Source organism: Cricetulus griseus (assembly GCF_003668045.3).
Source record: "Cricetulus griseus strain 17A/GY chromosome 1 unlocalized genomic scaffold, alternate assembly CriGri-PICRH-1.0 chr1_1, whole genome shotgun sequence".
NCBI classification, from domain to species: Eukaryota; Metazoa; Chordata; class Mammalia; order Rodentia; family Cricetidae; genus Cricetulus; species Cricetulus griseus.
In genome coordinates this window covers 135,313,151-135,385,239 of record NW_023276807.1, presented here as the reverse complement: position 1 = coordinate 135,385,239, position 72,089 = coordinate 135,313,151, and the positions used below count along the sequence as shown (strand labels likewise).

At 37.2% G+C, this 72,089-nt stretch overlaps 1 long non-coding RNA gene across 1 annotated transcript; it reads right to left on the bottom strand.

Moving 5' to 3' along the window:
* Positions 1 to 17,964: 17,964 nt before the first annotated feature.
* LOC107977366 lies at positions 17,965 to 62,531 on the bottom strand. The gene is made up of 4 exons (XR_003480201.2): positions 62,489 to 62,531; positions 61,841 to 61,921; positions 36,613 to 36,738; positions 17,965 to 18,101 (listed from the first exon to the last, which is right to left on the bottom strand). It is a non-coding gene; the product is annotated as an uncharacterized LOC107977366 (long non-coding RNA).
* Between the last annotated feature and the right edge of the window lie 9,558 nt (positions 62,532 to 72,089).

The following is a 72,089-nucleotide window of genomic DNA, read 5'->3' as shown; positions in this document are numbered from 1 at the left end:
AGTGGAGTCCAGGTACTTTAAACCCTCTAGCATATTGACAGGAACCAGTTAGTAACAGGGGTCATGCCCTACATCCTCAGGAGTACCTGGTAATTTCTATTCTGAACAAATGCTGATATAAAAGGGAGCATGGGAAAGTCAAGGGATCTTTTCCAGAATCTGTTTACTGCTGGCTGCCTAAGTTAAACTTAGCATTGTAGAAACGGTTCGGTAATTGTCTGACAATTTGTATTAAATTGCCAAGAGCACAAAGTCTGGAGTCAAAATGCTCAAAAAATTAAGCTTCTGAAGGTGTTGCTAGTTTGAACTTGAGCCAATTATTAATTTCAAGAGTCATAGTTCAGTTTCTTTATTCATAAAATGAAGATCATTAAAGTAATTAATCTTCATAATTATAAGTCTTAAATAGGAGTACCCTTTAAAAGTACAATGGTCCTTGCATAACACAATAACACTTAGTGAAGGTCAGCACTTATTATTGTTCTGTATGTCACCATCATTATTGAGTTATTCTCCCACTAGAATGAAACTGAATGGCATTTTTTGAGACAGGGTTTCTCTGTATAGCCTTATGTGTCCTGGAACTCATACTGTAGATCAGCCTGCCCTCAAATTCACAGATTAAAAATCATATGCCACCCAGTATTTTTTTAAGAATATAAAGCCAAAAGAAAAAATAAATTTTAAAAATAATGACATAAATCAAAATCCACCTAAGAAATATGTTCCTTTGAAAAATGTGCCACTAACCTTTAGAATTCTGAAGTAAACTTTCTGCCTTCTTCTAAAAATTTAGTGCTGTTAATCACAAAGTGTTTCTCCCTTTTCCTCTTATAGGTTCAGGCTCAAAGTTTGCCATCTCTCCATGTCAAATGGGGGCATTCTAATAGTAAAAAGATGAGGTAATACATTCTGCCTAAGCAGGAAAAAAGGCATAGCAAGGAGGGCAGAAGGTGTACTTGTGTAGGATGGTGAGGGATAAGGTAGGTAGAATGGGAGGAGGAAAAGTTACAGCACACAACAAGGAAAAGTGTCATATGGAGATGTTTGGGATGAAGAAAAAGGGTCAAAGCTGAGGAAGAGTTGAATACAGAAAACACCAACTAAAGAAATGACAATACTTTTATATTTTGTGTTGAACTTCAATATAGGACCTGTCCTAAGTGTAGTGATTAATTTGTGCATTTTCATGGTGTTACCAACTGCATACCACCCCCTTTTGATAGTGAAGGTCTAATCACCAAATGCCTTAGAATGTAGTTGTGTTTGAAGATCTTAAAGTGGTACTCATATTAAAGTGAGGCTTAATCTATTCTACAATGTGTCCTCTATAAGGGTATAAATTTCTCTAAGGGTATAAATTTCTATAAATTTCTATCTGTGTCTAGACACAGACACAATCATTGTGATGGATAAAACTGAAGCCAAGAGGGAGAAGCCCAAGTGCAAGCCACATGCCTGTCCTGTGGGGATTTGTTATCACAGCCTTTTTAAATTAATTCACCTGATTCCTAATGGGTTTTTATCTAGATAACAAAAGTGCTTAATGAGGGTCTGGAGAGATGGATCAGCAACTATGGGCACTAGCTGAGGACCCTGGCTTAGTTTCCATCACCCAAATGGTGACTGATAACCTTCTGTAACTCCAGTTCATGTGACCCAACACCATTTCTAGCTCCATGCACAAACATGCTACATATACATACATTCAGGCAAACATTCATACACCATAACAATAAATCTGCTTTAAAAAATTGACAGTGGACACTACTTTGCTTAGTTCATGACACCTAAAATTTTACAAATTTGATGCACTTGTGTACAGCAGGCTTTGTGATAGGTACAGACAAGTATTCATATGCCATTATCTATGTATCACTAGGAGGCCAGGCAGAAAACCCATAATACAGATTAAAACTGGTCAAGGCTTAGTGAACAGTGTCTAGGAGAACCAAAGAAAGGCTAAGGGCAAGCATCATGACATGATATGATAGAAAAGCCCTCTTATTAACATACTCTTGAAGCACTAACATAATGTTTCTTTTTATAAATGCAATGAATTAAATATAAAATCCTGGAGATCTTATATCTCTGTTATTATTTAAGTACAAGACTTCCTGTTGAAGTTCCCTTCAACATTTGGATCATCAACACTATGTGGCTTCCAAATCTCCTGTAGCAATTATTATATTAAGGACTCTTGTCAAGAAATAAAGACACTCAACTCAAACTTGTTTTAGAATATATTTGATATATGTATGCTCATTTAGATCAAAATCTCAGATACTCAGTAAGTCCAGCCACTTCTGGATATCCTTCTCAATACATGAATATATCCCTCTTCCTTTGGCCCTTTCTCCTTCTAATTTCCTGTCTCAACCCCCCCCCAACCCTTCAGTACTGTTTTCTTCAGGGTTGCCTCACTACTAAGCAAACCATATCTCTGCTGAAGTCTTTGAACCCACATGTTCATTTCATAATTAAAATTGGGGATTGCAGCAGAGAGATTCTCCCATCAGATAACTCAGCAACTCTTACAGCATTGTCTCTCAGTATGTGCTCTTTGTGTTATCTGTTGATCCCAAGGCTATGTTCTGACTATTAGTCAGACCTAGAACAGTGTCCAGGTGCCAGTGGGGTCACAGGAATAACAAAAAGGCAAATACCACTTGAACTTCAGGGATTACATTTCACAGTGACGCTGTGTCTGTCTGAATATGAGCAAAGTAGATGGCACCCACATATAAAGATATAATAAAATCCAGCATTTTGAAAGAGGCACGTATACGACTACTACTAATATTTTTTTAAGTTGCAGTGGTGTCCAGATAGAGGATAATGGATAATACCCAGGAAAACAGCCAGTAATTATTCTGTATAATTTGGTGTTCTTTCTATAGTATTGCATGTGTATATATTTCAATTTTGACCCCTAAGTAGACATTTTCTTTTTTTCTATCTTGCATATGCCAGGCATGGTGGTGAGTACCTTTCATCCTAGCACTTGAGAGGCAGAGGGAGGCATATCTCTGTGAATTCAAGTTCAGTGAGGTCTACATAGCAAGTCCCAGGACCACCAGGGTTACATAAAGAGAACTTGTCTCAAAAAATAAAATAAAATCTTGTGTGTGGTGGGTATGCATTCTTAAATATGACTATAAGTACACAGGTGTCAATGTATGTGTGTGAGGGGGGTCCTCAATTTTCACATGTTTGTGAGAATCTATTGTTTGCTGTTGCCTATGCCAAGATAGCTGGCCTGTGACATCAAGGACTCTGTATCTATCACCCATGTCTCACAGGAACACTGGGATTACAGAAGTGTTTCTGCCCAGGGTTTTACATGGGTTTGGAAGATGTAAACGCCTGATCTTCATGCATGCATGACTAATGCATTACCCACTAAGCCTATTTTTTAAAAGCTAGACATTCTATTACACTAGTACATATCCAAAGGAACAAAGAGGAATATATGCATAGTATGTGTTAAGCTCTTTTAAAAGAAATTATAACATTTTATTTGCTAAACAAAATAAATGCCTTAGGCAGCTTTTTCATTTGGATTGTATATTTAAGGGTTAACTTGTGACTTTCACAAGTTCTCAAAGTAAAAGGAGGCTAGTGAATTCAAAAAGAGCTTTGCTCTAGATTTCATCTTTTTATTGATTAGGGTTCTGAGAAACCAAATGTCTCAGTGCCTGAGATACATGACTTTACCAGTAAAACAATGAACAGAATTTCATGTTCTGATCAACTTTTAAAATTTTATTCATAAAAGTTCAAATCAATAGAATATTTTACTTCTGCATTCTAATTTAATTATTTTAAATTTCTAATTTGAAGATTTTTTCACTAGCTAAAAAAAGAAATATTCACAATTCTTTAATGAGAAAAGACTGTCCTTTAGCAAGAGTTCCATTTATTTATTTTATAACATTCATCCCATGATATTCTTCTTAATGGTCCAAGAGTTAGGAAGTTGCAAATTAGGTTGCTAATTTGCAAGGTTCATGTTATCAAATAAAACAGTCTTGTCAAAAATTTAAAGATGTGACTTTATATTGTTTGAAATGTTTTTGCAAACAGAACAATATTATGATTCTTAAGCCCCAAACTAAGAAGAAAACAGTATATGTGTGATGAGGAAAGTTCTTCTGTCTGTATGGTTTTCTTATTGGTTAATGAATAAAACACTGACTGGCTGATTGACCCACAGGAAGTGACATAGCTTGGCAGAAACTTTTCATTAGCTAACCATAGAGCTCTGGAGGTCTACACAGACAGACAGGAAGTGACAACAGGAAATCACTCTCTTCTCTGCAAAGATGCCTAGCAGACACCATGTGAGAACACAAAGGGGTAAGAGTTCCAGACCCTTCTCTGCTAAGACCATGTGGAAATACTTACATTAATAAAAGTGGGTTAATAAATTAAGGCAGTGTTAGCCAATAAGTAGCCCTAGTCATCAGCCAATAGTTTCATAATTAATATCAGTCTCTATGTGCTTATTTGGGGCTGAAGTGGTTGTGAGACTAGGCTGGTAGGGCAGAAACTGTTATTCAACACACCTCATGTTACATATGTGAGCATGTTTACTTTATTCTTTCTGTGTGAAGTCAGTCATGTTTTCTATACTATTTCCATTTTGGATAAAATTTCTTTTTATTCATAGGCTAACTTGTTTTAGAGTACATATAATTATTTTTAGTGTTAAACATATTCAATAATATATTATTTATATATCACAAACACATTCATACACTTACACACATTTACATACTAACTCACTTACACTCTGACAATAGAAACTTTTGAAAACACACACTCAAAAACATTTACATATGTTCAAACATACAAACTCACATACACTTATCCACACTGATATGTATTCTCATACATAAAAACTCACACACAGTCAAATTCATCCATACTTGCATACATGCACTCACACACCCATATTCACTCCTATACATACCCTCACATGTATGCATGCTCACACATGCACACACACACACACACACACACACACACACACACACACACACGTGCAAACACAATGGCATACACACTCACATATAAACACACTCACACATAGTCTTCCTTACTCAAGAAATGTTAACTTACAGAAACCACAACAATACTATAAAAACAGAAAGGAGGCTAATATCCAGAACTTTGAATTTAAAATAAACACAATAATTATAAGAAACTAAAAGGAAAATTCAATGTTAAATTATTAAAATTCAGTTATAATTAGATATTACTATTATTTGAAATGTTGCATATTTCCAAATTGTAATTAAGTCTAAATATATTTATATATCTATTGGAAATATTTTAAATAATATACTTCATATATTACAACTGGGGATACATAAATATTAAGTCAAGGGATAACTAATCATGTAGTACAGTATAGTTGTTTTTGAAAACTTATGAACATATTTGTTTGAATATTATTCTTTGGCTTTTTCAACTCATAGAAACTGGTTGTAATGATAGACTCCAGTAGTCTTCACAGGAAACAAGAAGATTACAAGCTGTAGGTAGGCCAAGGCTACACAGTAAAACCTTGACACCCTCCCCCTATTTAAAAGGAAAGAAAGAATCCAGAACCGTTTATATTACTTTCACTGAATATTCTGTCATATATCCTGTTAATTATTCTTATTACAATCCCAATACACTCATCTTTTCCTTATTACCACAAGTTAAGCAGCTATTTATATCAATTCTTTGGGTTCAAATATCCTCCTCAGCTGACATTAATGTGCAGAAATGAACACAGAGACACCAGTTATCAGGCTCCTGTCATTTATTTTGTCAGTTCCATTCATCTTCTTCTGAGCAAATCCGTATAAAACAGCACAGACCTATCAAAGATAAATGAGAATACAGGGATCTCATTGTTTTCTGTTTTATTACCATAATTATAAGTTCATTTGGTGCAAAGGCTTTTGATACTTTGAGTTTGGAGAAAAAGTATGTGTAATTACTACCAAAAACCATGTCAATTATCCATGACAGGATCATTTGAAAAATAAAAAATAGCTATCAGTAAACTAAAAGAATTGGTGAAAAGTTCCAGTTTTCAAGGGAGAAAAACTAATAATGATTGGCCATCTTGGACCCTTAATTAGTTGTATTTGAAAAGAAAAAAATAGAATAAATATGCATCTTCCTATAATTGGAAGGAAGAATTCTGATAACCCAAGATATTAAACAGTCTAGATGAGGAAGCCAGAGAATCTGTAATATTGAAAATCTTTAACAAAACACCATAAATAAAAGACTGAAATAAATGACTGGCTAATATAACTGAAATACATGTAAGGAAATCATGTAAGACCAGTGTTTGTAATTAAATATTCCAAAGGTACACTGGCTCTGGAGAAAAACAAATGTGATCTTTGAAAGGCAAATTAGGAAAGAGGCCTGCAGTGCTGTCAGGATACTTCTAACACTCCTGGTTAGATAGCAGTTGAATCTAAAAACCTTGTTTGTCTTTCCTGAGAGGATGAGGCCCGGCATCCAGCTGGGCCACTCAGGACCCATGAAAAATAGTGAAAAGCAAAACAGTCCAGTTAAAATCTCCACAGATTGAAAAAGAAAAACAAACAAACAAAAAAAAACAAAAAAAAAAAAACAAGAGAAATGACACTGGCCTGGAGAATTCTTAGAAGGTCATCAAAGCAAAAATGATTCAAAGACAGATAAATGAATGCTAAAAGAAAATGAATAAATTCTTGAGATTATTTTACAAATTCATAATCGAGCTCAGTGCTCCTACTCATTAAGTCCTTTTGTTCTAGAAATGTTTGAGGTAAAACATCAACTATCACTCTGGCATAGCAGAGCCCTGGAAAGGTAGAAGCAGCCACCAACACATTATTAATCAAGCTGTCACTATTTGTCTCTCATTGAAAAGTAAATACATTAAGAAGGAAAGTGTGGCTCTGGAGTGAGAAGGAATGCCTACAAAAATAGAGTTACTACAAGTCCTAGGCTATGCTGTCGTAAAATGACTTCAGCATCAGAATTTATTAGGCAAAATGTTAAAATGTTGGCTCTTCATTTCTTTGAAGGATTAATTTGTTGGTATTGGAACTTTTTAAATTTTTATATACAATATATTTTGATAATAATTTTCTCTCTCACAGCTTCTCCAGGATCCTACCTACCAACCTATATCAAACTATGATCTCTCAAAAAGAATAATAACTATAGGTAAATCAATTAAATAATAAATAAATAAATAAACAATGAGACAAAAAACCTACCTATAAAACAACAACAACAAAATCCCAGCAAAAAAAGCAAAAATAGAGTAGCTTTGTGATGGCCAGCAACTCCTGAACATTGCTGGGGCTGTCCTGAGCTGCTAGGATGAATAAAGATGATGGAGTAAATCCTCCCATGCAGCAGGAAGTTTGAGGGTCCAAAAGGTCTATTTTCAAATATTAGCAATGAATTAAACCACAAGTGAGAGCATATGTAAAATTAAAGGATTCTTATTTTACAAACTCAGTGAGGTCCATAAAACTTAGATGCACAGCAAAAATATTATAATTTTATGATAATAAAAACTCACAGAAGGAAGTAGGTCAATAACAACTTGCCATTATTAGCAAAAGCATTATTTCAGTCATGTGTGGTATGTAGGCAATCACCATACTCAAAGCTCTGCCCTGGCATTAAGTCTCTGGAAGCAAAAAACCCTACACCACAGATTTTTTCTGAAAGGCTCAGGACCATACTATTTCTGATCTCTAAACTAAGAATATTTGCATACCCGTAGTAAAATATCTTGAGGATAAGGTCTGTCTATATATGAAGTACATTTGTATTCCATAAGTACCTTATAAGCAAAGTCAGAAGGTAACTTTCAGTATGTTCTTAATTTCACATATTGAATAATGATCCATGATAGGTAATCCTTACTCTATGTCTAAAATCCACATATGAGTGAGTACATATCATGTTTGTCTTTTTACAATTGGGTTACCTCGCTCACACTGATAAAGAAGTTAATAAACAAGGAGATCCCTAAGAAAGACATACATAGTCCACTGGAGAAGGGGAGAGATTCAAGATCTTCTGAGCAAATTGGGAGCACGGGAAGAGGGGGGAGGGAGCTAGGAGAATGAGAAGGGGAGAAGAAGAGGGATGCTGAGGACATGAGGGAGCAGAAAGTATGAGCTAGGGGAAGAATACATGATAACAAGAATGGAGATATCATAATTAGAGGGAGACATTTTTGGTTTACAGAGAAACCAAGCACTAGGGAAATGTCTGGAGATCTACAAAGATGACACCAGCTAACTATCTCAGCAACAGAGGAGAGGCTACCTTAAATGCCCTCCCCTGATTATGAGATTGATGAATGACTTATATGCCTTCATACAGCAGCTGGTGGAAGTAGAAGCAGACACCCATAACTAATCACCGATCTGAACTGGAACCCAGATGCAGAGAAGGACCAGTGAATAACACAGAGGTCCAGACTAGTCTGGTGAAACACACAGAAACAGCTGACCTGAACATCCGGGAACTCTTGCTTCCCAGTCTGATAGCTGGAATACCAGCATGGGACCAATCCAGACCCCAGGAACATGGGTTTCTGTGAGGAAATCTCAGAAATCTATGGGACTTCCTGTAGAAGCCCAGTATTTATCCCTAGCATAGGTGATCCCTAGCATAGCTGAGGACTTTGGGAGCCCATTCCATATAGAGGAATACTCCCTGAGCCAAGACACACAAGGGTGGGCCTAGGCCCTATCCCAAAGGATACGAAAGACTCTGATGACACCCTATGGAAGGCCTCACCATCCAGGGGGAGCAGAAAAGATATGTGACAGATAAGGTTTTAGTTGGGGGGGGTTGGGGAGGACAGGTGGGAGAAGGGAACTGGGATTGTCATGTAAAACAATCTGTTTCTAATTCAAATAAAAAAAAAAAGTTGGGGAAAAAAAAGAAAATCTGTCATCCAAATTACTACCAAAAAAAAAAAAAAAAAAAAAAAGAATCCATAACAGGAAATGATCTCTTTGTGACTCTTTGGTTCTCAGCAAACTTCTGATTTCAGACTTTTAATTTAGGGGTGTTCCACCAGTGCAGCCATCCATCTTTTCATTTTGGGTTTTAAATCCTGAAAGTTTAGTTTACATATGAGGAATTTTCAGTAACATATGGGAAATCAAATCTTTTCCTCTCTCATGTAACTGTCTAAGTATAGAACTCAGTGGAGATTTCATCTCTTCCTTTGTATGATTGTTTTATTTTAAATATAATTACTTACTTACTGTTCTTTTTTTTTTTTTTGAGACAGGATCTCTCAACATAGCCCTCTCTCTCCTGGAACTTACTATGTAAATCAAGCTGGCCTTAAACTCACAGAAATATGCCTGCTTTGCCTCCTAGGTTCTGAAAACAAAGATGAGTGCCACCACACACAGCTCAGTTTTAAAATATTTTTTGTTATTATAATAAAATTACATCATTTTCCTCCTTCCTTCACCTCCCACCAAACTCTTCCATATACTGTGTCTTACTCCTTCCAGATACTGCTTCTCACTCCTTTTAAATTCATGACCTCTTTCTTTCTTTCATTTGTGTGCATCTAAACATTGTGTGTCTGTGTGTGTGTGTGCCTAAGTACATAAATACAATCTGCTCAGACTGTATATTTCTTGTATGTATGCTTTCTGGGATGCTCACTTGCTATCAGATAATAAGTTACTGTGTTCTTCCCTGCAGGAGACTCTTTCCCTCACTCTAAGTATTCCTTAGTTGCCTGAGGTTCTTTGCATGGGGTTGAGCTTTGTGGGCTTTCTCCCATCCATATTAGCATCTCTGTTGGTGTCATCCTTGTTCAGCTCATATTTAACTCATCATCATTTTTATTAAGCCTTATGAATATAGCTTCTGAAATTTCCAGGAGACATAATCACACAGCAAACTCCCTTTTCCTTTTCCTGTTAACATCTTTCTGCCCCTCTTGCACAATAATTCCTAAGTCTTAGTTGCAGTAGTTATTATAGATAGATCACTTGTGTCTTGGCTCTAGAACTTTTCATTTTGGTTGGTTGTAGTTTGCTATAGTAATCCTCATCTGTTGCAAGGAGAACTTCTCTTGGTGAAGAGTGAGGATTACAATTTTCTGGGAGGGTGCAGTAGTAGCATGCATTCCTTGGTGGTAACCAACAGTTCTCTAATTGTATTTAATAAGAGCTCAACAAGAGAGAAATTATGCCCTGTACTGGAAACATAGCTAACTAGCCAGGCATGAAGCCATGGATCTGGAGGAAAACCTATAACTGTCACTTTACCAAACCAGCATAGTCCCTAACAATGTTCTAAATATTCTCTCCTTGCATATTATTGAAGAGGCAAGATTTATGTTAACTGTGTAGTAGGACAAGTAAAGGTATTCTGTTCAACTATTTGCAGTAACAGAATGCATCTTTAACTAGGCAATGTATTTTTAGTCACTCCTACACTGAAGACTCTTTCTTGTTACTTTTCAAAAATGGTTAGGGATTCTTGTAAGCAATTTGTGATTTTCCCCCTAAATGCCTGTATGATGAATTTGTTTTGCATTCTCAGAAGCCTGTCTCTATGTGGGTCACCATGGCTCCACCCTACATGTGTCCCTCTTGACCATCTGCTCAGAGAGTGCCCCACACAAGCCCCGCACAGTTGGAAATGCTAGCGTTGGCTGCTTCTGCTGCACTGATTGCACAGGCCAAGAGGAACCACACAAGCACCCAGGCAATTTATTTTTATCCTAGTTTTTCTTTTTCTCAATTTCTCTGCATCTTGCTCCCATGAAGATCCTGGCATTCCAACTTCACTATAATCAAAAGAAATCCAAATCATAAACTTTATCTCCATGACATTTTAATTGATATAAATAGCCCTGGTTTTCTTCATTAAATTAATCTTAAACATACAGAAACTAAAGCTTTGCTACTGATGAGACTGTGCAGACTAATTTTCTGAAATGTATATCCAAAACCAAAGTTGACTTTAGGCAATGTCAGGAAAATGTCTATGCTTATCTTTCACAGGAATTAAGATATATAGTATTTTTCCTAGAGGAAGATAAATCTTAATTCAAATGCCTTTCAGGTGTGCTTTGAAAAGCTGAAGTCTATGCTTTTCAAAGCTCAAGTCCCTGATAAAGAACTTTCCTTCTTATGGAATACACTCTTTTTCTTCTTATAATTTTGTAATTGTGACAAAAATGGTTTTTAACAGGGTCCCCTGAAGAAAAATAAGACTTCTATGCTATTCTAATGATGTCTTTTGAAAGAAAAGAATGATGATATGAGCTATTGAAGCTCCCTGGTGGTCTAGTGGCTAGAATCCATCTCTCTCTCTCTCTCTCTCTCTCTCTCTCTCTCTCTCTCTCTCTCTCTCTCTCTCTCTCTCTCTCTGTGTGTGTGTGTGTGTGTGTGTGTGTGTGTGTGTAAGATTTGTCCTCCACTTAGATTTTTGGGAGCATGGGATGTCCCTTTCATGAGCATATTAGAAAATCCCTGGGTCTGGACGCTCATATTTTTTCTACCTTTGTTCTCTTATCCACTAGGATCTAAAATGTCTTTTGGAGATCAGAATGGACCTAAAGTTAAACAAGCTGATGGGTATAAGTCATCAGGTTTTTTATGTCTAATTTGTGAGAAATAATGTACAATAAACAAAATGGATTTTGAACTCTAGGATCATCTTTAAAATATCTTAGTCTGTAACAAAAGCTTAGTGCAGACAGCCTCCTCATTCCTTACACAAGTCTCATTTTGACATATGGCTCTCTGCATGATTCAACTGCCTGGGTAGACACCATCCGCAAACCTCTCTGCCAGCTTGAATCAATATAATTTTGTAACACAGACACAGCCATCATTCCTTTATAAAAACACACATTAGTCTCTTGTCTATTCTCTTGCCATCCATGGTCTGTCTCACTTATTTAGATATTTAATTGAACATTTCTGTTTTCTGATCTTATACTCAGTCTCCCAAAGGAATTCAGCCAGGTCCAGAACTTCATCCTGCATTGTCCAGAATTAATGAAAGATTTCAATAGTGTTAAATATATTGGTGAGTACTAAATAACTAGTAGAATGAAAACTCTGTGGACAGTAACCCATTAAATGCATCTCACATTGTCCTCTAATATAAAAGAAATTCCTATGATAGCAAGAATATGAGCTTCATATTCTTTATTCACAGAGACATTCAGACTTCGTAAAGTTTAAACTCATGGGTATAACAAACCAGCTGTGACACAGTTGAAGGTAGGAACCACCAAGGATATCAATATTGAACCAAACTATAGGATATAAGATCTGGGTGACTATATATTCCTGCTTATCTATTTTGTAGCTGGTAGATTTATTGACATCTAAGGTCTTCGGAAACTGGACTTATGAAAGAGATGAGAAGGCAATAGCTCATTACCCTTATTAAGCAGCAAATTCTGTACCAAAGCCAGTAGTGTGTCCATCTCAACAGACAGAAAATTAAGTTATTTTAAAAAGAACAGCAAAAAGAAAAAAGTGATTCTTGCCCAAGACTATGTATTCAATATTAGTTTTTATTTAATGAGAGAGAATTTATGTTTTAGAGTCTCCATAGTAATCCAATTACAAGGCACCCTCCAGGTATTATTTTTTTAATAGAGATCTAATGATACTGTTGTCATCTAGTATGTCATTCATGCTACATTGTACAGCTAGAATGAAGAACAGATAAGTGGGAGCTTCAAAGTGACTGCAGAGGATTTTATCTGCTGCTTCTTACAAAGTCATTCCTCCTGATCCTTCTGTCTTGGGGTTCTTCCAGAGAATGGTGTAATTTATGTGTATTTTTCCTTTGAGGAAGTTCTTTATACTTCTGTGTAATACTACCTGACATTTCATAATGAGCCAGTTTGTGCTTGCTCCACCACGGTGTCAGCCACCTAAGGGTCTCTCCTCTCTTCTGTTTCTTCCTGGGGACTTCTATTTTCTTCTTATCCCCCTGTTTCTTCCTCCATCCAGACTTTCATCTTCAATACTATTCTTTTTTCTTTATTTTAATAGCAAGAAAATTATTTTACATGTCAATCCCAGTTCTCTCTCCCTCCTCTCCTCCCCTATCCCCACAACTAAGGCTACCCATCCCAAACCCTTTCTGCTCCCCAGGAAGGGTGAGGCCTTCCATAGGGGTTCTTCAAAGTCTGTCATATACTTTGGGATAGGGCCTAGGCCAACCCCCTTGTGTCTAGGCTCAGGTAGTATCCCTCCATATGGGATGGGTTTCTAAAGTCCATTCCTATGGTAGCAATAAGTACTGATCCACTACAAGAGACCCCATAGATTTCCAAGGTCTCCTCACTGACACCCACATTCAGGGCATCTGGATCAGTCCCATGCTGGTTTCCCAGCTATCAGTCTGGGGACCAAGAGCTCTCCCTTGTTCAGGTCAGCTGTCGCTGTGGGTTTTACTAGCCTGGTAGGAACCCCTTTGCTCATCAGTCCTCCTTCTCTGTATCTGGATTTCAATTCAGTTCAAGGTTTACCTGTGGGTGTCTGCTTCTACTTCCACCAGCTGCTGGAAGAGGGCTATGCAATGGCATATGAATTGATTATCAATCTCATTATCAGAAGAGGGCATTTAAGGTAGCCTCTCCTCTGTTGCTTAGATTGTTAGTTGGTGTTATCTTTGTAGCTCTCAAGACATTTCCCTAGTGCCTGGTTTCTCTTTAAACTTATAATGTCTCCCTCTATTATATTATCTCTTATCTTGCTCTCTTCTGTTCTTCCCTCAACTCAACCTCCCTGTCCCATCATGTCTTCCTCGCCCCTCCTCTTTCCCCCTTCTAAGTCTCCTAGTTCCCTCTCCCCTCTCCCCATGCTCCCAATTTGCTCAGGAGATCTTGTCCCTTTCCTCTTATCCAGGGGACCATGTATGTCTCTCTCAGGTTCCTCCTGGCAGCCTGGGCTGCAGGCTGGCAATCATTTACTCTATGTCTAAAATCCACATATGAGTGAGTACATACAATGACTGTCTTTTTGTGACTGGATTACCTCACTTAGAATGGTTTCTTCTAGTTCCATCCATTTGCCTGTGAATTTCAAGATTTAGACTGTTTTTCTTCCTTTTCTTTATTTCTCATTCTGGGTGTTGTCATCCCATTTTATCTTCCAAACTCTCTAGTAAATCTTTTCTGAAACTTTTAAGCTTCCAGAGTCTTATATTTATTAACTATGTTAGTTTCTATTTGGGTCTTTTTTTTTTTTTTCAGTTGGTTGATTGAGGTTTTTTGTTTGTTTTGGGGGGATTTTCCAGGGGATGTATTTTTTACATGTTTGGGGTTTTTTTGCTTGTTTGTTTATACATTTATCTTTATATTTCCACAGGCATGGCCTCCTTCATGTTTTACATTCATCTCTGTTGATCACTATATCTTTTGTCAATTTCCTCCTAACTCAGGATGGTTACTGTCTTTTATAAGACTTTCTTTTACTCATCTATAGATTTCTCTTCTTATCTAAGAATTTGTCATAGAAAAATACTTGTAAGAACTTATATATGCAATATTTGCATACTACATTTTTTATAATAGTAACTTAACTATCAAATGATATGGAAACTTCACACTCTGTCACCAGACAGTTTTTGGTGCCTTTGCTCCTGGCAATGTTAAGATTTCATATTTTTATAACCTTCCTATATTAGGTGAAAATTACTTAAAGAACAAAAGATCAAATGCATTTTTAATTGGTTCCTGATGAGTAATTCATGATAAACTCACTAGTGGAGTTTCGAGGGTGAACTTGTAATAAGTAGTTTCTGTCACAGGTTACATAGATTTGCCATGTTGGTGACCTAACAAAACCCAAGTGGTTATTTCTCCTTACATCTACAGAGTTCCCGCTTCTAATTCATCACCTGGATAAGTCACAAAAGAGAACAACCAATATTGAACTTACTGACAAAACAGCGCTAAGGACACTAGGTGAACAAAACAATATTTAATGATGAAATTTCCAGGCACTGTGCTGAGCTGGTAAAAGAAATATATTCACCTAGAAACGTGGTGGTATTATAAGAGCATTTCTTCCTTTTTTATTTTCCTACATAGCTAAAATTAATTATGAGATTCTATATCTGGAAACTTAAATTATCTAAATTTTTCTAGTACTAGTCTCATTTGTAGGGGGTTATAATACATTTAGTGAATTCTTCAATAATTAATTTTAAATTTATATCATGTAAGAGACACTGTCTTAAACACTTGGGTATAGATATTAAAGGCACAAAATATTATAGGAAACATCTGTATGCTGGACTGAACAGAATAAAATTGGAGCACAGTAAATAAATACACAAGTGAAATATGGCAGAGAAAGAAAATTTTTATCGGTAATATTGAAGAAGAGATTGACAAAAATAAAATAAGAAAAAATATTCCAAGCAAGAAAGTATCTTGAGCTAAAACATGGGGGTGTGGGTTGATCATGCCTCAACTGAATGTGCCAACATGTGTTGATTTCCCATGGGAAGTCTTACTCTTTCTGAGGACTAGATGGGGGTGGGGTAAGGACAAATGGGGGGAGGGGAAGAGGAGAGGTAACTGGTGGGTATGTAAAATGAATTTAAAAAATAAATAAGCAAAATCACAAAATAAAATAAAATAAAATAAAATGAAGCCTGGGAGCTTTCAAAGATTCCATAGATACTAAGAGAGGATATCAGAGACAGTAGTCTTTAAGAAACATACATGGGAAGTTCAAGATTCCATTGTTTTTTTCCACTGAGTAGTACTCCATTGCGTAAATGTACAACATTTTCTCTGTCCATTCTTCAGTGGAGGATCATCAAGGTTGCTTCCAGGTTCTGGCTGTTACAAATAATGCTGCTATGAAAATGACTGGATAGATGTCCTTGTTGTATGAATGTGCATCTTTTGGGTATATGCCTAAGAGTGGAATTGCTGGATCTTGTGGAAGACTGATTCTCATTTTCCTGAGGAATCACCATACCGATTTCCAAAGTGGCTATACCAGTTGGCACTCCCACCAGCAGTGGAAGAGTGTTCCCTTTTCTCCACATCCTCTCCAGCATAAACTGTCATTGGTGTTTGTTATTTTAGCCATTCTGACAGAAGTAACATGGTATCTCAGAGTTGTTTTGATTTGCATTTTCCTGATGGCTAAGGAAGTTGAGCACTTTCTTATGTGTCTTTCAGCCATTTTAGACTCCTCTATTGAGAATTCTCTATTTAATTCTGTCCCTCACTTTCTAATTGGATTATTTGGTGTTTTGGTGACTAGCTTATTGAGTTCTTTGTATAGTTTGGAAATCAGCTCTCTTTCATATGTGGGGTTGGTGGATATCTTTTTCCATTCTATGGGCTACCATTTTTGTCTCTTTGCCTTACAAAAGCTTATCAATTTCAGGATGTCCCATTTATTAATTGCCGATCTCAGTGTCTGTGCTCCTGGTGGTCTCCCGTACCAATTCCTTCACAGGCACTTCCCACTTTCTCTTCTAAGAAGTTCAGTGTGGCTGTGTTTATGTTGAGTTCTTTGATCCATTTGGGCTTAAGTTTTCTGCATGGCGATAGATATGAATCTATCTGAAGTCTTCTACAAGCCAGCATCCAGTTATGCAAATACCATTTGTTGAAGATGCTTTCTTTTTTCCATTGTATAATTTTAGCTTCTTTGTCAAAAATCAGGTGTTCATAGATGTGTGGGTTAATGTTAGGGATTTCAATTCGATTACATTGGTCTACCTCTCTATTTTTGTGTCAATACCAAGCTGTTTTCAGGACTACAGCTCTGTAAGAACTTGAAGCCAGAGATGCTGATGCCTCCTGAAGTTCTTTTATTGTACAGGGTTGTTTTGACTATGCCGGATCTTTTGTTTTCCATATAAAGTTGAGAAATGTTCTTTCAAGTTCTGTGAAGAATTGTGTTGAGATTTAGATGGGGATTTCACTGAATCTGTAGATTGCTTTCGGCAAGATTGCCATTTTTACTATGTTGGTCCTACCTATCCACGAGCATGGGAGATCTTCCCATTTTCTGGTATCTTCTTTGATTTCCTTCCTTAAAGACTCAAAGTTCTTGCTATACAGGTCTTTCACTTGTTTGGTTAGCAATGCCCCCAAGGTATTTTATGTTGTTTGTGGCAATTGTAAAGGGTATTATTTCTCTGATTTCTTTCTCAGCCCATTGAAGAAACCATCCTGAGTTAGCTAACCCAATCACAAAAAGACAAAAATGGTATATACTAACTGGTATATGGATTTTACATCTAGAGCAAAGGAGTAGCAGCCTACAATCCACACCTCCAATGAAGCTAGGAAACAAGGAGGACACTAAGAGAAACATATATGATCCCCTGGAGAAGGGGAAAGGGACAAGATCTCCTGAGCAAATTGGGAGCATGAGGGGAGGGAAGAGGGAGTTAGAAGAAAGAGAAGAAGAGAAGAGGAGAGGAAGATCGAATCAGGTGAATAATAGAGGAGAGCAAGAAAAGAGATACCATAATAAAGGGAGCCATTATAGGTTTAAAGAGAAATCTGGCACTAGAGAAATGTCCAAAGATCTACAAGGTTGACCCTAACTAACAATCTAAGCAAAAGTCAAGAGTCTACTTTAAAAGCCCTTCTCAGGTAATGAGATTGATGACTAACTTATATGCCACCATAGAACTGGTTTGTATAAGTCTCTTGCTTGTTGGAAGGCACATGCATTTTCCTGTGAGTGGTCCAGAGATGGAAGAAGTTTCAAGGGTGAGAATGATAAGATCAGAAGTGTTGTCCTAAAACTTAACCCTGTGACATGAGAAAGAATGATCTAACAATGCAGAGCAAGCAATGACTTAAACAGTCTGTCTGCTTAATCACTCAGTCATTCATGAAGCATTTATTGAGTGCCTCTTATATGCTCCTGATGGAGATATAGTCAAACAGACCCAATGCAAGTTAAAAATACTTATGATACATATAACCTACTTACTGTTATATAGCTCAGCAACAGCCCACTCCAGACTACCATATATTTGCTTTCATGATTTGTGACTGACATGAATATACCAATAATCTGTAAAAGAGCAAAATTCAAAGAACACTTTGTACTGAATCTATATTGTTTTTATAGTATATAGTATTCAAAGCTCATGAGTGAAACTATGCAAGTTGGGGAGTTTGTGCCTATTCGCGCATATATTAGGAACACAGGGACAAAGGTAAATCAAACACACAGTTTAACAGAAAGCCCAATAAGAATATTGTGGTAGGCAATAAGAGCAATGGAATGAAAATATCTCTAAAGGAGTTGATAAGAAGAATTGTTATGCTGATTTAGGATATTGAGGAAATTGTTACTTGGAGTACGATACATGAACTACTTAATTTAGAGTCAACCTGGAACTTGTGACAATGTAAATTCCCAGACACCAGGCTCGACTCAATGGTTGATAAGATAGGATTTTGTGAAAGTGGAACCTGTGATTCAGTGTGTGTGTGTATATATGTGTGTGTCTGTTTGCATGTATGTGTGTGCATCTGTGTGTGTCTATGTGCATCTGCATGTATAAGTGTGTGTGGTGTGCATGTATGTGTGTGCATTTGTATCTAAGTGCATATGTGCATATATCTCTGTGGAAAGGTTCATGTGTGTGTCTGTTTATATGTGTCTCTGTGGTGTGTGTGTGTGTGTGTGTGTGTGTGTGTGTGTGTGTGTGTGTTTCCTATTGCTTTGAAAGGTCTTCTAGTAGATTCCAGTCACTATGGCAGTATGATAGTGGAGTGGGATTAACAAAATAATGATGAATTCACCATTTAGCCAGAATAGAGAGGATGGCCTATTAAAGGGCAATATGCTAGGCAGTAAGCATAATACTACCTATAGACAAGTCAGTTTATGTTAACAAGCACCCCAAGACAGTCTTAGCCAAGTAGAAGTTTTGAAAACTTTGGAGTGAAGACAAGGTACTAGTCTGGAAGGATACTGGACAGTGAGAGAGCATCTTGTCCATAAGGACAGTAAGAACAGGCATGTTTAAAGGCTTTTAGGCAGCAGTATATAAAAAAGACAGCAACATGAAGCATCCTAATACAATTATACAGTCAGTTGCCAAAAAATAATTTAATATACAAGATAAACAAACATGGAAGAATTTAACAATTTATAATGTCTGGATTTATTGCTCTCCCTTACATAAACATTTTATATTCTAACTGGAGATTTCTTAGGAATAAATCAGCAAATGTAGAAATTGAAGTCCATGACAGGTGGAGAAAAAGATATTTTGGATTTGTGCAGACAATTATGATGAAAGTGGGGCATAATGCAGATGTATCCAGATGAAAAACACCAGTAAGATCATTTAATTCCAGAGAGGAAAATTACAACTTCCATATTTCAGACTGAGTGCTACTCCAATAGCATGGACATTTTATACTAAACATTTGAGTTCTCCTGGGAATATGGCAAATGTTGAAAGAAAATTAATGAACAATTCAGGTCCCTATCAGAGCCTGCATTAAACCCAACATTCAAATAATTTTAAAATACAAAGAGTTAGAATATTGATCTTTATGATGATCACTCAAAAATAATTTTTTGACAAGGTTAGAAAAGACTTCCTTGGAAAGACATTAAAAGTATTTGTTTTTTACAGGGAAAATTGAGTTACCACTCCAGTTTGAGTTTATAAATGCTGTCTCTAAATGTATTCTTCTTCTATATGCCACACAGAAGTGGTTTCTCCAGTGCCAGTGGCTCCACTTTCTAATTCCTAATGGCAAATCTCCTTTTATGAACATTAATATGCCCTATTTCATTTGATGATATTCCTCCATTTAACTTCAACTTCATGCTAAGTAATTATTTAATATTAAAAATATAAAGTATGACATCATATTTATTGATTATTTTAGATAGTGGTGAGCAGTATCCCTTTGCAATATTTAAAGTATATTCCACATTTTAAAATGAAAACAAATAACTTCAGTATCCCTTTCTTCATCAAATCTCACAGTCTTGTTGTGCTGTAGCCATTCAATATATAATCTACCCCTTCTTCTCCAATCTATACATTTATAGTTTTCACCATAATTCTGTCTTTCTGAATTGATAAATTATTACAGCCTGAAGTATTTCTGTCTGAAGACATTCTAATACATTCTAGGGAACAGTGCTGTAGACTAAAGTTTCTGTCCCACCCGGTCCTGCAGCCATTCAGTCTCAAATAAACACACAGAGGAGTATATTAATTATAAACTGTTTGACCTATTGCTCTGGCTTATTACTAACAAACTCTTACAACTTAAATTAACACACAATTCTATGTTTAGTGACACAGCTTGGTAACTTTTCTCAGTAAAGCATTCTCACCTTGTTTCCTCTGCATCTGGGGTGACTCCTCTCTGTATTTCTTGTCCCAGAATTCTCCTAGTCTGATAGTCCCACCTAAAATTCCTGCCTGGCTACTGGACAATCAGTGTTTTATTAAACCCATATGAATGAAAAATCTTTACAGTGTGCAAAAGCATTATTCCACATCACAATACTTTGATGAAAAGGAATGAAGTATAGTGTTAGACTATCAGACATCCACTCTCTGTAGCTCGGACTTTCAAAGTAGGTCATGTGCCAAGAATCAATATATGAACAACTGTGTATTTTCAAAATCAAGGCTGAGAACAAGAAGGTTTTGCTTTTGTGGTTGGGGATTTGTTTCCCTCCCTCAACTGAACAGCTAAGGACTGCCTGAACCCCTCATTTGGGCAAACTGCTTTACTTCCAGACTCTACCTGGATGACAACTGTCCATTGCCACATCTGCATACAAACCATTTTTGTACACACATCTGTGCAATCTTCATTCTGTATAGGGCTGTCTGTGACCTTTGATTCCCTTTCAATTGTGGTTACTCATTCAGTGTCAGTCTGCCATGAGAAGAATGCTCATGGAGATAAGGCCAGGTCAACTCATCAATTGGTCAACACAATGTCTATTGTCAGGCACACAGAATGTATACAACATTTGTTAAATGAAAGCAGCAATATTAAAGGGAGTGGAGAATAAAATAATTGCCACCTTTCTGCATTTTCTATGAATCAGCCAAACATCCTTGAGCATTTAGGTTCCTCTTATCAGCCTGCATATTTAATTTTGCCATCTTATTTCCTGAGCTGAGACTCTAAATGATAAGCATCAGGGGAAATATTCACAAAAGGTTGATTGTGACTTAACAATTATTAATAACAGAGGGCTTTGTGACATAAGATGCAATACTTTTTCTGAAGTTGGAGAAGACATTTAATTCCAAGAAGTGTCTTCCTAATAAATCAGAGCTTCGACAAAGGTAATTAACTGAAAGCTTGTGCCTTAGAAAACTTCATTAAATCTCTCCTAGATTAAACGCTGGTAAGAGGCTGAACTATCCACGCCTTTAATCTCTGACTTTGCATCCAATACTCTGGAACAGAAGAATTTTGCCACCACTGGAACTATCTGGGGACACAGTGATAAGAAAGACATTAAAAATAAGTTCTCAGACAAATGGATATGAGCTCTTGTCAAGGCTCTATTCAAATGTACTCTGAGGAAGACTTAAGAAAGTTTTGGTGATAGTAATTCAGTAGATTTTATACTAGGGCAGATTCAAAATGGAAGAAGAGTCTGATCAGGGAAAAATCTGAAATAAGGTTGGAGATGTTAGATACACTTCAGTATGTTCTTCACAGGTAGAGAATATGATTGTGACTAAACTAGATTCCTATAAACATGCTAATCCCTTTAAACGTAGCCAAAAGCTATCCAAAGAATTTACCACAAAATCTACTTTGGAGAAGAACCTGTAAATTGTATTATACAGAAAAAAACATGTGGTGCTCCTTGAGATGCCTATATAAAATATACATATGTAAATATATATGAGTATGTACTTAGATTGATAGTTTTAGTAAAACTATAACCAGAAGGCTCATAATCATCACTGTATAAAAGAGTGAAAGGAAGTTGGGTTAGAGACAACTATCACTGACTCCAGTGAAATGTTCTATTCCAAGAAATGGCATCAATTGATTATTTTAACAAAAGGATATGTTGGCTTACTTTTTTCAATAATGTGCGTGGGTTTTCCCCTTCCTGAAGCTTCCTTTTATTTAATTATTTTGTAATTGAAAACAATCTTATTTTACATAGCAATCACAGTTCCCTCTCCCTCCCATTCTCCCCTTTTTCCCTTTAGCCCCACCCATTCTAAACCCCCATCCACTCCTCAGAGAGGGTGAAGCCTCCCAAGGGATTTCATCAAAGTCTGTCACATAATTTTGGGGTAGGACCTAGGCCATCTGCCATATATCTAGGCTGAAAGACAATCTCCTTATAGGTAATGGGCCCCCAAAGCCCATTCATGCACAATGGATAAATACTGGTTCCACTGCAAGAGGACCCATAAATTGCCCAAATTCCCCAACTGACATCCACTTTCAGGGAGCCTGGTTCCATCTTATGTGGTTCCCCAGATGTCAGTTTGGGGTCCATGAGCTCCCACTTGCTCTGGTCAGCTGTTCCTGTGGGTTTCCCCAGCATGGTCTTGTTCCATATGTTAATCACTCACCCCTCTCTACAACTGGATTCCAGGAGTTCAGCTCAGCACTTAGCTGTGAATCTATTTCTGCTTCCATAAGCTACTGGATGAAGGCTCTATGATAGCATTTAAGGTAGTCATCAATCTCATTATTGGGGAAGGGCATTTAAGGTAGCCTCTCCACTATTGCTTAGATTTTTTAAGTGGTGTCATCCTTGTGGATTCCTGAAGATTTCCCTAGTTCCAGATTTCTTGTTAAGCCCATAATGGCTGCATATATTATGGTATCTCTTTCCTTGCTCTCTTTCTCTGTTCTTCCCCCAATTTAACCTTCCTGATCCCTCATGTTCTCCTCCCGCCTCTCTTCTGCCTTCCACTTTGTCCTACCTCCAACCCCCCACCCCTGTGTTTCCAATTTATTCAGGAGATCTTGTCTCTTTCCCATTCTTGGGGGGCCATGTATGTCCCTCTTAGGGTCCTCCTTGTTTCCTAGCTTCTCTGGCCATGTGGATTGTAGGCTGTTTATTCTTTGCTCTATGTATAATATCCACTTCTGAGTGAGTACATACCTTGTTTGTCTTTTTGTGATTGGGTAACCTCACTCAGGATTGTTTCTTCTAGTTTCATCTATTTGGCTATGAATATCAATATTCAATTGTTTTATTTCCACTGAGTAGTACTCCATTGTGCAAAAGTAAAACATTTTCTTTTTCCATTCTTCAGTTGTGGAGCATCTAGGTTGCTTCCAGGTTCTGGCTATTACAAATAATGCTGCTATGAACATAGTTGAACAGATGTCCTTGTGGATTGAATGTGCATCTTTTGGGTATATGTCTAAGAGTGGAATTGCTAGATCTTTTAGTAGAATGACTCCCATTTTCCAGAAGAACCACCATACTGATTCCAAAGTGGCTGTACAAGTTTGTATTCCCACTAGCAACATAAACTGTCATTGATGTTTTTATTTTAGCCATTCTGACAGGAGTAAGATGGTATCTCAGAGTTGTTTTGATTTGCATTTCCCTGATGGCTAAGTATGTTGAGCACTTTTGTAAAGGCCGTTCAGACATTTGGGATTCCTCTTTTGAGAATTCTCTATTTAGTTCTGTACTCCAGTTTTTTAATTGGATTGTTTGGTGTTTGGGGGACTAGCTTCTTGAGTTCTTTGTATATTTTAGAGATCAGTCCTCTTTCATATGTGGTGTTGGTGAAGATATTTTCCCATTCTGTAGGCTGCCATTTTGTCGTATTGACTTTGTTCTTTGCCTTACATAAGCTTCTGAGTTTTAGGAGGTTCCATTTATTAATTGTTAATCTCAGTGTCTATGCTACTGGTGTGTGTTCAGGAATTGGTCTCCTCTGTCAATGCATTCAAGGGTACTCTCCACTTTCTCTTCTAAGAAGTTTAGTGTGGCTGAATTTATGTTGAGGCCTTGATTCATTTGGATGTAAGTTTGTACAAGGAGATAGATATGGATCTATCTGCAATCTTCTACATGTCAGCATCCAGTTATGCCAGGACCATTTGTTAAAGATGCTTTCTTTTTTTCTATTATAAAATTTTAGTGTCTTCGTCAAAAATCAGGTGTTCATAAGTGTGTGGGTCCATATCAGAGTTTTCAATTTGATTCCATTGGTCTACCTGTCTATTTTTGCCAATATCAAGCTGTTTTCATTGCTATAGCCCTATAGTAGAGCTTGAAGTCAGGGATGGTGATGCCTCCAGAAGTTCCTTTATTGTACAGGGTTGTTTTGGCTCTCCTCTTCCTGAACCTCTTTGAAGAGATACATTAAAAACTCAAAACAAGGTCTAGTCCAAATTGTGCTAACAGCCACTTATCTAATCACAGGTATGCTTTTGAAGTCTCCTCTCAGCACAGCACAGCCTGCTTTTCTTCTGAGACAGTATCTGGCTCCAACATGACTTTTAATTGTCCATCTTCCTTTCTCACTCTGGTAGACTTATAGACATTCACCATCATATACCACAATTCAGAGGTCTAATATTTCATCTGGAACTCCTGTTGACATCTAAATTTTTAATCATAAAAGTTAAAGATATATTTATGTTCCTTTAGTCTTAGAGAGAGATACATAAAGAATAGATGTCAAAATGTATTTCCCTTCCTATCTCTTCCTCTAGTTCCCCTGTCAACATCAGTCATCACTTAAGAACACCAAGAGGAGCCCAAAGTTCTAGAGATCTTTTTCCTGGCTCCCTAACTACCTGTACGTTCATTTCTTCACAAGTATGTAGAAACCAAGTGACTTAGATTTTGGAAGAAACACAAGGAGAATATTGGTATGGGTGAATTTAATCTTGATAATATAAAAATTCAAAACAGGCTGTTTTGGAACCCAGGTGTCCATTTTTTCTTCACACTACAATTTTATTGTACAATAAACCTACGGCAGATGACTCAAGGTACAGCAAATAAAGCACAGGAGAAAACCAGGAAAATACAACATCACTCACAATTCTAAAGGGTACATATATGTGGGACAAACTCACTATCAGAGTCATTTGTAAATGGGATGCTGAAATTGAGCCAAGCACTAGCCTAAGTATTTTACATGCATGTTCATTTTTTTATTCTTTTTTTATTTAAATTAGAAACAAGCTTTTTTACATGTCAATCCCAGTTCTCTCTCCCTCCTCTCCTCCTCTGCCTGCCACCTCCCTCTTATCCCATCCCCTTTCTGCTCCCCATGGAGGGTAAGGGCTTCCAAGGGGGGAATCTTCAAAGTCTGTCATATCATTTGGAGCAGGGCCTAGACCCTCTCCATGTGTCTAGACTCAGAGAGTATCCCTCCATGTGGAACAGGCTCCCAAAGTCCATTCCTACACTAGGGATAAATACTGATCTACTACCACAGGCCCCACAGATTGTCTAGACCTCCAAACTGACATCCTCATTCAGGGGTTTGGATCAGTCCTATGCTGGTTTCCCAGCTATCAGTCTGGGGTCCATTAGCTCTCCCTTGTTCAGGTCAGCTGTTTCTGTGGGTTTCACCAGCCTGGTCTGGACCCCTTTGCTCATCACTACTTCCTCTCTACAACTGGATTCCAGGAGTTCAGCTCAGTGTTTAGCTGTGGATGTCTGCTTGTGCTTCCATCAGCTACTGGATGAGGGCTCTAGGATGGTATATAAAGAAGCCATCAATCTCATTTTGGGGGAAGAACATTTAAGGTAGCCTCTCCACTATTGCTTAGGTGGGGTCATCCTTATGGATTCCTGAAGATTTCCCTAGTGTCAGATTTCTCTTTAAACTATAATGGCTCCCTCCATTATGGTATCTCTTCTCTTGCTTTCCTCTATTTTTCCCCTGACTCAATCTCCCTGCTTCCTCATGTGCTCCTCTCACTTCCTCTTCTCTCCTCCTCGTCTCCCCTTTTCTTTCTCCTAAGTCCCTCTCCTCACATGCTCCCAATTTGCTCAGGAGACCTTTTCTCTTTCCCCTTCTCTGGGGGACCATTTATGTCTCTCTTAGGGTCCTCCTTGTTTCCTAGCTTCTCCGGAGGTGTGGGTTATAGGCTGGTAATCCTTTGCTCTGTGTTTAAAATCCATATATGAGAGAGTACATACCATGTTTTTCTTTTTGTGACTGGGTAACCTCACTCAGGATGGTTTCTTCTAGTTCCATCTATTTGCCTGTGAAATTCAAGATTCCATTGTGTGTTTTTCCCCCCACTGAGTAATTTTCCATTGTGTAAATGTACCACATTTTCTTTATCCATTCTTCAGATGAGGGGCATCCAAGTTGCTTCCAGGTTCTGGCTATTACAAATGCTGCTATAAACATAGTTGAACAGATGTCCTTGTATGAATGTGCATCTTTTGGGTATATGCCTAATAGCAGAATTGCTAGATCTTGTGGGAGACTGATTACCATTTTCCGGAGGAATCGCCATACCGATTTCCAAAGTGGCACTCCCACCAGCAGTGGAGGAGTGTTCCCCTTTCTCCACATCCTTTCTAGCATAAACTGTCATTGTTGTTTTTAATTTTAGCCATTCTCAGAGTAGTTTTGATTTGCATTTCCTGGATGGCTAAGGATGTTGTGCATTTTTGTAAGTGCCTTTCAACAATTTGAGATTCCTCTATTCAGAATTCTCTATTTAGTTCTGTACCCCACTTTTTAATTGGATTGTTTGGTGTTCTGGAGACCAGCTTCTTGAGTTCTTTGCATATATTGGAAATCAGCCCTCTTTAGATGTGGAGTTGGTGAATATCTTTTCCATTCTGTGGGCTGCCGCTTTGCCTTGTTGTCTGTGTCCTTTGCCTTACAGAAGCTTCTCAGTTTCAGGAGGTCCATTTACTATTTGTACATCTCAGTGCTCCTGGTGTTATGTCCAGGAAGTAGACTCCTGTACCAATTCATTCAAAGGTACTTCCCACTTTCTCTTCTAAGAGGTTCAGTGTGGCTGGATTTATGTTGAGGTCTTTGATCCATTTGGACTTTAGTTTTGTGCATGGTGATAGATATGGATCTATCTGCAGTCTTTTACATGTCCACATCCAGTTATGACAGCACCATTTGTCAAAGATGTTTTCTTTTTTCCAATGTATATATTTAGCTTCTTTGTCCAAAAATCAGGTGTTCATATGTGTGGGGGTTAATATCAGGGTTTTCAATTTGATTCCATTGGTCTACCTGTCTATTTTTGTGCCAATAGCACCTTAAAATAATAATACTCAGCTTTATATGGAAAAACAAAATACCCAGGATAGCCAAAATGACCTGTACAATAAAGGAACTTCCAGAGGCATCACCATCCCTGACTTCAAGCTCTATTATAGAGCTATAGTCCTGAAAACAGTTTGGTATTGGTACATTGGTTACTTTTAATCCTTTATGAATTTCCCTATTTCTTATAAAAGTAAACAAAAGTCTAGGCTAGGCTTTACACTAGATTCACCAAGTGGAGTGAAGTTGATGGTAAGAAAATATCAGTGTGTTAACATTATCTGTCAGCTTTCTCATTTAGCTTATTTAGGTCTGTGCAATGAGAATTTTAATCTTCCAAGTGACTCTATAATGTAGCACAGTGTATAAGTCACTGAGTGGAATTATTAACCCAGGGTTAATCATGTAAACTCACACAGCTGAAAAAAACTACCCTTAGGCAGGCTGTCTAGAATTTACCCTGCCTCTACTTTCTGTGGACTTCATAGAATTTAACACTCACTGAGTCTGGTAGTTTTACAGGGGTTATTCACACATGGCAGAAATAATTCTACACACACACACACACACACACACACACACACACACACACACACATATATATATATATTATATATATATATATATATATATATATATATCAGTCAGATGCAGAAACAGGAGCTACACCCAGGACTTTTGGGATCTATACCCAGGGGCAGTCATTCTGGGTTAGATGACCTGGAGTGTAATATGTGTCAGTTAGAGTATAGAAATGACAGAGGTGGTAGATGTCCCTGCTCACAGTTCAGTATTGTTACCAACAGGCTGCTGTTTTATAGGAAGAAGGAAGTTTGTTGTGGCAATAGATTTTCTCAGACAGACACAGAAATTTATGCATATAATGATTTGGATATTAAAGGAAATTCTGTGTCTAAAGCTTCAGATAAAGCTCAAGGCTACAACTCCAGGGTGGCATGTTTATGTAGCACATGCAAGGTCTAGGTTGGTTCCTCAGGATTGGGAGTGGAGGCTAAATAAATAATGAATAACAGAAATAAATCTTCAAGTTCATTATTCATAAAACAATTTCTAAAGTCTGGATGATGGTCTGGATATCGTTCATACTTTCATTTCTGTGGGAAAATAAATTCACAAATTATCTTTTGGGTGACAACAGCAAAGTGAGAGATTGTCTACATTGTATAAACACCAGATGTTAACATTAAAAATGCTAATTTCTATGTATATAAGAGAGATGTCTTTTAAAAATATAAACGTAAACTGAATTTATCTATTTAAAACTACCAGATGAATATATCCATTTTTTATCTTCAAAACCTAACAATATGGCTTTTAGATCTGTACTGTAGCATTATAAATTGTTTCTTGGAGTAATATTTTCTTATTCCAAGCAGCTATCGTATGCTATGCAGGCCACATATGGTGGTTTGGTTAGCAAAATTATCAAGGATTCTGTAAGCAGCTATTTCCTGTATCAATTAGTCTTCGACCATTAAAACACATCAAGCATTGTTTGGACTTCCAGGGCCTTTCCCTGCCAGGCTCAAAGACTACAACTGTTCTCACTCTTTTAACTGTTGTTCTCCCTTCTAGAAAACCTACTGAGTCATCCTATTCTGTCCCATCAAAGTTCTAGAAGATACTCTGTACTACTGTACCAGTAACTCCACAGGCAAAATCCTACGTGTGACTTTAGGATGCTGAGAAGGACCAGCATAAAGGGGAGATCTTCCCAGAACACCTCCTGAAAGCCCATTTAGAAATTCACCTACAGGAACCTGTTGAGCAGATCTTACTGTGTCTTCCTGTTTAGAGAGTCCCCTCTGCCTTCCTTCTAGAAAGGGCTGGGTGTCACTTTGTGCTGAACACTGTAAGCAAGCATCAAGGACATTCAAGGATGCTTCCCACCTGTCAGCAAGGTGCACTTCAATAGAAAATCACACACTACTTAGTTGGATACAGAATTCTTGCCTTTTCACAACTTATTTTGAAATAGGTATTACATTCATATATTATAAAAAGTATTAAAATATAAAATAGCCAAAATGCTTTCCACTTTTTCTCTCACATTTTTAGTTTTCTCCAGAAGAAATTAGTGCAAACAGGTCTTGTATATCCTTACAGGAATATATGAAAAAAATGTACCCAAGTGATCCGAAAAACAGCTATTTTAAGGAAATATTATTTCTAATGGTTCACATATCATGTGATTGCTGCATGGAGAACTTTGTACTTGTTTTTTACTTTGACAATACACTATTTCATCATGAAGATAAAACATAATTTATATATCCAATACACACATGCAAAATATTTTGGTCATTCCCAATCTTTCTCTATTATAAACAAGGTTATTTATATAACCTTATACATACTTCATATATATTTACACACATTGTGTATGCATAATTGTTGTTTAAAATTGTTCCAATCTGAGTGGCCTGGAAAAGATGTCTATTTCCTCAGGCTTTCACCAACATAAATCAGTTATCAAATTTGATTCTTTTGGCAATATGATTTGGGAAAATGTGATATGACAATATCTGAGTTTAATTTGCATTTTTAAATTAGGAGTAAGATTAGATCTCTTCATTTTTAAAATCATTTTTAGTTGACAAACTATTTCCTTTTTGTTAGTTTTCTGGACTATAACTGTTACCAGTTTTTCTTTCAGATTGTTGTTGCATTGATTTGTAGAAGCACTATCAATCTAAAAGGCTGGTCTTCTGTGAAATGCTTGCAGATTTTCCCCGCAGTTAATTATACATCTTTTGAATTTGCCTTGCAGAAATATGAGCATGTTGGGAAACCAAATTTATCAATCTCAGCATGAGTAAAATCTTTCAAATGACAATACAAAACACAAAATTCATATCTAGAAATGAAAAGAACACACATCTTACTCCATACAAGGCAAAGGAGAGAAATTACGGCTTGCTAGTTTGCATATTCCACACTGTATTAATAAAGGAGTAGATGCTGAGACAAATAATACTTCTTTATGAAGTGGTTGGCTGTTATTCTTACTGTGTATTGGTCAGTGTTTCATTGCTGTGATAAAATATCTGAAGCAGTGATGCATGGAAGAAAGATTTGCTTTGCCTCCTGGTGTCAGAAAGTAACACAGAACATCATTGTTGTGTGTGCATGTGGTGAAGAATGTTTACAAGCTAGTGAGAAAGCAAATGAAAGAGTGGAAGTTAGACAAAGAAGGAGAAGGTACCAGTTATACATCCTTCAAAGGCACAACCCTAATGAATCTTCTTCCACATTGCTACTGTTAAAGACCATTAAAGTTTAAACCATTTCCCAGCATTATGAATCCATCAATGGACTAAACTATTCATGGGATTTGAGTCCTTATGATACAAAATGGCATCACTGAAAATTTGTGGCACTTGACATAAGGCAATCCTGGCAGTAGACAGAGACATTGGATGGGGTTTTTGAACTAAAGGCATTTATATGGGGTTCAGACATTGCTTGTCCATATTCATTTTATGAGAGTTGTCTTAAGGATTTGTCATGGAAAGAGAGATTCATAAGCAACAGCTGACTCCATCATAAGAGGGATGGAATCATGCCTGATTCACTCTGGGAAAGCTGTCAAATATCTACCCACATTCAAAGGGAACAAAAGAGATTATGCTTCTTGACTAGGTTTGAGAAGGCTCTGCAACATCATGTGTTACCAAAGATGTCGCTTTGGACTACCAAAAAGTACATTCTTGCTTGATCTGTTCAGGTAAATCTTCAGTTTACAGCAAGTAGAGTCTACAGTCAAGACTCACAGGAAGGGGAGGGGTCGATTAGATTAGAGGACTTGTGTGTGTGTGTGTGTGTGCGTGTGTGTGTGTGTGTGTGTGTGTGTGTGTGTGTGTGTGTGTGTGTGTGTGTGTTTCTTTTACCTTCAGGAATTAGCCCATCTTCAACATATAGAGCAGGTTTCTGCCTCTTATTTGTCAACCACCTTGGAGTGACCCCAGAAGAAAAAACACTTACCTATAAATATTTCTTCCCACACAACTTCTGAAGATGGTAATTTTTCTATTAATTATTCCTTTATCAATAACAGGAAACAATAAATTGGAAAGGAAATCCTATCATAATACTTGATTATGTCACTCTGGTATAGACAGTGCTTAGTTGAAAAAAATTAAACTAAATTAAAAATTAATAGCTGTTTACCAAAGTGAAACAATACTTCCAGGTTTCAATTGCTATACATGATTTCTTTTTCAATGATTAGCATCTTTGACTAGTTCCATTTTTTGAGAAATTTATACAAAGAATCAATTATTTTATATACAACATACATTACTGAAGGAGTGCTTCCTTAAGCTAAATATGCTACCTAGGAGCAGACAAAGGTACTTTGGGGTAATTGTGGCTTTTAGAGCATCAGAAGCAGCACATTAAATACAAAAGTGGAAATCACACCCACCCTACATTAAGTAGTGAAAGTTGAAGGTCTACTTGTAGTGTTTGCCATTCTAGGTCAGCATATGGAGTAAAGAAAATTGTATAGGGCAAGGAAAATAACTGCAAAAGGACATGATTTTAAAAGTGACATTTAGATGGTCTAAAAGCATTGGAGTGCCAGAAATCTATGGACATGTCTTTATAAATAAACATGGAAAGTCAGGTAAAAGGACAGGCCAAGCTGGGAATTTATAAAAAATGATTATTACAATCATCCTAGTCAATGTCTACAATGCAAAAGTCTCCAAAAAACTGGCTAGGTATGGAAAGCAGCCTCAGCCAAACTCCTTTATCTTCTGCCACTTTTGGTGGAAGTATTTTCTGGTTATACTAGTTGGAGTAATGGCCTCAATAAAATAAAATAAAAAAGAGGAAATGGCACCTAGGAAAAAAAAGGTTCTGATCACTGAACAAGTAGGTCATTGAACTCACACTGTGAATGTATGAGAGTCTGTGACAAAGATTTGTAAGATCTGGGTCAAACACAATAAGGAAGAGACTCTAGTGGGCAGACCTACTGAACCAAGAATGAGTTTGGGGCCATAGATTTCTAGACTCATGTGTGATTTAATTTCATGTTTTCTCCATTATTTAGAAAAGATTTTTCTTACACTTTTTTCCATGCTGCTTCTTTCCAGATTAGCTTTAAAAGATCCAAACCTGTCTAAGAAAGATAAAAATGATTCCATAGAAACTCTAAAAGATAGAGTAAGAAAATGAGGTCAGGGCACACAGTATGTTTCAGAAGACATTTTAGCACAAAGAATGGACTTGATATCCAGTAACCCTTGCTTCCCTTGCAATAGAGATCATTGACATCAAGGGCTCAAAAAGATTCATCTATTACTGAATTCTCATAATATCTACGTGCTCACTACAAGGGCAACGGTAGTATGACTCTCTGACAGGACTGTCACTTTGGATGTCTCAAGCGGCTACCTCACCTTATAATATTTTACACCGGTCTCTGAGTAATGGGGGAAGGATAATTGGAAACTGTCCTCCCAGCCACAGAGCACCCTGTCATCTGATTTTACATTTTGTGCCCTTTTCATAACAAAAGAGACCATTACCAAATCCCTCATGCTGCCCAGAGCATGTTTTAAATCTACTGGAAAACTTAACTAAATTATAGCTCTTACACTGATTTTTGTGCCCCATATAATCTAAGTCAACCCACGTTTCAGTTTTATTTTGGGATTTATACTCAACTCAGTGATTCTGTTTTATTTCATTCCATTTTCTAGATAAATTTCTTCCCCACAGCAATAAGGTTGCTGTTTTCAAATGATGATTAGAACATAAGAGGAAAATACTGAAGTGCATTGTTTCTCTAGATTAACTACACAGAATAGAGCTACTTTCTATTTTCATTAATAGTTTATGAAGCAGAGGCATATAACATGTTCCATCAAATTCCATGGTATTCCCAGAAAAATTCTAGTTTCAATCTAGAGATGCAGTAACCTAGCAACTGTGCTCTGAAGACTCATTCATGGAACATGCTGTGGAAATGTTGCCACAAGACTTTGAACCTAAGTCATTGGCCATAAAGGAATGAAGCCCTTTGGTAATTTTATCCCCAAGGTGAGTGCATTTCATGATGAGGAAGCAGACAGTTGCCAAGCCATAGCTAGTGGTGGTCACTTTTATAAATGGGTCTGATGTTCATACTCTTTCTTAGTCATCTACATTGAATCTGTGCAAATTATTTGATCACTCTGCTACAGTAAAAGGGATATCACATGGATTCCACCTACTTTTTTCAGGAAACCTGATAGATTTAGCTTCATATAGATTAGACTTCATAGTTACCATTTTTAAAAAGTCCATTTAACCTAAAGAAAAGATTGAGACAATGTGTAGAAAGTGAGAGGAGAAGCCCTGAGGTTAGAGTGGGAGAAAGGGAGCTTTTCCATTCAGTGTTCTAACAGGATCCAGTGTCCATATCATTAACCAACCAAATTCATCCCTGGTAAGACAAGCCACCATCTCCAGGCCGGAAAAACAGGTTATTGATCAAATAATATGATTATTGTTCTAAGTCAATATATTTTGCAGCTTTCTGTAAGGCAGATAAATATCCTAGTATATAATGAATAATTGATATTTGTTTTCTGACAAAGTGGCATTGTGAAGTCAGTTAAACTCTATTGAGAGAGACTCACAATGAGCTGAACAGTGAACTGCAGTGAGCTGAGTTCCACAGTAGGTTGTTCACAGAACAAAATTAGAAAAAGAAGGGAAACCTTAGCCCAGGTTACTGAGGTCAGGAAGGCCTTTAGCATAGATGGGAACTGATTGAGAGGGGGCTTATCAAAAGAGATGAAATTTCTCAGTTTGAAAGTCATCATATAAGCATGGAATTTAAAGTGACTGACTATGAAAAGAAAAACAGGAAAGCAGCTGAGACTGCATCCTCTGCAACATGTTTGGCTCCAGATTTGAACTACATAAGACCTGCAGTCAAATTACAACTTAAACTTTCTTACACAGAGCACCCCCTCAGCTAAGAAAGTAAGTGTAATCAGAAGTAGATTATAATAGCCCACTACACATCACACCACTGAATATGGTTCTGTGCTAACTTGCAAGGTTGCTTCTTTCTTGAGAAGAAGCAAGGAGACACTGCTGTTTCCCTTCTAGAAACTGGAATGTATGCAAAGACTATAAAACTCACTATCAAAATCATGACTTACAGTTAAACTATGAATTTCAATATGTCTTTATTGTTTATTACCAAACCATTAGATAAATATGACATATGATTTTATCTTATACAATAATTAAAGGTATTTCACTTTTATAACTTCACCACTCAACATCAATACACATACACACAGTAGAAACAAATGAATGGATCTCTAATTACTATACAAGTGTCTGATCCCTGGTATTATAACAGGCAAACATTATCTGCTCATTTTAAGTTGCATCATTTCTTCAATAGCTGAAAGTAGAGGATATTTTAAGAAGGATATAAACAAGTTTAAGACCTGGTAAATAAATCTATTATTCTCTAATAATGAATTCATTCATTTCTATGTACAGGTCACAATAAATAGCTCCTGTAATATACTATTAGAAGAGGGTATATTGAATGACCAACAAGAAGAAAAGCCTTTGCATGGGAAGACCACATATGAAAAAGTATCCCTTTAAAATGAGAATAAGAGGAGGTGAGACTAATATGCCAGCTATAATGAGGCCAGGATACTTTGTACAGACAAAGTAGACCACGACAACGTGAGCACTGGAATGAACAGTGACAGTGTTTGAGAAGATGAACAAAATCTTGCTAAGATTCCTTTTTAAAATATGCAGGTGACAGGATCTAAGAATATGTTATCCTTATACTCTTCCCAGGAAGAAAACAAATGGTAATCCCTAATATCACCTTGGAAAATGACTCCAGGGCTAAAGTTGTATCCTTCCTTGGAGACAACTGACTTTCAACTGTCATACAACCAAAATGGTTCTGTTAGAACTTTGATACTGGAAGAAAACTCCAGAAATTAAATAGGTTTCTTCCCCACTTGTATTCCCTAGCTTGCTTTTCTGCTGGTTTATTTGATTTGTCTTATTTTGGTATGTCATTGGGTCTTATATGAAGCAAAAAAAACAAAAAAAATAAAAGAGGCAACAACAGCAAAAAAGAGTTACATACCAGAAGAGCATCCTTTCCCTGATGTTGAGACAGCTTCCCAATAGCAGCAACTAGTCCTTAGAGGACTATTGTGAAACGGAAGGGAGAAAGCCCCAAGGCTCAAAACTGAGCCAGAACACATTGAGAATCAAATGTCAAGGGCATGATGTTCCTAAGGCTGCAAAATGACTCTCAGTTGTAATTACCTTCTGTACAAGGCTGAGTCCTCCCATAGCCATGGTTAAATTAAGGGCTCTGATAGGAAGGTATTGCTAAAAAATAATGAAACAAGGGCAAGAATGAAAAGAGGGAACATATCAAAAGGGGGAGCATGCCAACTCAGGGTTCTGGGGTGGCATTCAGATGAAAGCCAGGGCTCAACCTGTTCCCAAGGAATCACTTAGGAATTCTCAGTTTTGAATATGACAATACATGTAAAATTCAATAGCCCCAGAAAAACTTGGTGGCTTGACAGCATTTTTAAAAGGCTGTCTATAAATTATGTATGTGCTCCTGTTAGTCCCAATGCATTTCTGCTTCATGGACTTCTTAATTAAGCCCAACACTGTTTGGATAATGATATTGTACCACACAGATATGTGTTTATGTTACTATATTAGAAACAAATAACTTTAATACTTTTTAAACAATGTCATACTTACAGACAACTGTATATTGAAAATAGAGTAAAATGTTTACTGAATTATTGGAGATTAATTTATTTTTGTGATGTCCCAATGATGCCCAATATTTGACAATGTACTTCTTCAGAAGGAATGTTCTTTAGCCAGATTATAGTCCTCCAAATCACGTGTTTGGCACAGGTCTTACAGTCAACCTCAGGATCTTTCAAGCTCCATCAGTAACCTTGGTAGGAATGGCCCAAGAAAAGCAAAAATACAAAAACAAAAACAAAAACAAAAAACCCCACAAAACTCATTCAGGATCATGCCCACATGCAATTTGCCACATCTCTTTAGTCTCCTTGCATCTGTGTCTGGCCTCAGCTTTTCCATGATTGTAGTGATCTTGACATTTTTGAGAACAAGGCAGTTGTTCACAGGATGTCACAACTTAGTGTTTCTACCTTCACTTTTTTCTTCAAATCCATGGTCAAGTCTGACTTTCCCCTGCTAAAAATCGAAATCCTGTTTGACAAGAAAGGTATTCCATTATCTACTGCCACTCACCTTATCCTGCCTCCCTTCTTTTGCTGCCTCTCTGGGTCTGATTTCCATCCCTGCAAACTACATGCAGCATGACCCTTCGGTGAGCTCCTGCTTTACGAGACTTCACTTTTCCAACCATATGGAAACCTGCCAGTGGGAGGTAGATGTGATTAGAGTGAGAAGTGTTAGCTCTGTGGAGTTTTCACTTCTTGTAACTTCTCTGCAGAGTCCTGGGCTCTCTATATTCATCTGTATCTGCTTGTTGATTTGGGGGATGACTTGTTATAGGCCAGACCATTCTCTTCCTAAGAAATGAAAAAATGTTCCACACACTTATGTGTTTGAGAGTTAGAAACATAGCTGCTGTCATTTAGGTCACAAAACTTTCTAATGTGTGCCCTTAAACACTTATAGAAGTGTGACTATAGGAGGAAAATCTCTTCCCAGACATTCTTAATTTCAGTGATGACCGTATACTGTTCGGATATTATCTGCCCCATCATCTCACATACGAGCCAGCAGTTCTGCTAAATTACACCTATTTGTCACATGCCACTGTGACTTTACTCTGTTATCTCACCTCAATTTCCGTCTTCTGTTTCAAATTAAAACAGTTTCCTTGAATTCTTCCTTAAGACATTTTAACCTTCAGTTATCTATGTATCCACCACAGATGCTTACCGCATTGTGTATTTTGTTAGCATAGAAGTCATGCTTAATTTTTTGTGTATCTTCAGTACTTCATACCAGCAGGCAAGCAATACATCTTTTTCCACATAAATAAATTGATGCCTAATGCAGTAAAAGAGCAAGTGTGGATTTTGGGGGACAGGGGATTAGACTAAAAAATGTTTCCCAGGCAACAGTGCAAAGAGTTATAGAAATGTACAGATAGGAAATAAGGTATTACAGAGAGAAAAAAGGAATGACAAGCACACTACAGTAATCAAGTCTTCCTAGTGCTTAGTAAAGAGCCAGGCATGAACTGACTATCCTCTAATAATAGACCTGGCAAGTATAAGCAAACACATGGAAAGTCCCAGGAAGCACCTCTCAGAGCCTGATACCAGTAATTCTTTTTTTTTAATTTACTTATCTTTATTTTATGTGCATTGGTGTTTTGCCATGGGTGCCAGGTTCCCTGGAATTGGAATTACAGGCAGCTGTGGGAGATACCACAGGTTCTTTGGGAGAGCAGTCAGTGCTCTTAACCACTTAGCCATCTCTCCAGCCTTGTACCTGTAATTCTAACAGACCAAACCCAATTGAACCTCAAGTGTGATGCAACACAAACGCAAGTCAAGAGTCACCCATAGGTCTGAAGCTGGCATCCCTGTTGGGAAATACTTCCCACAGAATTGTGGGAACTTGAACATTATAAGATAATAAATCTTACAAAAATGTGTAGAAATGGGAATGATACATGTCCTTTTATACAAGAGTGGTTTACTACTGTAGGGGAACATCTCTTAAACCTCAACAATCACAGCCAACTATTTATATTTTCACAAGTAGCACCATTTTAGAATGAAGTATCTAGGACTGATTACAATGTAATATGCAGTGGTACAATATTAATCACATTTATTACATAATTTCTACTTCAAATGCTGGGTGATCCTGATAAAACACCAAAGTAAATCATAATGGCAGCAATATTTTCACAACTTACTGTCACATATTGATGTCCCAAAGGCAGTGAATCAGTGCACCACCCATAAGCTTGTGATTGACAAGTATCAATGACAAGAAGTGTTGCTAACATGGGCTCCCAAAGTTCATTCATATACTAGGGATACATCTTGGTTCCACTGCAAGAGGTCCCATAGATTTCTCAGGTCTCCTAACTGTCACCCGCATTTAGAGGACCTGGTTTGGTCCTATGCTGGTTCCCCAGCTGTCTGGCTGGGGTCCATGAGCTCCTACTTGCTCAGGTCAGATATTTCTGTGGGGTTTTCCCCAGCATAATCTTGAGCCCTTTTCTCATCACTCCTCCCTCTTTACAACTGGATTCCAGTAGTTCAGCTCAGTGCTTAACTATGGATCTCTTCTTCGGCTTCTGTCTTTGAACCAAAAATAATGGTTAAATATCCATTCCCTTTCCATTATAAACTTTCCATTCTGTCAAAGAGCCACAGAATGGAAATTTTTAAGTACTGTATTACTATAATCTCTAAAAATACATTTATATATTATCTTTATAGAATCACCACTGCAATTTGTTTTGTCAAATTATTCTAGCAAATACCATTTTCAAGAGAATTGCAGAAACATACAGGGTTATATTTCAGGTGTATTTTGAAGTTCACATATTAAATAGAAACAAAAGTCTTAATATTACCTTATGATAATTTTTCTATGAACCATTTGTAGACCAAGGATATATGAGTGCCAATAAAAAAAAGATTGTGAGTTTTAAACCAACAATGAGACCAGCTACAAAACCTTTAACAAATACAATGACTTCTCTGATATAAAATTCAGGGGCAATTTCTACAACACTTCATTTATCAGTTTAAAAAAATAATGAATAGCTGTGAGTGCAAATAGTTCACTTATTTGTTCCTTCAAATATTTGTTAATGGATTTCTGTATGATCCATTATGTATCCAATATATAACCCTTACATTTGTGTTTGCAGAGGTAAAAAGGAAATTAAAATCTCTATCTGGAAGTAAGAGAACTGAAATGATAATAAAAGATAAATCTTAAAATGAATAAATTAGGATTCAATTATTTCCATAGAGCAGAAAAACTGATTAACGCTAGTCAATAACTAATCTGTGAATTTACTCTAAATTTCATTTAAGACTGACTACAAATCACCTGCCCAGCACAGGGAAAAACTGATCAGTGTTACTGTCAGTGCCCAACTGGAATGAATGAAGTCAGAAAACATCCTCCAATGCACTGTACTTTTGGTGTGTCCATCATTTGAAGACCTCTCAAATCATAACCTAGCAGAGCAGCCAGTTTCTATCAAATTTACAAAAGAGGGAGAAAGTTTGACCCCCAGTTTTGTGATCATTATAAAATGCTTCAAGATGTGTCTAAATCTTCAGTGAGCAAAGCTTCATTTTGATCATAGATCACAATCTTAGAAGGAGCCCCAACATTTCAGTTCCTCAACTCTTTGTACTAACCCTTCCAAAATGTCAAGTTGAGCATAACAAACAAAACAATGATTCTCCCAGACCCATTGTGTATCTTAAAAATGACTTCCCCTCAGGAAGGACTCATCCACCCTAGCTTCAGGTCTTCCTGCTTCTTAAAGCCACTTAGTGAGGTACAGCTAAATGAATAGTGGACAGGAATTCGATATTTAAAAATGTGCAAGTAATAATGAATCCTGAAATAATGTTTGAGTAAAAACAAAATATCATGCTATATAAGGTGCTTTTCCTCCTCAGCTGATCCTTATTCTAGCTCAGTGACTGCAAGAGAGAAGCTTCTGGATACTGTGGCTAGTATTTTTTTAGTTTATTACATTATTCAAATAAAACATATCTACTGTAAGTGTACAGAAAAGAAGCCTTGAAATTATATTTTTCAGTTCATCACTTTCCAAACTATTAAGCTGGAGAGAGAGAGAGAGAGAGAGAGAGAGAGAGAGAGAGAGAGAGAGAGTATTTTCCTATCACTACCATCATGACCATGATAAAGATTATTTCCACTATTCTCCCAAAACTTCAGAACTACAATATTAAAATTTCAGTCCCTTGGTGAAAACACCCACATTTCAAAATTCCATGGCCCTATTGTATCATAACACTGTTGTGAATATGCTTTATCCAGAAAACTTTGCCAAGCAGCACTGCTAAAAATCTCCTTTTCTCAAGGGTTACATTTCAAATTCCAATTTGAACACACAGATCAAGACAAAACAAGTCAAACTGCACTGTGGTTTCTCCCTTTTTGCTCTGGTTGATGCTGCCTTCATCTCCAGGGCACCAGTGCTTTCTGCCCCGTATAACACCAGCCTGCACTTACAGACAGCTGGTGTTACTCCTGACAATTTCTTCATCTTTAGTATTATGCTTTATTCTGCAACCCTCTCTAGGCTTTATGAAGGTTCATCGCCTGTGATTCTTCTGTCTCCCCATTTCAGGAATCTCCTCTACCCTAAATCTCATCATATAAGCCATCAGTGGAGGGACAGCTCACCCTCCTTCTCTCTGGGCTCCTCCTTCTTGGGAACTGGAAGTCTCAATTGACACCATGTTCACTCTTACAACCCACACAAACTTTTAAATGTAATATTGACTGAATTTTCATCTGTTTCCTACTGTGATTTATCTCACTGTATTTATATTATTGAATATTTCACTAGTCATTCATGAAAAAATAAAATTCCACATTCTTGCTGCTCCAGAAACTGGACAGCCATATGACATTACACAGTATTAAGGGACTCACAGAAAGGCTAAAGGGATTTTGGGGCAAGGGAAGTGAATACCATTAAAACTCACAAGCATCCTTCTGGTGCTGGGTGCCTCTGTGAATTTCTACTTTCCTCATGATGTTTGTTGTTTTATCTATAGCAATAGTGACTGAAACAAATGTATGCATCATAACATACAGGAATACTTATGGCAGTACTCTTCGCCTTATTAGCTCACTGTCTTCTCTAATTTTATCCATTCTATATTAGGTTTTCTCTTTATTACTATGATACTATAAAACAAGATCAAAAATCTTGCCATTCATCCACCTATGGGCCATAGTAGAGAATCATCCCTCAATCTAACAACTCATTGTTACTATTCAGGTTGGAGAGTGAAAGGTTATTATGCAGGTTTAGAAACTAGCAAGCAGGATTTTTCAGGCTCCCGTTCAGCGACCCTGCTTGGAGGCATCTGAAGCCAAGGGTTTGTTTGTGGGATCTGAGATCGGAAGCAGGTCTTGACACACCCGGACACTGCCGAGGCCCTGGTGGCAGTTCCACCTCCATCCACCAGCCCAGGTGGGCCAGGGGCTGTTTCCCATTCCGGGTAAGTGGCTCTGCTCAGAGGTATCTGAGACCAAGGGTTTGCTCACCAGATCTGAGATCCGCAGTGGAATCAGACACACCCAGACACGGCTTAGGCCACCATGGTAGTTCTGCCTCCATTCACGGCTAGAGGACAGACATCAGAGTATTGGAACTTTTTTGCATCTACCAGAAGGGAACCTTGGTCCCATACCCACCAGGAGAGAAAGAGACTCCTGCTACATCCACCAGAAGAAAGGATGAGAAGAGGTCAAGGTAAAAGCACATTCAACAACAGAAAACCCAATATGACACCACCAGAGACTAAGAACCATACACCAGGAAGACGAGCATCACAATGCAGATGAAGCAGAAGAGAATGACCTTAAAAACATCTTCATGAAAATGATATATGACCTCCAAGAGGACATGAGAAAATCCCTTAAAGAAATGGAAGAAAAAACAAATGAAAAAAATACAAGATATCAACAAACTTCTCAAGGAAACAGTTCAAAACCTAAAAACTGAAATAGAGACAATAAAGAAAGCATAATCTGAGAGAATGCTGGAAATAGAAAAGCTGGGTAAATGATCAGGACCGGCAGACATAAGCATAACCAACAGAATAAAAGAGATGGAAGAGAGAATCTCAGGAGTTGAAGACACACTAACAGAAATAGATTCATCAACCAAAGAAAATCTTAAGTCCAACAAATCCCTGATACAAAATATCAAGGAAATATGGGATACCATCAAAAGACCTAACCTAAGAATAACAGGATAGAAGAAGGTGAAGAAATCCAACTCCAAGGTGCAGAAAAAATTCAACAAAATCATAGAAGAAAACTTTCCCAAACTAAAGAAAGACATGCCAACGAAAATACAAGAAGCCTACAGAACACCAAACAGACTGAAAAAAGGTCTTCTTGACACATAATACTCAAAACATCAAACATACAGAATAAAGAGAAAATATTAAGAGCAGCAAAGGAAAAAGGTCAAGCAAACCTATCAGAATCACACCCGATTTTTCCATGAAAACTCTGAAAGCCAGTAGGTCCTGGATAGATATCGTACCTACACTAAGAAACCATGGATGCCAGCCCAGACTACTAGCCCCGGCAAAGCTTTCAATCAATATAAATTGAGAAAATAAGATATTACATGAAAAAAACGAGATTCAAGCAAACATATCCACCAATATAGCCCTACAGAAAGTTCTGGAAGGAAATCTGCAACCCAAGGAAGTTAACTACAACCAGAAAATTATAGGCAATAGATAATCCCACTTTACCAAAAGCCAAAAGGAAAAGGGGTTAGAATCCCATAAATAACTTTGCCCCAATCACCAAATCAAAAACAAACAAGAATGAACAATCAATGGTCATTAATATCCATCAACATTAACAGTCTTAACTTGCCTATAAAAAGGCAAAGATTAGCAGAATGGATAAGAAGACATAATCCATCCTTCTTCTGCATACAAGAAACACACCTCAACTTCAAAGACAGACGGTACCTAGGAATTAAAGGTTGGGAAAGGTTTTCCAATCAAATGGACCCAAGAAACAAGCAGGGGTAGCAATCCTAATATCTAACAAACTGGATTTTAAACTAAAATCAATCAAAAGAGATGAAGGAGGTCACTTCCTACTCATCACAGGAGAAATCCATCAGGATGAAGTCTCAATTCTGAACATTTATGCCCCAAATACAAAGGCATACACATTAGAAAAAGAAACATTACTAAAGCTCAAATCACACATAAAATGTCACACACTTATAGTGGGAGACTTCAACACCCTACTCTCACCACTGGAAAGGAACACAAGACAGAAACTTAACAAAGAAACAAAGGAACTAATAGAAGTTATGGACCAATTGGACTTAACAGATATCTATTGAACATTCCATCCAATTATACAAAACAATTTACCTTCTTCTCAGTGCCACATGGAACCTTATCTAAATTCGACCACATACTTGGCAACACAGCAAACCTCAACAGGTACAAAAAAATTGAAATAACCCTCTGACAACCATGCTTTAAGGTTAGAACTCAACAACAACATGAATTACAGAAAACCTAAAAACTCATGGAAATTAAGTAACACCCAATTGCACAATTCATGGGTCAAGGAAGAAATAAAAAATGAAACTAAAGATTTCCTAGAATTCAATGAGAATGCAGACACAACATACCCAAACGTATGGGACACTTTGAAAACAGTGCTAAGAGGAAAGTTCATAGCTCTAAGTGCCCACATGAAGAAACGGGAGAATAATCACACTAGAGAATTAACAGCAAAGCTGAAAGCCTTAGAAAACAAAGAAGCCAAAACACCTTGGAGGAGCAGACACCAGGAAATAATCAAATTGAGGTCTAAAATCAATAAAATGTAAACTAGGAGAACAATACAAAGAATCAATATAATGAAGAGCTGGTTCTTCGAGAAAATCAACCAGATAGAAAAACCTTTACCCAAACTTACCAAACAGCAGAGAGTGAACATGCAAATTAATAAAATCAGGAAAGAAAAGGGGGAAATAACAACAGACACAGAGGAAATCCAGAGAATCATCAGGTCATACTTCAAAAACCTATATTCCTCAAAATTCTAAAATCGAAAGGAAATGGACAATTTTCTGGACAGATTTCACTTACCAAAATTAAATCAAGAACAGATAAGAAACTTAAATAGACCTATAACCCCTAATAAAATTGAAGCAGTCATCAGAAGTCTTCCAAGTAAAAAAAAGCCCAGGGCCAGATAGCTTCAGTGCAGAATTCTACCAGGAATTCAAGGTACAGTTAATACCAATTCTCCTTAAAGTATTCCACACAAAAAGCAGAAGGATCATTGCCAAACTCTTTTTATGATCCTTAAATAACCTTGACACCAAAGACACACAAAGACACACTAAGAAAGAGAACTATAGACCAATATCCCTCATGAACATTGATGCAAAAATTCTCAATAAAATACTGGCAAATCTAATCCAAGAACACATCTGAGAAATCATCCATCCCAATCAAATAGGCTTCATCCCAGGGATGCAAGGATGGTTCAACATACGAAAATGCAGCAATGTAATCCAACATATACGAAGACTGAAGAAAAAAAACACATAATCATCTCACTAGATACCACAAAAGCCTTTGACAAAATCCAGCACCCCTTCATGATAAAGGTCTTAGAGAAATCAGAGATAACAGGAACATACCTCAACATAATAAAAGCAACACACAGCAAGCCAACCGCCAACATCAAATTAAATAGAGAGAATCTCAATGCAATTCCTCTAAAATCAGGGACAAGACAAGACAAAGCTGTCCACTCTCTCCATACTTCTTCAATATTGTTCTTGAAGTTCTAGCTAGAGCAATAAGACAACAAAAGGAGATCAAGTGAATACAAATCAGAAAGGAAGAAATCAAACTCTCACTATTTCCAGATGATATGATAGTCTACATAAGTGACCTGAAAAACTCTACCAGGGAACTCCTACAGCTGAAAAACACCTTCAGCAAAGTGGCAGGATACAAGGTTAACTCAAAAGAATCTGTAGCCCTACTATATACTGATGACACATTGGTGGAGAAAGAAATCAGAGAAACATCACCCTTTACAATTGCCACAAACAATATAAAATACCTTGGTGGTAACACTAACCAAAAATGTGAAAGACCTACACAGTAAGAATTTTGAGTCTCTAAAGAAAGAAATTAAAGAAGATACCAGAAAATGGAAAGATCTCCCATCTCTTGGATAGGTAGGATCAACATAGTAAAAATGGCAATCTTGCCAAAAGCAATCTACAGATTCAATGCAATCCCCATCAAAATCCCAACACAATTCTTCATTGACCTTGAAAGAACAATTCTCAACTTTATATGGAGAAACAAAAGACCCAGGATAGCCAAAACAACCATGTCAATAAAGGAACTTCTAAGGCATCACCATCCCTGACTTCAAGCACTATTACAGAGCTATAGTCCTGAAAACAGCTTGGTATTGGCACAAAATAGACAGGTAGACCAATGGAATAGAATTGAAAACCCTGATATTACCCCACACACCTATGAACACCTGATTTTTGACAAACAATCCAAATTTATATGATGGAACAAAGAGAACATCTTCAACAAATGGTGCTGGCATAACTGGTTGCAGACATGTAGAAGACTGCAGTTAGACCCAAGCCTATCGCCTTGCACAAAACTTAAGTCAAAATGGATCAAAGATCTCAACATAAATCCAGCTACACTGAACCTATTAGAAGACAAAGTGGGAAATACCCTTGAATTAATCAGCACAGGAGACAGCTTCCTGAACATTACACCAGTAGCACAGACACTGAGGTCAACAATTGATAAATGGGACCTCCTGAAACTGAGAAGCTTCTGTAAGGCAAAGGAGACAGTCAGCAAGACAAAATGGCAGCCCACAGACCAGGAAAAGATATTCACCAACCCCACATCTGACAGAGGGCTGATCTCCAAAATATACAAAGAACTCAAGAAGCTAGTCCCAACACCAAACAACCCAATTAAAAAGTGGGGTACAGAACTAAATAGACAATTCTCAATAGAGGAATCTAAAATGGCTGAAAGACACATGAGAAAGTGTTCAACATCCTTAGTCATCAGGGAAATGCAAATCAAAACAACTCTGAGATACCATCTTACTCCTGTCAGAATGGCTAAAATCAAAAATACCAATGACAGTTTATGCTGGAGAGGATGTGGAGAAAGAGGAACACTCCTCCACTGCTGGTGGGAGTGCCAACTTGTACAGCCACTTTGGAAATCAGTATGGTGACTCCTCAAGAAAATGGGAATGAGTCTACCACAAGATCCAGCAATTCCACTCTTAGGCATATACCCAAAAGAAGCACATTCATACAACAAGGACATCTGTTCAACCATGTTCATAGCAGCACTATTTGTAATAGCCAGAAACTTGAAGCAGCCTTGATGCCCCTCAACCGAAGAATGGATAGAGAAAATGTGGTACATTTACACAATGGAGTACTACTCAGCAGAAAAAAATAATGGAATATTGAAATTTGCAGGAAAATGGATGGAACTAGAAGAAACCATTCTGAGTGAGTTAACCCAATTATAAAACAACAAACCATATGTACTCACCCATATGTGGACTTTAGACATAAAGTATTACCAGCCTACAATCCACACTGCCAGAGAAGCTAGTAAAAAGAGGACCCTAAGAGAGACATACATGGTCCCCTGGAGAAGGGGCAAGGGTCAAGATCCCCTGGGAAATTGAGAGCACAGGAAGTGGGTGGAGGGAGCTACGAGAATGAGAGGGGAAGAAGAGGAAGGTTGCAGAGGTCATGAGGGAGCAGAAGGTTGAGTCAGGGGAAGAATAGAAGAAAGAATATGTGATAGGTAGGGTTTTAGTTGGGGGATGTTAGAAGAGGAAGGAAGGTAGAAGGGAACTGGGATTGTCATGTAAAACAATATTGTTTCTAATTCAAATAAAAAATGATTTTAAAAAAAGAAATTTGTAAGCAGTAATACCATAGCATGTCCAATGCACCTCTTGAGTCCAGGGTTATTTCTCAGATGTAATCATATAGAATGCAGAGGCATATCAATTATGCTCACAAATCTTTGCATTGTAAAAATAATTAAAATTGGGATTGACATATACTTTATTTTCAAGTTAGAGTCACTCTTCAATTCTTAAAACCAATCTAAGGCAAGGCATTTAAAATGTGCTTTCTTTTAGAAGCATATGTAAGCTTCCTGAATAATTACACCAATTTTAAGACCAACCGTTTAATAATAAAATCTATGTTGTAAACTCTAAACACTTAAGACAACATATAGTATGAAAAGAGAGAAAGTAAGTCACATTTGAATGGGAACCAACTCCAACCTAATAACAACCTAATAATATTGTGCTGATAAAGAACATAATAGTAAAACATCAAATCAATGACATTTCCAATGTCTTCATTAGTAATCACAAACACTGATAGTTTATGTCAAATCTGACTGCAAAACTAAGTAGTCATAAAATAACACAGAAGGAATTCAAATACCAATGTGGAACAAAACAAATTTTAGAGAGAAAAATTAACCAATTTAAGATACTGTTAATGGTGCATGCCATTCCCAACGCTGGACATTTTAGAAGTCAGGATTGATACTTAAGATAAAAATGTAGCTACTAAAGAAATATTAACACAAATTTGGCCTAATTCTAGTCTTCATGAACTTATGTGCAATGAGAATAGATATATGCACACACACACCCAAACTACACACGTACACACACATTATACTTACACACACACACAACACACACACACACACACACACACACACACATATATATATATATATAATATATATATATATATATATATTATATCGTCTGAATATCAAAGGGAGAGGTAAGAGTGTTTGAAGAATAAAGCAAAAAAAAAGTCTCCTTGTGAACTGGAGATGAAGATGATTGGGAAATCTATGGACAATGGAGGAGAACAGAGAAACTGCATTTCAAAAAGCTGTATTTTCTTACTAGCAAATGCTTCTCTTGGGATTGGTATAACTTCAGGGTCTTTATGAAAAGAACAAAATAGAAAGATTTTTTTTCTTTTTGCCATTTTTTTTTTATTTTACATCCAACCACAGTTCTCTCTTCCATGCTTCTTCCCCCCTTGCCTCGTCCCACCCTATCTCCTCCAAGCTCACCCCTAGTCCACTCCTCCTCACAGGTAAGGGATACCATGAAGAGTGAACACAATCTGGCACAAAAGGTTGGGGCAGCCAGGACCCTCTCCTATGCATTAAGGCTGAGCATAGCATCCCACCATGGGGATGAGCTCCAACAAGCTAGCCAATGTACCAGGTTTGCATCATGGTCCTACTGCCAAGAGCACATCAGCTAGTTTGAGCTTCACAACTGTCTCCCACATATGGTAGGCCTAGTTTGGTCCCCTGGAGTCTCGAGAGTTGTGAGTATAGGGTTCATGAGTTTCCACAAACTGTCTCTGTAGACTTCTCCATCATGATCTTGACCTCCCTTACTCATACATTGCCTTCTCCCTCTCTTCAACCCCTGAAATCAGATTGGTGAATGCCCCAACTATCATCATAGAGCCTTCATCCAGTAATTGATGGAACTAGACACAAAGATCCACAAACAAGAACGAGGCCAAGCTCTGGGAATCCAACCATAGAAAGGTATTTTTAACATTACACCTACCACTGAAAGTAGTTTGCCAATTAAGACAAAAGAAATCTAATTTCCTCTTTAAATATTACAAAAACACTCTATAATGATCTCTTAGATCAGAGTCTATTTGGTAGGCCAAGCAATTTCTATTAGTAATTCTGTGTAGACAGTTTTGTCTATTAAATATACATTAGAGGAAATGATTTCTCTCCCTTTCAAGTCTAGACTTAAGGCACTGCAGATGGATTCTTTTAAATATATGGAAACTAGCTATGTTTATTTTATGAATCAGGAAGTCTCATAACTCTCAAAACACATATCCAATTTGTATCTCTAAAATGACTTTTTATAAACTAGAATAAACATGCCATCTCTTTTTTACATACTATGGGCTATTTATCCAGAGCCAAAAAATGCTCAGCATGGCTTAAAATATATGGCTGGATGATGTATACAGAATATATATCAGTCACTTAAAAAACAGAAAGTGTTATACACTCCATTTTAACCTGTCCCAATCTCTTGATTTTTACACATGCTTGTTTTTTTTTTTAAAAGCCATTTTTATTAGTCATGAGACCCAAAGTCTATTTTCCTCCTTTAAGAACAAAAGTGAAGAGCTGGTAAGCAATGCAGAATTTGCAAAGGACTGCTACTGTTAAAGGACCAGCTATCATAACAGACCACTGGGTACTGGTTAACCAAAAGATGTGCGCCTTCCTGTAAGACTGTTTCTCCCCCTCTCAGCATTCCTTAGTTGCCTGTAGTACTTGTGTAGGGTTGAGACATCATGGACTTTCCCTCATCTGTGGTAGTATGTTTACTTTTGCTGTCCTTGTTCAGCTTGTTTTAAGACAATTATTTATATTACACAGACTGAACGAGCTATATTTGTGTATTTAGGAATATGTACACATAGAACACAAAACACACACACACACACACACACACACACACACACACACACACAAACACCCTCACAGAGGCATCTTCCCTTGATAGGTGATTGGGTGTGATCTAAAACAGGTACCTGGGAAAGCCATGAAAGTAAAGTGGCATACCTCCCCAGTCTGTGATTCAGTTCCTGCCTCCAGGGGCCAGCCATAGCTTCCCTTGATTATGAACTCTAATGTGTAAGATGTAATAAACCCATTACTCCCCAAGATGGTTTAGTCATATTTAACACAGCACCAAAAAGCAAAATAAGACATGGGGTATAGTTATTTTGGTAGACAAAACTAGGAATTAGCCTGAATGCCTCTCTGTGCCTTTGTCTGTTGCTCTCTGACTCTCTATTTCTCTGTCTCTTTTGTCTATCTCTCTCTCTCTCTCTCTCTCTCTCTCTCTATATATATAATATATATATATATATATATATATATCAGTAAAGCCAATAATGACTTGACCTTCAGGTCCTTCTTCCCCCATATGCCAAGTTTCCAAGAGGCCTAGTTTATGTTTTGTTGAGCATAGAATTCAGGGCTTCAACCACACTAGGCAAACATTGTACTCTCCTAACCTACATTCCCAACAACAACTTACAGTTTTTCAGAATTAATCAAATACCATAGAATAACTTATCTATTAAACCACCACTTGAAATAGGGTATTACATAGACAATGAAATGCAAGAGGAGAAAAATCTTATGTTAAAAGTATAGCCTAATAACCAAAACACCACAAGATAGTACTTCACTAACCAACAAAATCTCAAATATGCATATGCATTTATATAAATAACAAATGTTTTGAAGGGCACACAGAATATGTTACAATAGTTACTTGTTAAAAATGAAATTAAGAGGATAAATTTTTACTTCTGCTGTATAAATACGTAACTTGAATTTTTGTAATCTTGAAATTACACAAATTATTGATGTAAGTAGTAATCTACATGTGGTTGCTTTCCATAGGGAAATTATATTTTGTTACAGTTATCAAAATATTGGTTCTCTTGTTATATGTAATATATGTAACCCTTCCACTTTTGTGGATTAGGGTATTATCAAATGTCCAACTTTCTGTGTACTTTCTTAAGGGTAGGTGATCTGCTTGGAAACTATTCAAGACTTGCAATTCAGAGTATCAGAGATGAGGACCTGTAGTACCTGAAGGTTGGTAGAAATGCACAACCCCAAACCTTGTCTCACACCTGCAGAACTTGAACTAGCCTTTAAATGGATTACTAGAGATTTCCCACACAAATTATATACTGGAGGACTCATCAGTAGTCTGTGATTCACTGACAGGTATCTTATTTTTATTCTTATTATGTTTAAGAGAAGGCTGGGGATATAGGAGCAGAAAAGTCAAATAGAAACTAAGAGGGCTAAAGCCTTTGATTCATCTCAATATTACCTCTCTAGAGTTCATGACTCCAACCATTTCCATTATGAGAAATCATCTCAGAGCCGGTAAGAACTCAGATCACAAATCTTTCATGGGTTTATAACAGAGCTCACAGTCATAGAGAAAGAACATGACCCTCTGTGGTTTCTGACACTTATATTGAAAGTGGCTAATAAAAGATATGCTACACGTGGAATGTGTTGTTTCTATAAATATTTATTTATACACATCCAAGGGAAAGGTCAGAGCAAAAGGCAGAGTGAAATGAAATATGGCCAGAGAGAAATCTAAGTATTACTGAACTATGAAATGGAAAAAGGAGAAATGCTCGCATCAAAAGTGTGACATCCTGGATTCATTCCAAGTTTGAATCACATTGAAGGAAAAGATAAAGCAAGAACATTTAAGCAACATGATTGGCACTGTCACATCATTCATTTTTTCACTTAATTTCATCCCTGCCATGTTAATAAATAAAGTATAAATAAATATAATGTATGAATAATATGTAAATAGCATTACCTATCAATGTAGGCACTCAGAAGAATTGTGAGAATAAATGCATGCCTCCTTTAAGTACAGAAAATTCCATTTCCTGTAACAGTATAGATTATATATCCTGAAAACCCTTCTCAACAAAGTAAACTGTAATTCTGCAGAAAATATGATAGATGAACTTTTAAATTCAAAGCTGCACAAGCAAAGTGTAAGCAAAACTGTTAAGGTCTTCAGGTGAAAAGTTTATGAAACCAAAGAAATAAACACAAGAATTGGCACAAGTACCTTGGCCATGGGGAGCTAGCTGTTGGACACAATAACTGAGAGTATAGAGTTTTGATGCATGTAGAAAGACAGGTGCCAAACTATGCAAAAAAGAAAACTTGAAGTTGCTGTATCCACACAAAGTTAAGATGCCCAAGAGCTCTGTGTATAGTAAAAAGTCAACTTTGAATGGCCTGTCAGAAGGGTATTCAGAAGTGAGCCAAGGAAATGAGAATGATTCAACCAGTAAAGTAGAGAGTGCAGGCATGAGACCTGGGCTCAAGTTGCATCTACCCAGGCACAGCAGGTGTCATAGCCTGCTCCCATAAGCATTGTTTTTATGATCATATGGCAGGTGAAGACATGAAAAACCACAGACACTTCCAGGTTAGCATGGTTGGTAAATACAGTGACAAAATTAACAAAATAGCAAGATAGACAATGAGAACCAACACATGAGGCTGTCCTCTGACCTCTGCAAGTAAGCTATGGCACATGCACATCTGCCCACACATAAATGCACACAGTTGCACACAACATACACCTTACACACATACACAAACATACACAAATATATGCAAATACAATAAATTACAATGAGAAAAGCTATGTTAAGAGTACTGATGATATACAATAATAGTAACAATCTCTGATAAGGTAGAGTTGTTATTAAGCAACCATAGCACAGTAGATGGGAGTCAGTAATCCATACTAAAAAAAGCAAGGTCCTTCTATTGTTCTAAACAGTCAAGACACTAACCAATGAAAATTGTTTCCAAAATGTCATATAGCAATATAAGGCAAATTAGTCAAACAGAGGATGTGTAAAGACTAAACCAAGAAAAAGAACACATGAGACTGAAAGTGCTCAAATTTCCAAAATTATACAAACAAAAGGAGAAAGCACAGACACCCAGTTGATTTAGGATAATGCTCTTTTTCACTATAAAGATTTGTCACTCATATTGATTTAATAAAATGCTGAGGAGCCAGTAGCTGGGCAGAAAGTATATGAGGGGTACCAGACTAGGAGAATTCTGGTAAAAAAAGAAAAGAAGAGAAAAGAAAAAAGGCATAAAGGAGTCAGAGCCAGATGCAGAGGAAGCAAGATGAGAATGTCTCACTGAGAAAAGGTACCAAGCCATGTGACTAAACATAGATAAGAATTATGGGTTAATTTAAGTTGTAAGAGCTTGTTAGTAATAAGCCTGAGCAATAGGCCAAACAGTTTATAATTTATATAATCCTCTGTGTGTTTATTTGGGATTAAAGGGCCGTAGGACTGCACTGGACAGAAACTTCTTTTTATATCCAGTATTCAACAGGAAAAATATAATTCTTATACTTACTATAGGATATATTATAGTATTATAATTTTTTATTGTTGAGATTATAATATGACATCATTTCCCTTCCTTTCCTCCCTCTAAGCTTTCTTGTGTCCTTTTCTTTAATTACTATTATTTATATATTCATATATGTATACATATATATGTGCTGTATATATGTGTATATTATCTAAATATATGCACACTTATGCATGTACACATAACCTGTTCAGTCTGTATAATGTTACATGTATGTATGTAAGATTCAGAGGAACAGGGCATTTTCTGGGAGATTGTCTCCTAGTAATGTCACAAGCTACATCCATGAAATCTCACCAACATGGCAGCCTGAACATGACCTGAACAAAGATATCATTAATAGGCATGCTATTGTAGGTGGAGGAAAGCTCACAGGGCTCCATAAAATTTTAAGAAATAGTAATAGCTAAACTGGCTTATCAGTCTTGGGTAAGTTTAAGTGGTAAGTAGGAGTATTTTTAAGCCTCCAAGACATAAAATAAGAAGTTGCTCCAGCTTGAAACTTAAGTAGTATTTTCTTATTCCTGGTAAACTAAGAACTATCAGGAGAAAATATGAACAATAAAATTCACAGGGAGACAAACAAACTTTTCAATTTTTACAGAGATTTATTTATTTCACTTGTCCCCAAAACAATAAAATATATGTATGAAAAGTAGCTAAAACTATTCAAGAAGAATTAGACTAGATCGCTCCAGTTGGGGTGAATGTTACAATGGTTGTTTTGCAATTTTGCACAGGATTGTTCATTTCAGTCTAGTGAATCACTAAGAAATTTCAAGCTTCATTACCTGTTGTGCTATGAGAAACACACCTGTGGCAGCTCCCCACTGACCTTGATGACAGAGTGTACTTCATGGATGTTTCTGTACTACTCCATCCTGGTTGTCTTTTTCTTACATCTCTACAATGTCTTTAATCTTCTCACAAATCAGATTGAAACCTACTCAAAGCACTGAGATTTCTTTATATTTTTATTATGTAAAGCAATTTTAAAACTTAAACATACTTTCATCATATTCTTCCCTTCCCTTGAGGGATGGGAATAATCTGGATCATTCCCCCTTCTTTCCATCCCTGCCCACCCAACTTGAAGTTCTTTTTCAGGAAACAAAAACTAAAAACAAGAAAATAAAATAAAACATCCTCAGTATCACCAAAATCAAACAAAAACAAACAAGCTAAAACACACACACACACACACACACACACACACACACACACACACACAGCTATAATCAAATGAAAGCACACAAAACATTTTGAAGTACATTATATGTTGGTCAACTTCTGAACACAGGCCTGCCTTGGAATGGTTGATGTATCCACTGTCCCTCCATTGGAGAAAACTGATATCTTTTACTTTTTTTTGGTTTGTCTTGTCTATGTTTTCTTCTTTTTCCATTGATTTATTTAGCTCATAAATAAATTCATGCATAATTATGGTACACAATACAGTATGTTCACAATGGCATGGCTAAATTAAACCAATTAACATGTTATATCACACATATTCATCATTTTTGTTTTGAGAACACTTAAAGTATACTATCTCACAACTTTTAAAATATAGCATATTGTTATCAACCATATTTATCATGCTCTCAGTAGACCTAAGACTTCAGAGAGTCCATACCTCTTGTCCAACTGCAGTTTTATATCCTTAAACCAATCGTTTCCCCATTCTTAAAAGACCCACATTGAAGCCTAATAGCCACAATTCTATTCTCTGTTCCCATAAGTTCATCATTTCTAGGTTACACATGAAATTGAAATTGTGTGACATTTTTCTTCCAGTGTGTCACTTATTTTTTTTTTGGCAAGCATATAACTTTACCACTTATTAAAGATGAAATCAAATTTGCATGCACAGGTGAGCACTCACTGAAACACCTTGGATTCATCACATAATTGAGTTTCAATTAGCATATATATATAAAGCAATAATGTCAATATATTATGCATCAATAGCAGCAACAGGTTCTGCAGTCATTCGAACAAAATTGTAGAGACATCCAGCACACTCCATTTTAAAAAAACAAAAAACAAACAAAAACAAAAGAACAAATAGACAACAAAATTTACAACAACAAAAAAGTAAAAAACAAAATCCCAGAAAACAGCACAGATCTGTTACTCTTGTGGTACTTGGCACCATTTTTTTTTAATTAGCTTCTCAGTGATGACTGGGAGGAAACCATTCTGTGCAACATCATTAAAAACAGCTCTGATAAAGCATGGTCATTACTATGAATCATAACAGGTCCACATATGAGTGAGTATATATCATGTTTGTCTTTTTGTGATTGGGTTACGTCGCTCAGAATGAATTGTGTTGGGATTTTGATGGGTATTGCATTGAATCTGTAGATTGCATTTGGCAAGATTGCCATTTTTACTATGTTGATCCTACCTATCCAAGAGCATGGGAGATCTTTCCATTTTCTGGTGTCTTCTTTAATTTCTTTCTTTAGAGACTCAAAATTCTTATGGTACAGGTCTTTCCCTTTTTTGGTTAGTGTTACTCCAACGTATTTTATGTTGTTTGTGGCAATTGTAAAGGGTGATGTTTCTCTGATTTCTTTCTCCACAAATGTGTCATCTGTATATAGTAGGGCTACAGATTTTTTTGAGTTAATCTTGTATCCTGCCACTTTGCTGAAGGAGTTTATTAGCTTTAGGAGTTCCCTAGTTGAGTTTTTTGGGTCACTAATGTAGACCATCATATCATCTGCAGATAGTGAGAGTTTGACTTCTTCCTTTCCGATTTGTATTCCCTTGATCTCCGTTTGTTGTCTTATTGCTCTAACTAGAACTTCAAGAACAATATTGAAGAGGTATGGAGAGAGTGGACAGCCTTGTCATGTACCTGATTTTAGAGGAATTGCATTGAGTTTCTCTCCATTTAATTTGATATTGGCTGTTGGCTTGCTGTATATTGCTTTCATTATGTTGAGGTATGTTCCTGTTATCTCTCATTTCTCTGGGACCTTTATCATGAAGGGATGTTGGATTTTTTCAAAGGCTTTTTCTGCATCTAGTGAGATGATCATGTGATTTTTTCCCTCAGTCTATTTATATGGTGGATTACATTGATGGATTTTCGTATGTTGAACCATCCTTGCATCCCTGGGATGAAGCCTACTTGATCGGGATGGATAATTTCTCTGATGTGTTCTTGGATTAGATTTGCCAATATTTTATTGAGAAGTTTTGTGTCAATGCTCATGAGGGATATTGGTCGGTAGTTCTCTTTCTTAGTTGTGTCTTTGTGTGGCTTGTGGCCTCATAAAAAGAGTTTGGTAATGACTCTTCTGCTTCTATTGTGTGGAATACTTTGAGGAGAATTGGTATTAGCTGTACTTTGAATTTCTGATAGAATTCTACACTGAAGCCATCTGGCCCTGGGCTTTTTTTGGTTAGGAGACTTCTAATGACTGCTTCAATTTCATTAGAGGTTATAGGTCTATTTAAGTTGCTTATCTGTTCTTTATTTAATTTAGAAAGTGAATTCTGTCCAGAAAATTGTCCATTTCCTTTAGATTTTCAAATTTTGAGGAGTATAGGTTTTCAAAGTATGAACTGATGTTTCGCTGCATTTCCTCTGTGTCTGTTGTTATGACCCCCTCTTCATTCCTGATTTTATTAATTTGCATGTTCACTCTTTGTTGTTTGGTAAGTTTGGATAAAGGTTTGTCTATTTGTTGGTTTTCTCAAAGAACCAACTTTTTGTTATATTGATTCTTTGTATTGTTCTCCTAGTTTCCATTTTATTGATTTCAGCCCTCAATTTGATTATTTCCTGGCATCTGCTCCTCCGGGGTGTATTGGCTTCTTGGTTTTCTAAAGCTTTCAGTAGTGCTGTTAATTCTCTAGTGTGATAATTCTCTTGTTGCTTCATGTGGGCACTTAGAGCTATGGACTTTCCTCTTAGCACTGCTTTCAGAGTATCCCATAGGTTTGGATATGTTGTGTCCACATTCTCATTGAATTCTGGAAAATCTTTAATTTCTTTTTTATTTCTTTCTGGACCCATGAATTGTGCAATTGGGTGTTACTTAATTTCCATGAGTTTGTAGGTTTTCTGTAGTTCTTGTTGTTGCTGAATTCTAATTTTAAAGCATCGTGGTCTGATAAGACACAGGGAGTTATTTCATTTTTTTTGTACTTTTTGAGGTTTGCTATGTTGCCAAGTATGTGGTCGATTTTAGAGAAGGTTCCATGTGGCACTGAGAGGAAGGTAAATTGTTTTGTTTTTGGGTGGAATGTTCTATAGATATCTTTTAAGTCTAATTGCGCCATAACTTCTATTAGTTCTTTTGTTTCTTTGTTAAGTTTCTGTCTTGTGTTCCTGTCCAGTGGTAAGAGTGGGGGTATTGAATCTCCCACTCTAAGTGTGTGTGGTTTTATGTGTGATTTGTGTTTTAGTAATGTTTCTTTTACAATTTGGATGACTTTGTATTTGGGACATAAATGTTCAGAATTGAGACTTCATCCTGATGGATTTCTCCTGTGATGAGTAGGAAATGACCTTCTTCATCTCTTTTGACTGATTTTAGTTTAAAGTCCAATTTGTTGGATATTAGGATTGCTACCCCCGCTTGTTTCTTGGGTCCATTTGATTGGAAGATCTTTCCCCAACCTTTAATTCTTAGGTACCGTCTGTCTTTGAAGTTGAGGTGTGTTTCTTGTAAGCAGCAGAAGGAAGGATTCTGTCTTCTTATCCATTCTGCTAATCTGTGTCTTATTATAGGGGAGTTAAGACCATTAAGTTTGATGGATATTAATGACCATTGATTATTATTCATTCTTGCTTGTTTTTGATTTGGTGATGGTGGCAAGATTAGGTGTATGATTCTATCCCTTTTTTCTTTTGACTGTTGGAAAATTGGGATTATCTATTGCCTATGTTTTTCTCGTTGTAGTTAACTTCCCTGGGTTGCAGTTTACCTTCCAGTACTTTCTGTAGGGCTGGATTGGTGGATATGTATTGTTTGAATCTGGTATTATCATGGAATATGTTGTTTTCTCCATTTATAATGATTGAAAGCTTTGCTGGGTATAGTAGTCTGGGCTGGCATCCATGGTCTCTTAGTGTAGGTAGAATATCAATCCAGGACCTTCTGGCTTTCAGAGTTTTCATGGAAAAGTCAGGTGTGATTCTGATAGGTTTGCCTTTATAGGTTACTTGACATTTTTCCTTTAGTGCTCTTAATATTTTCTCTTTATTCTGTATGTTTATTGTTTTGAGTATTATATGGCAAGGAGACCTTTTTTTTTTCGTTCAGTATGTTTGGAGTTCTGTAGGCTTCTTGTATTTTCGTTGGCATGTCTTTCTTTAGGTTGGGAAAGTTTTCTTCTATGATTTAGTTGAATATATTTTCTGTTCCTTTGAGTTGGATTTCTTCACCTTCTTCTATACCTAATATTCTTGGTTTTGGTCTTTTCACAGTATCCCATATCTCCTGGATATTTTGTGTTAGGGATTTGTTGGACTTAAGATTTTCTTTGGTTGATGAATCTATTTCCACTAGTGTGTCTTCAACTCCTGAGATTCTCTCTTCCATCTCTTGTATTCTGTTGGTTATGCTTACATCTATAGTTCCTGATCGTTTACCCACCTTTTCTATTTCCAGCATTGCCTCGGATTATGCTTTCTTTATTGTCTCTATTTCAGTTTTCAGGTCTTAAACTGTTTCTTGTATTTTTTGGTTTGTTTTGTCTTCAATTTCTTTAAGGGATTTTCTCATGTCCTCTTTGAGGTCCTCTATCATTTTCCTGAAGATGTTTTTAAGGTCCTTCTCTTCTGGTTCATCTGCATCATGATGTTGAGGTCTTACTGGTGTATGCTCCCTCCGGTAGTGTCATATTGGCTTTTCTGTTGTTGGATGTGCTTTTACCTTGTCCTCTTCTCATCCTTTCTTCTGGTGGGTGTAGCAAGTGTTTCTTGTTCTCCTGGTGGGTGTGGGACCACGGTTCCCTTCTGGTAGATGCAAACAGATCCAATACTCTGATGTGGGTCCTCTTCTCATGGATGGAGATGTCACTGTTAGCCGGGTGTCGGCAATATCTGGCTGTGCCTGGTCCCACCAGGCGGGAAGTTGGAGGCAGAGCTGTCACTGGGCCTTGGGGTGTCGGATCCCACTGCTGAACTCCGTATGGTCACTTGTGTCAGATGACTCTGAGCAGTGAAGACAAGCAGGAGCAGGAAACAGCCCCTGGCCTACCTGGGCTAGTGGATTGAGGCCGGGCTGCCTCTGTGTGTTCAGCCACCACAGAACTGGGTCTGGCATGCAGTTCGCTTGCCTCATATATTTCTGAGCAGTGATGACGAACCAGAACTGGAAACAGTTCCTGGCCTACCTGGTTTGGAGGCCGGGCTGCCTCTGGGTGTTAGGTGTTCAGAACCCACCGCCGCCGCCGAACTGGGTCCTAAGTTTTCTTTTTAAGAAAGGAGGTATCTAGCACTATGACTGGACCTAAATATCTGCAAGCAAATGAGTCCTGTTATAAACACAAGAAAAAGGGAACCTGATCCCAAAATTCCCAATGAAAGAAAGGAAACACAGCACAGACCAGGAACTTGCCTTTGACCAAAGTTTGCAAAGTATAGCTGGGATTAAATCCAGGGAAGCAGGCCAAGAGAAAGAAAAGAGAGAGAGACTCTTGCAAAAGTGTGTTGTCCTTGTCAGCAAAGCAGTCACTAAGGAAGATTTTAATGTAAGATACAAAAATACAATCAGAATCATTTCACCTAGTTCATGCTCCTATCCTGACCCCAGAGAAATCATCTACTTTCTCTTAATTTTGAAAGTGTCTTACAGATAAATGTTGGGGGGACGGTATAAGACAAATATAAATATTATATAGGTAACTATAGTCCTTACTTGAATTTTCTAGTAAACTGCAGTCATCATTATCATATTTTAAAGATTACAAAAACACAGATGAATAACAAAACATAGTAGCAAATCCAACTTTTATCACTCTTTTTAATGCTTACATTTTTTTTAAATCCTCTTTCTTTAGACTGATCTCATCGAGAAATGTCACAGTATTGTTTAAAAAAAAATGCTGCAGTGCTGGTTGAACTTTAATGGGCAAATAAAATCTCAGGAGAGAGAAAATAATTTTAACTCAATGTATTTGCCTTCAACACAAATGAAAATGGAATTGCACTTGGAATAGCAAGAAAAGTAACATTTACACACATAAATAGAAACCCATCAGGTTTACAGCAGAAGAGAAATAACTAGAATGAGGAACAACTCAATTGCATACTATGAAATTTAAATGTGCTGTAAGTAATTAAAACTAATGTAACTGAAAATGTTTCACACCAGGATTCACTTAGGTCATTTAAGTGTTGTACTATAAATATCTAAAATATTTTGGACAAAAAAGATATAAGTAATTATTTCCAACTGTTTTATGTACCACCTCCTACACAGCTGGTCATGATAGATCATAATAGATAGTAGAGATGTCATAATAGATAGACTGAGGGTACAAGGGAGCACATATGATCCACATTCTCTTATGACTCAGGTAGACTAAGATGGAGAAAGTAACTAAAGTATTAATATTTTGGAGTGTTTCTAAATTATCACATGTTTACTACCTCCTCCCATGCAAGGCATGCAAATGTATTTAAAGTTTCAGTGAGATTAGACTTTAGGAAACATGTGAATAATAATAATAAATAATAATAATAATAATAATAATAATAATAAAATAGATTAGGCATAGAACTCTTACATGGATATGAAATAGTTAAAATATTAAAATTGTCATTCAGTTTTTCACCATGAATTTAGAAAAACATGTAATAGGTAGGAAGACAGATGGGTAGAGATGACTAACAAAAATGTGAAAAAATAATAATTTATAACAGTTTATTGCATAAACCACAATTCTCAGATGCCTGAAATCATATGGATTGGGAGAGAGCATGAGTTAGATGTGTTTCCATTGGAATGCTGTTAAGGCAAGGATGTGCCCATTTTTTGACTGAGTAGACACATACATAAGAAATGTGTACAAATGATAGAAGAAAGCCAATAACATGCTCTTAAATCAATGGATGGGTTTAATTGTGAAAATGGGTTCCATCCCAGTGAAACTCTGGAGCCATGTGAAATGTGGCTTAGATTATCACACAAAACATATGAAAATTGTGACATTCACTTGCCACCTTCAAATCTTTATGCTCTGGTTGAAGATATTAGTTAATTTTAGTTACCAATGTAACTGGGTATGTAGAAATACCCAGAATATCTACAATGGGCTACTTCAGGGATTGACTGTAAGGTGTTTCTGAAAGAAACTGGCCTATGAGCAATGAACTAAGTGGAAATGTTTGACCCTCTCTGGGAACAAGCAACATTCAACCAGCTTGGGATCTATAAAGAAGATAAAATCAGAAGGAAGGAGAGTTTGAGTTCTTTCACCCAGAGCTGAGATAATTTTCTTACTGTTAGATATCAGAATCCCAGAATCTCAAACTCTCGGACTGTAAAACATGGATCAGTGCCATTCCTTGTGGTGCTCAGACTTTAGGCCTTGAACTGAAAATTCCACAATTTGCCTACCTGATTTGAAGGTTTGAATCCATAGATTCCATCTGGTTTCTTGGGGGACTTCTCAGCTTCTAAAATCATTATTCATTTACCCTAATAAACAATAATTGTATATAAGATTTCTGGCAAATCTTTGTAGGGATAGGTGCTAATGCTCAGCCTATGCTTGGCATAGTGTGTTTCAGATAGTTATCCTGGAGCATGGTACCAAAACTAAGGATGAACTCAACTTACCTGGGAACACAAAGCTGCAATATACTAAGAAAGAGGCAGTAAAGCACAGAAGATTTCTGTAGGTATTAATCTGTGTTTGTAGGTATTAATGACACACAAATCTTGGTTCATATGAAAGAGGCAGAATAAATGGATGAAAAGCCAAGCTTGACTTAAGGAGTCCCTTTAGTACCGGCAGTTTTAGGCAGCCATTTCCCCAAAAACCAAGCCTAGAATTATTAAAATATTGTTTACTCAAGGATTCTTTAAGATTGAGATAGATATTTGCAGAGGATATTAGCATTAGTGCATAACTGGAGTAATGTAACTGAAATTCTAGCCTAGGCTGAAACTGGAGTAGGCTTGAGAGATATCTATAGTGGGAAATTACCAATACAGAGCCAAGTAGAAATATAAGGGTATTTAATAGGGAAAAGCCTTACTTACAGAGCGACCTAGCCAGCTGGTGTGGCAGCAGTCTGTACAAAAGCTGAAAGGGAAATGAAAGTGAAACTCAGCCCTGAACCTTAACCTCTACATCACCCTGACCACGCCTGCAGGAGTGGTCAGGCAGACCTGTAGCCAGCCCCTAAGCAGGCATGGCTACAGGTTCCCCTACAATTCCCCTTTTAGTCTAAAAGAGGATTAAAACTTAACAGTGTAAATCCAAAATTAATAATCATAAAAGTGAAATATAAGAAGATACAACAATCTGCTTATGTCACATCCTTACTATCTATTTTGACTAAACCCTAAAGTCATCTGAAAGAGGTGTCCAAGCCTGCACACCTCCTTCCAATCCCAACCATAAGCAATAGGAAGCTATCCCTAACTAGGTATATACACTATCCTAAATGACAACAATGGGGAAAGGGGGCATAGTATCCTCCAAGTTACTTCCTGCTGAAATGGGACGATGATAGCCTTGTGGGGTCCTGTAGGAAGAAAATGTTAGTATAGTGAAAGCCTTGAATGGATTGTATCCAGTCCATGTTGGATGGGATTTGCTTGATTGAAGATCTTGCTTGAAATCCTCAACTTGATTGAAGTCAGTACCCGAACCTCTGGCCGGAGTGTCAGTTGAAATGTAGAAAGTTGGATCCAGTGCAGTCGAGGAGGTGTGTCCCATTTTCTTTTAAGGGTATTTAGGGATTGCTGTCAGGCAGGTCTTTATTGGCTGTGTAGGACTCAAACATAAACAGCAGAGAATGTTTGCTTGTGATGTATACATACTGGGAAAGGCAACCATGGGAAATAACGATTATGAGAGGGTGTACACCATGAAAGAAAGATCCAAGAAAAGACAAAGACAGTCCCCAAATTCTTCTTTTATTTTGTATTACATCAATTGGCTTCTTGATACAATACAGAAACTCTAAAGTTTAGTTAAATAACGTGCTTGGATTTTAGAGGAGGAAAGCCAAATCCACCTCTAAATACATCATTGGTTTAATTGAATTGGGACTAGGAAATAAGGAGAAATAGAGTTCTCTGAGATACAGCTGTAAAGTTTACCATATAGCACATTCCTTTTGTTTGATGGTTATAGCTACCTTCTCTTCTTAAGTATCTACCCATGCAGTGTCCTTTGACTATTGGAGATGAGTTTTCCTGTGAAGATAAAAGCAAAACACTGCCCTTTCCTTTGGGGGGGGTGTTTCTATTTAGTTTATAATATATACCTTAGTAGAATACCTGTCATTTCTCCTCATCGAGAGGTTTTTCCTTTTCAACTTGAATCTTGATCAACTTTGATGGCATCCAAAGGTTTTCTTCTCCTGTAGAAACCAATGTAAAACCCCTACCCCAACGTAACACATGTCCTGGTTTCCATACAGAGGTTAGTACATCTTTGAAGTATACCAGCCGATAAACTGTTGATAAGTTCAGCAGTTTTCTCCATAGTCCAGTGTCTTTTTGCAGCTGTTTGTCCTTTCTCATTGGCATTAAGAAAGTTTGGTATTAATAAAGCATTATGCAACCTATGATTGGGGGGTTTAGACTTCCAAGCTTGTTTGTTGAGCATCTCCTTAAGTGTTCTATTAGATCTCTCAACCATTGCTTGTCCGGTAGGATTGTGTGGTATACCGGTAACATGCTTTATGTTATAATATTTGAAAAATTGTTCCAATTTTGTAGAGACATATGCTGGAGCATTGTCAGTTTTTATTTGTGCAGGTATACCCATAACTGCCATCACCTCTAGTAGGTGTGTAATAACAGAATCAGCTTTTTTAGAGTTAAGAGCAGTAGTCCATTGGAACCCTGAGAATGTGTCTATAGTATGATGTACATATTTCAAATTTCCAAACTCTGTAAAGTGAACACATCCATTTGCCAAATTTCATTTCTATGTATACCCTTGGGATTACTGCCTGTTGGTAATGGAACTTGATTATAGAATGAACAGGTAGGGCAGTTTTTTACTATCTCCTTGACTTGTTGCCATGTGATGGAAAAATCCGTTTTTAAACCTTTGTTATATACATGGTGCTTTTAATGAAATTCTGAGGCTTCTAGCATGCTGATTGTAAAGGGTTTCCTTTTATGTCCTTGGTCGATCTACATTTATTGGTCCAGTGTCTGCTCTTACCACATCTTCTACATAATCTAGAAGGCAGTGGCCTTCCATATGAGGCATTGTTAAAATTCGTTTGTCTACAATTTCTCTTAGTATGTCCCATTTTACCACAGTTGAAACATCTAGGTTCCTGGCGCCTTCGTGGTCGCCAGGGGAAGTCTCTTCCTACCCAAGGTTCTGGTTCATAGTAGTAGTTACCTCTAGTCTCTTCGTACCTATGTTGACCTCTGTAAGGTGCTTCCCCTTCCCAAGCCCTTGCATTCTCACATCTAGAACTTTTAATTTCCTGTTGCCTTTTTAAACCTTTTGAAATGGCTTCTCCTACCCAAGCTCCAGTATCTTGCACATTATAATCAATGTTGGCTGCATACAAAATCCATTCTTCTAGTGGAGCTGATCTGATCTTTAAAGGCAAAAGTATTTTTTTGTATATAGGGTTTGTATTTTTATAAGCTATTGTATATATAATTGATTGTCTCATTTTTGGATCTGTTACCTGTAATTCTACTGCCCTAGTTAACCTTTGTAAGAAGTCCTGGAACTGTTCTGTAGGTCCCTGTTCTATTCTGGTATAAGCTTCTAGGCGTTCTCCTGGCTCACGAACCTTATCCCAGGCATTTAATGCTGCTTTCCTGCATAGAGACAGTATATCGTCATCATATTTAGTCTGAACCTGTGGGTCAGCATAAATACCCTGACCAAGAAGCTTATCTAGAGGCTTCAAAACCTTTCTTTATGCCCTGACGCTCAAGGAGCTTTGCCTCTTCCCTTACTAATGTCTTCCACTGGATTTGGCATGAATTCTCAAGTACAGCTGTTACCAATCGTTCCCAATCTGTGGGTGTCACCTTGTTAAAGGTTGTCCATTAATGTAATAGCTGTTTTAAGTATTGGCTTTGGAGACCATATGAGACAACTGATTCTTTAATATTCTTAAGATCCTTTGGCTGTATAGGTTGCCATTCATAAGCCATCCGTCCATGAGGGTGTTTCTTAGAAGCTGGCTTTTCTACCATGGTAGCTGGGTACACTAATGGTGTACGAGTAACAACCTTTGAAGAATAGTCACGATACCTGGGAAGAGTAGGTGCCTGGGATTGGAGTGATTCTGCTTTTGAGGCATCCCAATGATCTTTAAGCCTAGCAATGATATCCTTTTGAAAAGTTTCAATCTCCTTAATCATAAAATATTCCAAGCACGGTAGTGAATCTGTAAATTGCTCTAACTGCTCATCTACATGTTTTTCTAGGTCTTTAATACGATCATCCTTTGGCAGCATCTGGATGGCATGGAAACTGCCTTCTAGGTATTGGAGTCTAGATTCCAGGCCATGATTTGTTGATTTTGAGTCCTCAGCAATCAACCGTATGGACCTATGTAATCTGTCATCCCTGTACTGTAAATTATCTTCCAAACATTTAAAGCTATACTCAAATTTGTGATCTGCTACCTTAGATGCTTCAATAATTGATTGAATGGCATTGTCCAATTCTTCAACCCTATCCTGGGTATTTTGTACCTTTGTATCTAGTTTTTGTGTAACAGTGCCTATCTGAGTTTCTAGTTGGCTACAGATATTCTTTAGCTTGTCACGGTCTTCTGACAGCCCAGCCTCTAAGGCCTCAGACATGGAGGTTCTCTCTGTGTTTATCTTATCATAAATATCATCCAATTTCTGTTCCACTTGTTGCACAATTGTGGTCTGACCTAATCTGTTCTCTAAAACCTCATTGCGTAAAGCTGTTATTTCCTGCAAGCAGGTGGTTAGGTTATCATAATCCCAGTTCCTGAGCCCTCTGGCTAATAATATTATTTGTACCAGCAGGCTAACTGCCATTATGGCATATAGGCCAGTAATTGGCAGATTAGAATCCTCCTCAAACATTGAATTCATGTAATAAGCAAAAATATTACCAATTTTAGCAAATGATAAATATTCCACCATAATTTTACCTGATTTCTACTCCAGATGCAGTAACTATCTTTGACCAGCAGGTGACACAGGTGTTCAGCTACTCGACGTGGCGTTTGGCAGTGGTTGGTGGCAGCTGTGGAGAGAGGTCACAAAAGCAGCTGCACTTATCTTAGAGAGTATACGGCCTTGTGGCTCAACCATTTAAAAAGATGCGGCTTTAAGGCCACTGTATGAACCCTGCTGAAAGCCGAGACCTACTCCAGAGGCCTACTCTGTTTAAGGGCTGGAGGCCTCTGGGCACGGGTAGGCCGTAGTCTGGGCTGGTCCCGAGCGCATGGTGGTAAAACCGTAGGAGGTCTGTGCGAGTCTCCAAGCTGGGCTGACGGTTCTGAGCAGCTCATCAGCAGCGGGTCGGCTGCTATCCGGGAGCACCTGTGAAGAGAGGGAGCTTTCCCCACCTAGGCCACAGGCCCAGTGGAGCCCACAGCCTGTCCCAAATGGGGTGTAGGTTTCCAATATCCCACTTCTGACACCAGATAGAGTGGGAAATTACCAATACAGAGCCAAGTAGAAATATAAGGGTATTTAATAGGGAAAAGCCTTACTTACAGAGTGACCTAGCAGTCTGTACAAAAGCTGAAAGGGAAATGAAAGTGAAACTCAGCCCTGAACCTCAACCTCTACATCACCCTGACCATGCCTGCAGGAGTGGTCAGGCAGACCTGTAGCCAGCCCCTAAGCAGGCATGGCTACAGGTTCCCCTACAGATATCTAAGGAAGTCTGAGACAGCACAACTTGATTACTGGGGGTCTACAAGTAGCTCACTGTACTTCTGCAGTAAAACTAATCTAAGCAGGGTCTGACTGTATGCAATGTTTTCTACTTCTTATAGTCAAACATTTATCAGTCTGATGTTCCACTAGCCTAGTTTCTATATCTCTCCTGAGCTATGGGTAAAGAAAGGAATATGTTAAGAGAAAAGCAACAAAACCACAAAACTAACAAATGAGCAATGACAGTAATTGAAAGAAAGGTCTACATGCCTGGCTTTGTCACTTTAGTTCCAAATGCTTCACACAAAGGATAATTTACAAATGGCAGGTGTTGGCATAAATCACACTTGATGGCTTCATAGCAGAATAACCATGTGCAAGCTAGACCTTCCATGTTGAATTTAGCAAGAAAACGAGTTACCTTACACAAAATGTTACAATTGGAAATGAGAAATATAGAGGAAGAAAAGGCCATCCAAAACCAAATAGAGGAGCCATTTCTGGATTATATTAAGCCAAGACTTGTCCCATTATAAAATAAATCAAGGATATGTTTATGAAGGTGATACCACAGTGCAGGACATCCTTAGAGAGGAAAAAGACAACTTCATCAGTTACTATGAAGACCACCAATTTACATTAAAAATTCCATCATAGCCCTATGAAGTTTGTAGGCTTCTGAATTTATTTTGTTTCTGAACTATTTGTTTGTTTGTTTGTTCATCTATTTACTTATTTGGGTGGGGTGTTTTACAGCATCTGCTTGCATGTCAACAACAATTTGGAGAATTCAATTCTCTTCTACCACATAGGACCCAGGGACAGAACTGAGGTTCTCAAGCTTGGTAGCAAGTGCCTTTACCCACTAAGCCATCTCACATGCCCAATGTCTGTAGATGTTTAAAGGTACTGAGAGGTGAGGGTCAAAGTCATTGTCATGGAAAAATTCTACTTTTTCCCTCTATTGTATTAATTTTTGAGAATTGCATACAATGTGTTTGTATCATATTTACTTACCCCCAACTCTCCATAGACCTATCACCCTTTCCCCACCACCCAGCTTTGTGTCCACCCCCCCAAACACAACAAGTACTGTGGTGATATCTTGCTTGTACAAATAAAGCCTTCTGAAGGTCAGAGAATGGAGCTTGCTACTAACTAACCATAGAGGTCTAGAGGTCTGTACAGATAGACAGGAAGCGAGGTAGCTGGGTGGAAACAGGATATAAGCAGGAAAAAATGGGAACTCGATCTCTTGTCTGCTGAGATGCTAAGGAGGTGAGGTGTGCCTTGACTTGCTCCTTCTCTCTGATCTCTCAGCATTTTTCTCAATATCTGACTCCGGGTTTTATTACTTAACCAATTAAGAACTCCATTTACAAAGTATACTTTGTGCTGTCCACAATACTCTTGGATATATAGTCCTCACTGGAGAAGTTTTAACGCAACATGGGTTGCATCCTTAAAGAAAATTGCCTCTTCCTCTCCCAGAAGCAGTCAATTATCAATAACTGCTCACCTAGACATGGTACTTCATGCCCATTTCCACTATGCATGCTGAAACTTAGTCTGGCCTGAGCCTTCAAGGACCTTATGAATAATTTCTTCCCTCCTGTTAATTCTTACACTAAACTACTTCCTTTTAGTCATTGACTGCCTATGGGTCTTATAGTCTTTCTGAGTCCTCTTCTCCAACGATCCCTTTGCCTTCAGAGAAGTGTGTGTGATATAGATGCCCGGATTAGAGCTGAGTTTTCCATGGTCTCTTATTGTCTACACTTTGATCGACTGTGGGACTTTGTTAAATGCTCTGTACTGGAAAAAGAAGCTTTTCTGACTAGGGTTGAGATATGTACTAATCTATGGGTATGGGTATAATGATAAGTTACTAGGACTATATTTAACAATATATCCATTTATCTGAGTAACAGTAATAGGTTCTTTCCTGAGATCTATCTATTCCCTCTCCAGCCACAGATGGATGGTTCAAATATTGATGCCACATAAGAGTTTTAACTTGTGGAATGGGCCTTAAGTTTAATAAGAAAGTGGTTGGGTTTTTTTCCATGGCATTCATGCAACTACTGCACTGATAGCCATGTCTTGACAGATATGTCCTTATTGTAGCTCACAGGGATCACAGCTGCGTAAAACTGGTGATCCTATTCTCCTCTGCACTATGAGAAATAGTCAGTAGGAATGAAATGAAATTTCTATGCCAACACCAGTTTGATTTCTTCATGTTCTATGATTCAGGTGTGTGATGTCTTCAGGTAGAGGATCAAGTTCTGGAGGACAGCCAAAGTCACCAATATTTAGGGAGACTATGGAACCTCACTGGCCAAAAACTAAATAAATAGAGAGAACCAATTCCTAACAGTGGGATTTTTATTTGTTGGCCTATGTTGTTCAGTAGAGGCAATTACAGGGCAACTCCAGTTAAATTGTTTTGGTGTCTATATATGCTTATATTCAGTAGAAGTTTTTCATATGAGTTATTTTGAAGTTATAAATGAAACAAAAGTTAATGACATAATAGAAATGTATACATATTTATTTCCTTGTTTAATTTCAAGATTTCATCTTAATTACATTTCTCACTTTCATTTTCTTCCTCCAAACCCTTCTATAAACCACTCACTACTCTCCTTTAAATTAATGGCCTCTTTATTCATCAAGCATTATTACATGTATATATGTATTTTTAAGTGTGTGTGTGTTGGATATATATATATATATATATATATATATATATATATATATATATATTACAGGTAAACCTGTTTAGTGTGTATAACATTACATGTATGAATGCTCTCAGTGCTGACTGACTGTTTGGCACTGGACATCCAGTGTGTTATTCCCTGGGAAGAACTACCTCTCCTACTCTCAGCTTTATTCAGTTGCCTGTACGTTTTTGTGTAGGATTGAGGCCTGGAGAACTTTACCCCTTGCGGTTTGGCATGTTCTTTCATGTCCTTCCTGTTCAGTTCATGTTTGAGCAGTCATATTAGTGAAACTTTTCTAGTATAGCCTCTGATGTTGCTAGGAAATACAATATCACAGCAAGCTCTCTGACTCTCTGACTCTTAGACTTTTTCTGCCCCATCTTCTGTAATATTCTCTAAGTCTTAGCTATGAGACTGTTTTTGTAGATCTGTCCATTGGGACTGGGTTTCCTCAACTCTGCATGCTAGTTGGTTGTGGTTTTCTGTAGTGGTCTTCATCTGCTGCAAAGAGAAGTTTCCTTGATGAGGGGCAAAGGCTACGCTTATCTGTGGGTATAAAAACAAATGTTTATAGATCCTGTTAAGGTTTGTGCTGGTTCAGTAAATTAGTAGTTGTAGAATCTCCTCCAATAATCATTTTTTTCAATAGCACTCACTAGTTAGCTAAGTTTTAGTACCAGACATAGTCTCCCTCTCGTTGAGCAAGTCTAAGACCAATTAGAGAGCAGTTGGTTATCTCCAAGGTATGTGTGACACTACTGAACCCATGGAGTTATTATTCATATGACTATTAAATGTCTTAGTGTTAGTTATATCTTCCCATTTTCCATTGTCCTATCTATGACTTTCAGTTTCATGAGTTTCAATTTACAAATTCTTTGTCATAATACCTATGCTGTTAGTGTCCTGTTCAGAAAGTGCTTTCTTGCACCATGTATCATGGTAAGTTATATACCACAAAAGTACATTGAAATACTGGATGGCATATCTAAAATTACATGAATAATTGAGCTAGGAAAAGATGTGCTTGAACTTGAATTTGTGATGTGCAGTAATTTAGAACATTTTGACACTATGCCTTTTAGTAAATTTGTGTTATTTTTATTTCAAAATATAAGAACAGATGTACTTTTGAACAACATTTACAGTTAGGACATGAATCTAACAACCAGAAATTTTTGAAAAATTAGGATATTCAAAATATTTTTCTTATAAAAAATAAAACAATCCTTCCTTATTGTGTCTACAACGAGAAAAGTATGTTGACTCCTGTCATAAGTCTCCCTTGACATATGAAATACCATGCATTTGATGGAGAATGCTTCCATGACATTCTAAGTTGAGATTGGAATTGTTCAGGAGAATAAAAGATTAAATTTTGAAACAGAAGGGTCTAGCTTTAGAAAAGAAAACAATTATAGGAGAATTTTTCCTTCAGGAAAAGTTCTATTAGGATCAAAATTAGGTGTTTCCATTTATTGACTGATAAGACAAGAGGGTTAAAGGGAAGAAGGGAGGTAGGCTGGCTGGCTGCTGACACAGACTTGTTGATAACAAGGATAGTCACCCTGAAATCTATTGTTGATAGGCATTATTGAACACATGCTTTGCATATATATGCAGATATATATCTGCAAAATTGCAGGTTCAAAATCTTCAAGTACAGGCCTCTAAAATAAATAATAGTCCTACCTGTTATCCTTCTTTCTGTCATAAGTCTCCCTTGACATATGAAATACCATGCATTTGATGGAGAATGCTTCCATGACATTCTAACTAAGTTGAGATTGGAATTGCTGTTAACCAGTTCTCTTCCACATGGATCTGTTGCACTGAAATCAACTTTTACTTGATTTTCTTGAATTTTTCGCTGTAGAACATGCTTGTGAGAAGTGGGAATGGAAAATAGATAAGGTTGGTGATTTTGAAACATTTTCTAACAGGGTCTTTTCTTCTTTCTTCTAATAGAATCCTATGTGTCTGTATATATCAGCAGAATTGCTCTGGATAACATAGAAGAAAAGAGGAGGAAAAACAAAGACTGGAGG